The sequence below is a fragment of the Schistocerca gregaria genome, chromosome 1, assembly GCF_023897955.1.
Source record: "Schistocerca gregaria isolate iqSchGreg1 chromosome 1, iqSchGreg1.2, whole genome shotgun sequence".
Classification (NCBI taxonomy): Eukaryota; Metazoa; Arthropoda; class Insecta; order Orthoptera; family Acrididae; genus Schistocerca; species Schistocerca gregaria.
Window position 1 is genome coordinate 514,223,320 of NC_064920.1, and position 72,089 is coordinate 514,295,408.

Genomic DNA, 72,089 nt, shown 5'->3' on the forward strand with positions numbered 1-72,089 from the left:
TCATTCGTTAGATTGCCACTGGTCTGAGTTATCATTTTGTGAAGTGAATGCAACCCTTTGCCTGCCTATCTCATCGCTCGCGAAAGTGGTTTTTTTTTTTTTCCGGCCCTACTCAGAGGTCGATTCCTGGTGCACCGACTGGACTAGCCCTTGTGTTCTATTATTGCATTTGTTATTGCATTTGCTGTTTTATTGTATGTTTCTAAATTTTTTTTATATAATTGCCGTTCTCGGCGTAACAGAAGGTTTAAATGGTTGTGCTGCCAAGTTTGCCATCATTTTGTCTCACCCGTTTGGTGATCAGTCTTTTTAAATTAATCTCGCTATTGCATTGCTGTTTCACAGTATGTTTGTTAATTTTCTTTTATAATTGCATTTCTTGGCGTTAAAGGCCTTCAGAAGTGACTGTGGTTACTTGCCTTAAAATTGTAATTGTGATCACATTGGCTTGTTTTTAAAACATTATTTGCTGTGTATGTATTTTATGCTCCTTTGGTTAATTGTAACGCACTAGAAGCACTATTAAATACACAGTTGTCTTTCCTTCATTAATAACGTACAGGTATGATACCTTTATTTATTGCTGAATCTGGAATTACCATTTTAAAATAAATGTGAGTAATTGCAAAAGGGAACCAACAGTAACTGATTACGGCCTCGTCCACAATCGTAACCGAATCCTGCCTTCCTTGACCATCAGGTTTGAACTTGTAGCCGAGCGTGGTTACGACTGTAATATCGCCGTTTCAGTTACTGTTGGTCTGATTTGTTGAACTCTGTTAAGTGTTGATTGATTTCTGCCTTTGGTACTGTGTTATGTTTTTGGTGATCAACTTTGTAATGGCGGTGAGGCAGTGTCCCGGGATCGGCCTATTGAGGAAGGACCACCTCACTAATGAGCTGGCAATAAGACGCCAGACTATTGAGGGTAGTGTTCCGATCTTAGTAGCCCGATTATATGCTACTGTGCTTCAGCTTTTTAGAGGGTACTTAAACTAGTGTCAGGTACGGTGGGGGCACAGTTGATACATCTAACCAATCTGGTACCTGATTTAAGGACACTAAGGTTAGAGGATCGTGATAAGCAATCAACCGCTGTATTGGGGTCCTTGGTTAATGAATTTCAGTTTAAAGTCACATGTTTAGAGCCTGATGGGAAGAGGACGGGGGAGAAGGATTTGTTATCTTCCAGGCGGTGCACTAGCGAGCCCGGGAATAACGCTCTTATGTCCTACGAGGGGTTAACCGGGGCGTTGGCTAAATTGCCTAATCCCCTGGTGCATCGCTTTCGAGACATCACAGAACTGTGCATGCAATATTTTTCACTTACTTTTTCTGAGTTTACGACACAAGACCGATTCAGTGTCTCCTGTGTGGGAGATTTGAGCATTTTGAACAGTGTACCTTGTACTGTGTGTGTGTGTGTGTGTGTGTGTGTGTGTGTGTGTGTGTGTGTGTGTGTGTGTGTGTGTGTGTGTGTGGGAGGGGGGGAGGGGGGGAGGCGTTGGGCTTTATGTTTATGTTTATGGATCAGTATCGTCCAATATTCTGGAGGGTGAAAGAAAGCGTTGTTTTTCTGTATTTTGCAACTTTCCACATTATTAAGTTCTAATGGTTCAAATGGGACTTAACTTCTAAGGTCATCAGTCCCCTAGAGCTTAGAACTACTTTAACCTAACTAACCTAAGGACATCACACACATCGATGCCGGAGGCAGGATTTGAACCTGCGACAGTAGCAATCGCGCGGTTCCAGACTTAAGCGCCTAGAACCGCTCGGCCACTCCGGCTGGCTCATTATTTAATTTTGTGCGTGGAAATTGGTCATTCCCCACATGGTTTTTTCTGATTGTCTGTATTTCATTTTTGTAGTTGTCTATATTGGGTGGGGTTTTGTTCAGTCTGTGCAGCAGATAATTGAAGCTGGCTTGTTTGCAAATAATTGGTTTTGTGAATAGCTGTCCTGATGGTGATGACTTCACTAAATTTGGGACATTCTTGTTGACTGTTGTGTCTGAGTTTTGTGAGGTCAAGGAAATATAACATTTTGTCATTTTATGGTTCCGTGGTAAACTTTATTTTTGAATGGACTGTGCTGATATCATTGTGGAGTTGTGGGATATGAGAGGGTGTTTCATCTAGAAAGCGTATGATGTCATTCACAACATGATTCCAATAGACTATCAAGATATTGTCTAGGAGTAGACTGTCGGAAGACTCCCAATACAACTGGTCTCCAAATGAGATATCGTTTCAAAACTGAATCAAAAAAGGCTTGACCACAATAAAATATTCATTGGCAATGATAACCAGTTTTGGTAAAAATATGATAACCTTAGACCTTGTTTCACCTTTAAAGGCAGGTGATGGTGATGAACAGAACAAGTATTGTGGCTACACAATACTTGCTCCATTCACTGCCAGCACTTCCCAGCGTGGTGTAACGTGGTCAAAAGATAGATTTTGGCCAAAACTGATTACCACTGACATTAAATAATAAGACTGTTTTTAATTCAAATTTAAAATATTTTATGGAGACCACAGATATTCTTCATAAGACATGTTGCCAAAAACTATAAATAGTTTTGCTCTGTGATTAATTTTGGTATGTATGTTATTTATTTATATGATATCTGGGAATGACTTCATGTTGACCTAATTGCTGTTTAATGGTGTTGATGCCTTGAGTGGTGAGGATATTAGTGTGCATGGATGTGATGTTGAATTGTGTAAATGTGGCTGATATGAGTCTGTTGATGCATTTGATCGTTCAAATCAGCTCTTTCATGTTGTGTATGTTCCGTTGTTTCTCCCCTAAAACCGTATCAAATAACCGCAAACTGTATTAAGTTCCTCCAGAGTGTATCACATTACCCCTCAAACTACATCAACTTGCCCACAAAAATGTATCACCTGGCACCAAAGAGTATCAAATTACCCCTCAAACTGTACCAAGTTGTCCTAAATTTCAGTTTACCTTTGTAGCTGTAAGCATTGCGAGCTCCTGTGCAACTGAGTTTCAGATCTCCCTACCTGAACTAAGTTTCACCTTTCTACGACGAAAATCTGAAGAATTACCCAGGAATCAAACCCACGTGCTTCATCACCGAAGGCACTGATGCTATACATGATGAGGGGAACATGTTAACCTTCCTGTAAAATATTTAGGATTTGCTCGACAGCAGTTGCCTGTATAAAATTTGCTTCAAACAAGACAGGGTGAGTGTACCTCCTGCCATACGCACACACATCAATGTTTGGTTTAAATGTGATACTTTCCTTCCTCTACCCTCTTGTGCTGTCTGTTAGAACGCTGTTTTAGTTTAAGTAACAGCATATTTAAGATAAGTTCAGTGCCAATGAATGGTTTTGACATATAAAACGGATTGTTAATATACTCATTTTTTGTACTTTGTTAAATGTGAAAAGTAGATCACTTTTGTTAAAAGAACTTACAAGCTTTTCTATTTCATAGTATCCCCAGACTTAGGTGTAATATACTTGAGTAACTCTTCAGAGTGCTTCTTAACTTAAACTACTTATCAGTTGTTAAAATGAGTGAGCTGTGAGAATTTTATACGTAATACAGGGAATTTAGATGTTGACTGTTAAATACAAAGCTTACGATGTATGAGAAATCTGACATATTGTGCAATTGTTTTTTCCTCTAATTTTCGTAAATATATAACACTTTATGGTAAGCATGTTAGCTGTCTGCACATTTTAATTAGTTATACAGATACTCAAGGGGTGGAAAGATATTTAGTTTAAAAATCCACAGAGCTTGCAAGTGTGTTACACTTCCCAAACGTTTGTAGTAAATGAGTGCTGCTTAACTTGAAATTCTTATCAGTACTGGTAATATGTAGCCTGATAGTATCTGAATAAACAATACAGACAATTTGCAGGTGGCAACATATAATTTGTAACTTCATTGTGCTTGCGATAGAGAGAAATCTTACGTAAAATAAAAAAATGCAATTTTATTTTGCTCGAATTTGCATATATATGTTTTGCAGATACTATACTTAACCTGCAAGTTGCGTGCATTTTAACAAAATAAAACAGACAATTTAGATGATAACATATTTAATTTGAAACTTCATTTAGTTTGAAAAGTATCAGAAGTATTACAATAAATGATGAATAATGTTATTAAATTTCGTGATTGTCTTTGCAGATGTCACATCCCTCATTGTTACCATCTTTGGTCGTCTCTCTTGTGAGTGTGTTCATAAAGAGTGTGTGTTGTTCTAGAGTTTGTTTGTTTGTATCTGGTCTTCAGTCCAGGGACTGGTTTGATGCGTCTCTCCATGTTACACTGTCCTGTGCAAGCTACTTCATCTCCGAATATCGACTGCAACCTACATCCTTCTGAATCTGCTTAGTGTAATCATCTCTTGGTCTCCTTCTGGAGATCACTCCCTACATTTCGCAGACACACTGGATGTATGGAATGAGAGGACAGCATGCAGTTGAACGGGTAGAGCCACGTGCAGCTTACCACACAGGCAGTCCACCCTTACTATCCAAAACAGGATGCTTTCCATCAACACTAACGCGCGGAGTACATCAGATCAGCAGCGCTCGGTTAGCCATTGTGTGGACAGGAAGTCACATCACGGGCGGTGGCTCTTGGAGGAGGGAACCATCAGCTGCAAGGGCACGGCCACCACAACTCTGTAAGTCTGCTGTCACCAGCAGGCCCCTGCCAAAAGACTGTACAATGTCTCCATGTCGACACTAGTTTGTGAGTAGATTTTGCTTCCGTGGGCATCCACACCCAATTCATTGTTTATTTTAGGCTATATTGTTCTTCATTAAAATCATGTTATTAGCTAATTTCGGCCGTGACACAGTATCAGGCAAATTCGCTATGTCATTTATTACATACCGTGCTCATCACATTCTTTTGTTTGTCATTAATAACCTGTTGCAGCAATTATGTTTTGCTGCTAACTCAGCAAATTGTAGGCGCAAAAAGAAGTTATTTATAAATGCTAAATTGTCCTGGAATTTACCGAACTTTTATTATTCATTCAATTGACTGTATAGCTGGCGTGGTACCTTCCAAACTTCGCCGCCCACCTGCTACTTGAATTCCGTTCATTCGTATTATTTTTAAGGAGAGCTTTAATTTTACTATATGTCATCTTCTTAATACTGAGTTTGTTTTTCTTTTTAAGCAAATATTATTGAATCTCCAGGCGACTCATTTACATTTTTAAAATTAATTTGACCCAGATATTGGCCTTAGTTACATGAGTCTGGGGATTTGTTTGCCTGTGTGTTTTAGAAGTGCCTGTGGCTGGCGTTACCCAACTAGTGCGTTCTGTGGTGTGTTCAGACTAGAGGCCGATGTTGGGGTTCGAATCCTGTCCCCAAATGTGTCTCTGGATAGTGGGTTTACTATTTTGAAGTTGGTGGTCTTTGTAATTATTTTGTCGAAATTTTTATTTTGTTAACTATTTAATGCAGCACTGATAAATTTTATAAATTGTGTTATTGTTACGAATGATGTTCAGTGCCCCATTGTCCGCTACTTTCACTCCCCAGACAACCACTGGCACCTGGCTGCGTGCCAGATGATTTGTTATTGTCAATAAAGAATATGCTATATACTCATTCCAATATTGCATACTGAATTATATATAGCTCCAAATAAAATACACCAATGTGACCTGTGAGCCAGTTCATAAAACATATTTTAGAAATTATTACTGAAAACATAGTTCATTATCTGCACGTTAGACTGTTTACATAAGTTAACATATTTTTCTTTTATATTTTGGATACTTTTGGGAACAGATGTGATGGAGCTATATTCTAATAATGATACTGGTCTCTGGAGATAAGACAGATGTGTGACATATTTATCTGATAAATAATTTAGGTCGTTGGGATACATTTAAGTACACAGCCCCAGATGGGACTACTTTGTAGCGGGCCCTGATAGGGCACTGATTGGAGGAGAGGAGAGAGAAAGAGAGAGTAAGGTCTGTGGTGTATTTTTTGATAAAAAAAATTCAGATCTTTCCGGTACTTTCGAGCTCAGAAAAGAGTTGAGTACATTGTAACAGGCTCTTGCATTTTAATTCAACGCTCTGATTGCAGAGGGAAGAGAAAGAGATGGAAGACTATGCGATGAGTGTGCGTCGTTTTACGTAAACTCTACAATGTTTGACATTGCAATCATTTTAATATTACTTAAATAATGTAATTTTACGTTATTTTTACGGCAGAGTTAAATTGTATCTTTGATTTTAATCCAAGGTGTCATAATTTTATTGGATATTTTACACTATTTTTGAAACAGCACTCTGAATGGTTGGAGATAGGGCAGTATGAGTCGACGGTAATGAAATTTGGTACTTCATTTATACATAACATTCTCACCGGCTAGGTAGATTAGTGGATGCGGGGACTAATACACACAATTGGTCTGTTTAAATCAACTTGTAGTTTCCAGACTGTACTATAACTGGCTGGAGATACGAGTGTAGAGGGACTTTTAATTTCCCACTAACACAACTGGACTATTCCGCAATCTTGGAGTTTTTCATTGATTGTTTCATTTTTAATACTGTGCAATGTTTGTCTGGATATTAGAACAGGAACCTTTCATTTCCCATTGACAAAACTTCCACTGTTTTGGATCTTTTAATATTTCAGTGTAACTGGCTGGAGGAGGTACGAGATGTGAGGGGTATAAAACACATCTGGGTTAGTAAGATTTCTTGAATTTATTTTACCCTGACTTGATGTCTTCTTTTATTATTTCTCTGTAATTGGTTAGTAGAAGAGGCTGGAGGGGGGATGGGTTATAAAGCAAAATTGAGTTAGTGGAACTTTTTAAATTCCCTAAAGATTTTTTAAAATTTCCCGCCATTGCAACCCTTATTTCTCTTTACTTCCCGGATTTTTTTTTATTTCACCGATTTTAAACCTAGAACAATTCACATATTTTGAATTTACAACCAATTTTTTTAATTTTCTTCCAACTTTTGAATTTTCCGCCAATTTTTGAATTTCCTGGCGGTCACCATCTTCGATTTTAGAATTTCCCGCCGAAAGCGACTGTAGCGCCACAACTGCGCAGCCACCTGTGCTGTGCTCAAAATAGAACTATGATCCAGGTAATACACACCTATACAACTATTACACATAATTTCAAATCGATACGACACTTGTTCTAGCTGATACTGAGTACAAAACGGCGAAAGGACAAAACTAGTTTCCACTTCTTCATTTTTCCTGTTTAGCGGTCAAACTCCAGCATCAGACATGACGTTTTGATTCCCTACTTCGTTACTACTGACTCTATTCGCGACACAGTTCGCGTACTGCCCATCTGTACTACTGAATAAAAAAAAAAGTTCAAATGTGTGTGAAATCTTATGGAACATAACTGCTAAGGTCATCAGTCCCTAAGCTTACCTAAGCTTACACACTACTTAACCTAAATTATCCTAAGGATAAACACACACACCCAAGCCCGAGGGAGGACTCGAACCTCCGACGGGACCAGCCGCACAGTGACTGCAGCATCTTAGACCGCTCGGCTAATCCCGCAAAGCACTACTGAATCCACCTGTAAAATTGTATCATTCTTTAACACATAGTTCAGAAGATATGACGCCATAAACATTCATATTCATGAAAAGCAACTATCCTTTGCTTAAAAAGTAGCGTAAATTCCCCAGTTCGCATTATTCAGTCTTCCATAATCAGAGCACTTAGCTACTTCCAGCAAATTTTTACCATGGTTTCAAACCAATCCTAGTCTTTTTCACTCTGACTTGCTTCAAGACAAATATTTAACACATCAACTCGTTTGTAAAGAAAACAGACGTTTGAAGCTGGTTTATATATGATAATTCGATTCTTTAAAGAGTCGATGGTTTACTGGTACGTAAGTAAACCGCCAAATCCTTCCATTCCGTGGCTAATCATAAAGAATGTTCTTCAAACAGCCTTGTGCGATAAACATTAATTCTCGGTCGTGCAGAGTTAACACGGTGCCGCAGTGTACCTTGTCTACAGTAATGTACGCATAGAAGGAAACCCAGACACCGACAACGATGGCGCAGCGCAGACTACTTTGCAGCCAAGGCGGCACGTGGCGGCAGCGGCAGCCTGGAATTTCAATCCATCACCTTCTGCCGGTGATGGCTCCCCCTCCCTTGTATGGAGCGGGCCGCTGATGGGAACGTCCGTCACGTCAGCGGCTCCAGGTGCGGTGCAGACGGATCGGAAGCGCTCCTATAGTGGCCCGGTTCCATGAACCTCTGCCCAAACCCAGTACTGAAGGTCGCCTACTACCACTCATAACATGTGCTGCCAATTGCACCGATACCGGGGAGATTACCCTAATCTCTGCCTGAGTGCACGTTTTGAGTGAGTTTCCAACTCTGAGGCCAGGGCTCAGAAAGGAGAGGAGGCTCAAGACACCATCGACAAGGGAGAGCTTATTAAAGAAACGACCCATGTTCTGATTACATAGGTAAGCAAATGGGCATTGTAGTTTTGAAACGTGGTGTTTGTCTTAAGCTATTTAAGTAAACAACAGAAAGCCAAAAGTTGCGCACATAGCGAATACGACTACGTCCTAATCACGCCACAGCAACCATCACTAAATTACCTGAAATGTCCTACACGTTCGATGACAACAATACAACGAGACAGTACTCAAAGTACTCAGTGATGGTTTCCCAGAGAACAGTGGCTTGTAGTGACATTGATCCCAACTGTGAGGTTGCTGTTGTTATCGCAGATCTGGTCTATCTATTCCTGTGTTAATACCCGCAATAGGTGACGGCGACCCTTGTGATCAACAATTCACTAATGCAATTTACTCTGTTGTCGCAGTTTTTCTCCGAAAGGAGGTACGTAGGCTATTCCTTTGACACAGTGGCAATTCAAAAGCTCTGTAGCGTGTTGAGTATCCGCCATCTAAACGCGAGCAAATGCCCTCAGATTAGCTGCCTCGGCGCTCTTAACTCTACTGTCACCAGACATCTCGGTGGCCAACGGCTTTCCCGTGTCGAGGGCACCGGACGTCCCATCGAAACGCTTAAAGGCCGCTCGCTTCCACAGCACATCATTTATCTCCTCACCCACAAGAACATGGTTCACCAAGTGTGGTAGCTCACTGCAGTTCCTGCGATCTCTTTCCCAAGGTGGCACGGACCAATGCGCATAGTAATGAAGAATGCTTAAGAAGAGTCTTCTCCTTGCATTTCGAGAAAAACACTGTCTGCCGGGCTAACAGGAATTTTCTGAGTCTCCATAAAAAGATACTGCCGTTCCAGACAGGCAGGGAGAGATTTGAAAACCAAATAAAAAAGCGGACGCTTTTTCGGACACCTTCACTCGCAGCTTCACATCCTCCAAAGCCCAATCGATGCTCCAAATACCCAAATGGGCTGGGAGACAATCCCTAGGTATCTTTCTGACAGAGAGGATGATGACATCCCTTCCGAGGGTAGTACTAACCAAATACAGAGTCTCAAATGATAGAAAACATCTTGTTAGAATGAAGTCGTTAAGCTGATGCTGAAGAACAAGTCAACAGATGAGCAACAATAATCCCCAGTATATGTAATCAAGTCCTCTGTATTGGCCACTGACCTACGTCATAAACACATGCAGAGGTGGTGGACACTCCAGAGAAGAAAATGAATATCGCCTGTCAACAATTTACAAACCTATCAGCCTCTGCCAGTTCTTTCACAAATTTGAAATACTGTATCTAATGCACCTCCTATATATCGAAGCTTGAAATTTAAGAAGAGATCGATTTTCAACTGGTCAGGTTGCAGAAAATCAATAGCAAACTATGCACACTTTAGAGACAAGCAATAACATCGGCGCAAAGCACCTCCAATGGAGACTTTAACAGTTTCCTGTAGCTGACAGACGGCCGTCAATTCATTATCCTAGTGTCTATATCTCTGACATTGATCTGTTGTAGAATTTTAGAACATGTTTTTTGCTCGCTTATCATGTCATTTCTGGAAACCCAGAATCTGCTCTGTAGGTATCAACATGGATTCCGGAAGCAGCGATCGTGAGAGACCCAACTCGCTTTATTTGTTCATGAGACCCAGAAAATATTAGACACAGGCTCCCAGGTAGATGCCATTTTCCATGACTTCCGAAAGGCGTTCGTTACAGTTCCGCACTGTCGCCTGATAAACAAAGTACGAGCCTACGGAATATCAGACCAGCTGTGTGGCGGGGTTGAAGAGTTTTTAGGAAACAGAACACAGCATGTTGTTCTCAATGGAGAGACGTCTACAGACGTTAAAATAACTTCTGGAGTGCCACAGGGGAGTGTTATGGGAGCATTGCTTTTCACAATATATGTAAATGACCTAGTAGATAGTGTCGGAAGTTCCAAGCGGCTTTTCGCGGATGATGCTGTAGTATGCAGAGAAGTTGCAGCATTAGAAAATAGCTGCGAACTGCAGGAAGATCTGTAGCACATAGGCACTTGGTGCAGGTAGTGGCAACTGACCCTTAACATAGATAAATCTAATGTATTGAGAATACATAGAAAGAAAAATCCTTTATTGTATGATTATATGATAGCGGAACAAACACTGGGAGCAGTTACTCTTGTAAAATATCTGGGAGTATGAGTACGGAACGATTTGAAGTGGAATGATCATCTAAAATTAATTGTTGGTAAGGCGGGTGCCAGGTTGAGATTCATTGGGAGAGTCCTTAGACAATGTAGTCCAACAAAGGAGGTGGCTTACAAAACACTCGTTCGACCTATACCTGAGTACTGCTCATCAGTGTGGGATCCGTACCAGGTCAGGTTGAGAGAGGAGATAGAGCAGATCCAAAGAAGAGCGGCGCGTTTCGTCACAGGGTTATTTGGTAAGCGCGATAGCGTTACGGAGATGTTTAGCAAACTCAAGTGGCAGACTCTGCAAGAGAGACGCTCTGCATCGCGGTGTAGCTTGCTGTCCAGGTTTCGAGAGGGTGCGTTTCTGGATGAGGTATCGAATATATTGCTTCCCCCTACGTATACCTCCCGAGTTCACGAAAGTAAAATTAGAGAGATTAGGGGGCGCACGGAGGCTTTCCGGCAGTCGTTCTTCCCGCGAACCATACACGACAGGAACAGGAAAGGGAGGTAATGACAGTGGCACCATTGGGTGGCTTGCGGAGTATAAATGTAGATGTGGATGTAGATATTCTAAGGCCAAGAAATAAACTTTGTATCAGGTGGAATTAACGAGAGGATCAATCTTTTTCACTCAGAGAGTATACTTGAAGAAGCATCTCTGCACCCCAGCCGATACCGATTACAGGTACTCCACAGTTTGTCCAAGTCAGCTCTGTCTGTTGCGCCGTAAAGTCAGCGCCAGCACGCCAGTCGGGAACGACAGAGAGGAGATGGCTGTGAGACGAGGTCAGGCAATCGCATGCTCCCTCCAGGACGACAATGCGACAGAAGCGGCTCCTAGGCGAAAAAGACATAAGCGCCGCGCCCAACTGGTGGTGCCCCACTTCTATAGCAGCTTCAATATTAGCCATTTCATTAGCATTCTCTACGCAACCCAGACTTGTGTTTGTCTATTCTGAAGATTACTGATTATTTTGTATGTTGTCCTTTGCTTGCGGATCATCTATCAAAGTAAAGTATTTGTAATTTAGGAAGGTACATAATGAGGGAGCTCCAGGACATCGCAAAGTTAATGCTGATTTTAAAAATAAAATTGAAACACCGATCGATCATAAGCATTGGCAAAGACATTAATTGCGAATTCGCGGTGGGGCGCAGACAAATGAAGGGACTTTCATTCAATTATTTGTGTATGACTTTGTTTACTGGACAGTCTCAGTCAGGCTCTCTCATATGTAGAAGTCTTTGTTACGCTGTACTGCTTGGAGTATGACGGGCTACGAGTCTTTCGTATCATATGTGTTTCTGAAAAAGATAAAACTTAATAAGTGTCAAGCATTTTTATTAAAGTTAAATAGAACCATGTCAAGAATAATTCCTTCATATTCTGCATGATTTTGGGAGCCACTGGTGTTTCCTGGAGTTGGCTTCCTGCACCTAGAATTAAAATGGAGGATAAGAAGTCCGCGGTCATATTTTCGTAAAATTAACAGAAGGAGAAGCTTTCAGAAGACGAGAAACATAATTAATATAAGTATAGGGTTGGACACAAAAAAAAGAAACAACGCAAGGCAGAGTGAATCAACAATAGCACAATCCTGTACCCGCAGAATATTTCATAACAATGTAATTGTATTAATATTCTCTCTTCAGTGAAGGCGTAAGAGCCCGCCGCTGTGACCGTGCGGTTCTAGACGCTTCAGTCCGGAACCGCGTTGCTGCTGCGTTCCCAGGTTGAAATACCGCCTCGGGCATGGATATGTGTGATGTCGTTAGTTTTAAGTAGTTCTAAGTCTAGGGAACTGATGACTTCAGATGTTAAGTCTCATAGTGCTTAGAGCCATCTGTATCATTTTTGAAGGCGAAAGGACAATTACCAACCAATTTCTTTCATTCATTTCCCATTTAAATTTTTTAAATTATTTTTTTATTATGTTACAGCTTGTCTGGTTGTAATAAAACTCTTTAATGTGAGTTGTGTGGTTGTTCGTCTAGCGAACCGAGTATGCAGCATTCCTAAGCATAACAACATGGTGACGAAGACGTCTGAATAACTTAGCGACAATCTGTTAATGTTCGAAGCAACCGACTGCCAGAGAGTGTCTCTGTTTTGTTTTGTCGTGTGCTTTTGTGTTCCGATGGTGCCTTAATTCTACCTTGTCTTTTTCTTTGCATGTTTTACCAGTGTCGCTTATAGTGTTTTTCCTGTTCAGTGTTTTCAGGTGGGCGTTGCAGAAACTTTCTTTGCCTGTGCGCAACGTAGCTTTCAGTTTCAAACGCAACAGATTGCTTCGCTGCTCAACACGGTATAGCAGTTACTAGCGAACTAAGCGACCAACGCAGCACGCCCAACCGACCAACATTCAACAACTGTAGCTCCGAGTGCCATACCGCCTCTCAGCAAGTTTAACGAGAAAGAAGAGGAATGGCTCGAGTGGTTGCAACAATATGAAGCCCACTAAATTGCTCACAAAGTATCAGGTACAGTGAAACGACATTATTTTTTGTCAACGGTAGGAAGAGCAGTCTTTCGCCTCATTCAGGCATTGTTCCCTAATGCCATTCCGAGTGAACTTTCCTATGATCAGGTTGCAGACTCGCTAGCTAACTATTATAACCAACAAGTGGATGTGGCGGCAGCTGGGTACCAATTCTTTCACTCAAGAAAAGGTCAGACCAAAGTTATTACGAGTGGGTAAATGATTTGCAAGATATGAGGCGGAAATGCAAATTCATACATACTTGTGATGCTTTATATTCAAATGTTATGTTGCTTGATGCGACCATGTACAATGTAACTGATGTCAAACTTAGACAACAGATTTGAAACAGTCAGATCCATCATTTCATCACTACAAATTCTAGATCAGTATGATTCAGGTGCCGTAGCGGCCGATAAATTTGAGCAGCCACTAAGTTGTAGGGCCGAGTCGACACCAGCCCAGTAGGCAGCAACAGCATGTATGCGCCAAGCCGTGTAAACAGCTCTCTCAACAGGCGGCAACAGCAGTGAATAAAATTAAGTCATGCCCTCGTGCTATTCATGGCACAAGCGCCAACATTGCCCATCTAGACAAGCATAGTTTACGCTTATTGAATAAATACCACGCACACTCTGTACGTTTGCAACGGAACAAACATAAAAATTGTGCCGCTTACAAAGATCTAGTGACAAGGCCCGTGTAATAAACGCAGTGTGTTTAAGGTGTGCTGCAGTCATTAGCAAAAATTGCAAGCACACAGTTTCTTCAGTGCTACTCCAGTCCAACAAACTTTTTTGCATTTGAATCTTAGTGGAAAAGGAGTGAAGTTTCAACTGAACACTGGTGCCTCGGTTACATTGCAGAATCGAAACACATATTAACTGTTGGGCTCCCCACGACGGCCTGAAACAAGCACGCACCTGACAGCTTATGACGGACAAGACATTACCGTTCTCGGAAAATGTACTTCGCCTGATACGTATCGCTCACATACGCGAACTGTGACTTTCCTGTGCTACAATCACGCGATTGTGAGAACATGAGAACATATTCGTTTGATTTGTTTGGCTTTCAAATTCACGACAATGTGTTGTCAGTGACTGCAGTCAGTGCAGACGACAGTGTAGCTCGCTTGCTGAAAGAATTCCATGAGATCTTTTCTGAAAGTTTAGGCAAGACTAACAATTTTGTTGCACAAATTACTATGAAAGACAATGCTCAGCCGAATTGTTCCCATTGCATTACGGGACAATGTGGATCCTGAACTTAAAGAACTGCAGGATAGCGGAGCTATTGCGCCCATACAAGGTAGTCAAAGGACAAGTCCACTGCTCTGGCCGGCCGCTGTGGTCGAGCGTTTCTAAGCGCTTCAGTCCGGAACCACCCGGCTGCTACGGTCGCAGGTTCGAATCCTGCCTCGGGCATGGATGTGTGTGACGTCCTTAGGTTAGTTAGGTTTAAGTAGTTCTAAGTCTAGGGCCTGATGACCCCAGATGTTAAGTTCCATAGAGTTTAGAGCCATTTGAATCACTTTTGAACCGCTGCCTTGGCTCCAAAACCTTCAGGTCGCATTCGTCTCTGTGTTGATTTTAAGTCTACAGTCAACCTGCTAACTGTGATTGTCATGTATCCATTGCCACGCCCATAGGGTCTCATGGCCAGATTAGCCGCTGCTCGCTACTTTTCAAGAAATTGATTTGCGCGACGCCTACCTTCAAATACACTAGACGAAGAATCTCAAACCTTGTGTGTTGTGAACAGTCACTTGAGTTTCTTTAAATATTTGCGCTTGCGTGTTGGCAGCGCTTCCGCGCCCGCCATTTTCCAACGGTGTTTGTAACAGCTGACTGCTCAAGTACCAAAGTGTTCAAACCATATTGACGTAGCAGATCGTACTCCTGAAGAACACATTGCAAATTTGAGTGCTTTGTTTCGTATGTTATCTGACGTAGGACTGAAGTGTAGACCGAACAAGTGTAATTTTTTACACCTAAGTTGCAGTGTCTTGACCATGTCATGAACAGTCAAGGTGTACATCCATTTCAGTCTCATTTATTAGCCATACGTGCCATGCCAGTTCCTCCCACCGTCACAGAATTCCAATCAATCTCAGGGATAATGAACTATTATATTCGGTTCATACCAAATACAACGTAAATCGCAGCTCCATTGCACCGCTTGCGTCGCAAGAGCGCCCCCCTTGTTTGGATTGATGAGTGCCGAGTAACTTTTCAAAAATTGAAAGATGCATTCCTAAGGGATCGATGCTCGGTTTACTTTGATCCTGGCGACCTAGTTGTGTTGCAAGTTGACGTTTCCTCTTACGGAGTCGATGCAGTGCTTTGGCACAGAATTGGTGATAAAGACAGGTCTATTGCTTTCGTATCAAAATTGTTGTCCAAACTAAAGCATCACCCGTATCACCCGGCCTTTTCCAAGCATACCTCCTCCTCTTGTGATTCTTGAACAGGGTATTCGCTATTACTAGCTGTAACTTGATACATAACTAAATTAGTCTTTCTCCTCTTTCATTCCTGGTCTCAAACCCATGTTCTCCTGTAACCTTTTCATCTACTCCTTCCCCTACAACTGCATTCCAGTCCCCCATTACTATACTCATCCCCATTTACTCTATTAGCCTTTCAATATCCTCACACACTTCCTCTATCTCTTCTTTCGCTTGCGACGTCGGCATGTATACCTAAAGTATCGTTGTCGATAGTGATTTGCAGTCGATTCAAGTAAGAACAACCTTGTTATTGAATTGTTCACAGTAACACACTGCCTGCCCTACCTTCCTATTCATAACGAATCCCAATCCCGTTATACCATTTTCTGCTGCTGTTGTTATTACCCTATACTCACCTGACCATAAATCTTCTCTTCTTTCAACTTCACTTCACTGATCCCTACTATATCTATACTGAGCCTTTTTATTTCCATTTTCAGATTTTCTAGTTTCCCTACCACTTTCAAGCTTCTGACATTCCACGCCCCGACACGTAAAACGTTATCCTTTCGTTGATTATTCAATCTCTTTTTCATGGTAACCTTCCCCTTGGCAGCCCCTTCCTGGAGATCCGAATGGGTGACTTATCAGGAACCTTTTGCTAATGGGGACACTTCTTCAATTACAGGCCACATGTCCTGTGGGTACACGTTACGTAAAATACCGTTGGCAGAATGAGGGTGACTTCTTATGCCAATGCTGATTATTAATCAAAATGTAAGTAGCGGCGGGTTCCGAACCCAGGAGTAAGGAAGTTCTGAATCAAAGACGCTACCCCTAGCCCACGCCTGCATCACGTTCAGGATGAAGACGAGTTGTAAAGGCCATTGCATTGCCAGCGCAGTCATTCCTTCTGATACGGTTCATGTGAAACGGTAGACGACGTGATTATAGCCGCGCGACATGAATTAACAAACTTGGACACGGAATGGTAGTTGCAGCTAGACACATGGGACATTCCACTTCGGTAATCGTTAATGAATTCAGTATTTCGATATCCACAGTGTCAAGGGTGCGCCGAGAATACCACTTAAATGTGGTATTGCGTTACCTCTCACCACGAACAACGCAATGGCTGGCGGCCTTCACTTAACCACTGAGAGCAGCGTAGGACTGCCAGTACTAACAGATAAGAAACACTGTTTTAAATAACCACAGAAATCAAAGTGCTGTGTGCGATGGACATATATTTTAGGACAGTACGGCGAAATTTGGCGTTAATGGGATGTGGCAGCAGATGACTGTTGTGTTGGCAGAAGAGCTAACACCGTGTTACGAGTGGAGGCCGAAATGCACGCGTTTTAGCTCACGCAGGCTGGCGTGAGGAGGGAAGAACTAAACTGACGTGAGGTCTGGAACATGACAAGGAATGATTATTCAGAAAACTGACGTAATTAGTTTGATACTTAACTTTAATCCATTAATCATGAACGTCGCTCTTGACGGTACATGATTCACAGTATTATCTGTTCAGAATACATTCGTGGTAACTGAATATGGCGCCTTGCTAGTTCGTAGCAAATGACGTAGCGGAAGGCTATGCTAAACGGTTGTCTCGGTAAGTGAGAGTGTATGTAGTCAGTGAACCATAGCTAGCAAAGTCGGCTGTCCAACTGGGGCGAGTGCTAGGGAGTCTCTCTAGACCTGCCGTGTGGCGGCGCTCCGTCTGCAATCACTGATAGTGGCGACACGCGGGTCCGACGTATACTAACGGACCGCGGCCGATTTAAAGGCTACCACCTAGCAAGTGTGGTGTCTAGTGGTGACACCACAATGACCATCACGAGTGCCTTTATTAACAGCACAACGTTTCCTGCAGTGCCCCACCTGGACTCGTAACCAAACGGGCTTGATCCTAAACGACTGGGAAACAGTGTCCCGGTCAGATGAGTCCCGACTTTAGATGATAAGAGCTGATGGTAGGGTTCGAGTGTAGCGCAAATTTCGCAAAGCCATGGATCCAAGTTGTCAACAAAACACTGTTCACGCTGGTGGTGCGTCCATAATAGTTTAGGCTGTGTTTACATGGAATTGACTGGGTCCTCTGATCCAACTGAACCGATCACTGACTGGAAATAGCTATGTTCGGATACGTGGAAACAATTTACAGCCATTCATGAAACTTCATGTTCCCAAACAACAACGGAATTCTTATGGACGACAGGCCACGGTTATTCGCGATTTGTTTGAAGAACATTCTGGACATTTTGGATAAATGATTTGACTACCCAGATCACTCGACGTGAATCCCACCTTCAATGGACATAGCCGAGAGGTCAGTTCATGCGCAGAATCCTGGGCCAGTAGCACTTTCAAAATAATGAACGGCTATAGAGGGAGCACGGCTTAATATTTTTGCAGGAACTGCCAACGAATTGTGGGGTCCATGCTACGTCGAGTTGCTGCGCTACGCCTGGCAAAAGGTGGTCCGACATGATATTAGGAGGTGCCCCATGAATTTGTTCCCCTGAGTGTACAAGTAGTTGATAAGGATAGGAGTTGAAGCAATGAATTAAAGTTTTTGCCTATGGTGGTACTTGAACATGTATCTCCCACCTACGAGGCAGATGTGATAAACAAGAGATTGTGGCTATACAGCTGACACTGTGGCTATTCAACTGCACAGACTACCCTAGTCCAATGCCCTCCACATCAGAAACTTCACACCTCAGCCCTTCTTGATTTCCCTGCTCTCAAATCATTACTATTGCCAAGGCTCTCTGATATTAGAACGGCGCTCCAGCTTTCTACATAATGAGGAAATCCCGCCTACACCTCAGGTATAGGTGATCAATATTTCTCCAGGAATTCTGTTAGATCAATGGGCAATTGAAGTGAGATGTGGCCTTACAACTCACAACGTAAAGAGCGTTCCAGAGCTGCATTCATAGATTTGATTGACTGTCGGCGATAAAAGTTGTAAGAGATATCTGACATCGTAAGTCTATAGAAAGAAAGACTACGTCTTTAGTGACTTACTTGAATACCTGATATCATGATGTGTGCAAGCAAAAAGAAAATTCCATTGACGTCAGGATCATTATTCTGCCACATCGAGAATTGCTTTATTCGCCTTTATATAATAGAGAAAATGGGATAATTACCCTGTTCTGATTTATCTCAAGGCCTGGAAGAGATGTGTCTAAAGGTAGAAATGTATAGAAAAAATAAAAAGAGGTATACTGGAAGAAATACTGCAAATATTGCTGTCAGAAATATTCTGTATAAAGAAATTGTAACAACTCTTAGCGAAAGTGGACTTGGAGGCAATATGTCATTACGTTCAGACGTCAGCAAAGTAGTTATGACATGATGCAGTATAATGAGGGTAGAGTGAAGATCCCTTTAGCATACAAAGAAAATAGTGCCAAAAATAATTTTAACATTAAATTGGATCAGATAAATAACATTAACTATCATATTATTATATTGTTATACTAAATAACATTAAGCTAGATATAATAAATAAAAAGTTCGATGACGTTAATTGATGGTCGCACTAGAAAACAGTCCCTGGCACTGCTGTGCGTTGTTGTATTTACTTCTGGAGGAGGACGAATGGATTCTATAACACGTACAACACGTTAGATCACTTTCCTATAACTTGAACAAGATGAAATACTTAACTTTGAAACAGTCCATGTTCACAGGACTGTCTATGTATGTTGGCTAATGTCACTGAATACTAATGTACCACTTGATACAGTGCAGAATAACAGGTTCTGCTCTCAGTGTACAGCTGACTATAAACGGTGCTAAGTATTTCTGTCTAACAGTACTCTAGCGCTGCTGGCTCTGTAGTGAGGTGGTTCTGCCGTCTTCAGTGATGAGGGAAGAGTGGGGCTGAGCGGCGCTCCGCTCTGACGTAACCCACCCTTCAGCAGCGGCGGCGCATGCAAAGTCTCGAGGACGAGTCTACGCTGATGCTGTCATTTGACACTACGTCCGGCAGCGGCAGTGCTTACGTCTGGCTTAGGCCACCCGGCTAGCCGCGCGGTCTAACGCGCTTCTTCCCGAGCGGGAGACGTGCCAGTCCCCTGTACGAATCCGCCCAGTGGATTAGAGTCGAGGTCCGATGTGCCCGCCAGCCTGTAGATGAGTTTTAAGGTGGTTTTCCCTACCTCGGCGAATGAGGGCTGGTTACCCTCAGTTATACTACGTCGGCGATTGCTGTGCAAACATAATTTCCAAGTACACGTTTATTTTGTCTTCCTCTACAGTTTTTGCCCTCTACAGCTCCCTCTAGTATCATGGAAGTCATTCCCTCATGTCTTAGCAGATGTCCTATTATCCTGCCCCATCTCCTTATCAGTGTTTTCCACATATTCCTTTCCTCTCCGATTCTGCGTAGAACCTCCTCATTCCTTATCAGTCCACCTAATTTTCAACATTCGTCTATAGAACCACATCTCAAATGCTTCGATTCTCTTCTGTTCCGGTTTTCACACAGTCTATGTTTCACTACCATACAATGCTGTACTCGAGACGTACATCCTCAGAAATTTCTTCCTCAGATTAAGGACGGTATTTGATATTAGTAGACTCTTCTTGGCCAGAAATGCCTTTTTTGCCATAGCGAGTCTGCTTTTGATGTCCTCCTTGCTCCGTCCGTCATTGGTTATTTTACTGCCTAGGTAGCAGAATTCCTTAACTTCACTGACTTCGTGACCATCAATCCTGATGTTAAGTTTCTCGCTGTTCTTATTTCTACTACTTCTCATTACCTTCGTCTTTCTCCGATTTACTCTTAAACCATACTGTGTACTCATTAGACTGTACATTCCGTTCAGCACATCATTTAATTCTTCTTCACCTTTATTCAGGATAGCAATGTCATCAGCAAATCGTATCACTGATATCCTTTCACCTTGTATTTTAATTCCACTCCTGAACCTTTCTTTTATTTCCATCATTGCTTCCTCGATGTACAGATTGAAGAGTAGGGGCGAAAGGCTACAGCCTTGTCTTACACCCTTCTTAATACGAGCACTTCGTTTTTGATCGTCCACTCTTATTATTCCCTCTTGGTTGTTGTACATATTGTATATGACCCGTCTCTCCCTATAGCTTACACCTACTTTTTTAAGAATCTTGAACAGCTTGCACCATTTTATATCGTCGAACGCTTTTTCCAGGTCGACAAATCCTATGAATGTGTCTTGATTTTTCTTTACCCTTGCTTCCATTATTAGCCGTAACGTCAGAATTGCTTCTCTCGTGCCTTTACTTTTCCTAAAGCCAAACTGATAGTCACCTAGCGCATTCTCAATTTTCTTTTACATTCTTCTGTATATTATTCTTGTAAGCAGCTTCGTTGCATGAGCTGTCAAGCTGATTGTGCAATAATTCTCGCACTTGTCAGCTCTTGCCGTCTTCGGAATTGTGTGGATGGTGCTTTTCCAAAAGTCAGATGGTATGTCGCCAGACTCATATATTCTAAACACCAACGTGAATAGTCGTTTTGTTGCCACTTCCCCTAATGATCTTCGGAATTCTGATGGAATGTTATCTATCCCTTCTGCCTTATTTGACCGTAAGTCCTCCAAAGCTCTTTTAAATTTCGATTCTAATACTGGATCCCCTATCTCTTCTAAATCGACTCCTGTTTCTTCTTCTATCACATCAGACAAATCTTCACACTCATAGAGGCTTTCAATGTATTCTTTCCACCTATCTGCACTCTCCTCTGCGTTTAACAGTGGGATTCCCGTTGCACTCTTAATGTTACCACCGTTGCTTTTAATGTCACCAAAGGTTGTTTTGACTTTCCTGTATGTCCTTCCAACAATCATATCTTTTTCGATGTCTTCACATTCAATCATATCTTTTTCGATGTCTTCACATTTTTCCTGCAGCCATTTCGTCTTAGCTTCCCTGCACTTCCTATTTATTTCATTCCTCAGCGACTTGTATTTCTGTATTCCTGATTTTCCCGGAACATGTTTGTACTTCCTCCTTTCATCAATCAACTGAAGTATTTCTTCTGTTACCCATGGTTTCTTCGCAGCTACCTTCTTTGTACCTATGTTTTCCTTCCCAACTTCTGTGATGGCCCTTTTTAGAGACGTCCATTCCTCTTCAACTGTGTTGCCTTCCGCGCTATTCCTTATTGCTGTATCTATAGCATTAGAGAACTTCAAACGTATGTCGTCATTCCTTAGAACTTCCGTATCCCACTGTTCTGTAACAAGTTTCAGCTAGTAATAGCGAATACCCTGTTCAAGAATCACAAGAGGAGGAGGTATACTTGGAAAAGGCCGGGAGATACGGGAAGATTTCAATTAGATTACATCATGGTCAGACAGAGATTCCGAAATCAGATACTGGATTGTAAGGCGTACCCAGGAGCAGACATAGACTCAGGTCACAATATAGTAGTGATGAAGAGTAGGCATTAGTCAGGAAGAATCAATACGCAAAGAAGTACACGTACACCATAATTATTCTACCATGCAAACATTTGGGGTTACACTCGTTTGGTATGAGACATTCCTGGGGGAGTCCACTGGGGGCCGAACTGCCCAATAACCCTGGGTTCGGTATGGGGCGGCGGTGGGGTGGGTGGACTGCTGTGGCCTCTTGTGGGGTTGTGAACCATTGAGGGCTATGACGGGATGAAGCCCCTATATCGTTTCTAGGTCACCAGTTAATACATACATACACTACTGACCATTCAAATTACTATACTGAGAAGAAATGCAGATGATAAACGCGTGTCCATTGGACAAATATATTATACTAGAAGTGACATGTGATTACATATTCACGCAATTTGGGTGCATAGATCCTGAGAAATCAGTATCCAGAAAAACCACCTCTAGCCGTAATAACGGCCTTGATACGCCTGGCATTGAGTCAAACAGAGCTTGGATGGCGTGTACAGGTACAGCTGCCCATGCAGCTCCAACACGATGCCACAGTTCATCTAGAGTAGTGACTGGCGTATTGTGACGAGCCAGTTGCTTGGCCACCATTGACCAGACGTTTTCAATTGGTGAGAGATCTGGAGAATGCGCTGGCCAGGGCAGCAGTCGAACATTTTTTGTATCTATAAAGGCCCTTACAGGACCTGCAACATACGGTCGTGCATTATTCTGTTGAAATTTAGGGTTTCGCAGGGATCTAATGAGGTTAGAGCTACGGGTCGTAACACATCTGAAATGTAACGTCCACTGTTCAAACGTCGTCAATGCGAACAAGAGGTGACCGAGACATGTAATCAATGGCATCCCATACCATCACGTCGGGTGATACGCCAGTATGGCGATGACGAATACACGCTTCCAATGTGCGTTCACCGCGATGTCGCCAAACACGGATGCGACCAGCATCATGCTGTAAACAGAACCCAGATTCATCCGAAAAAATGACGTTTTGCCATTCGTGCACCCAGGTTCGTCGTTGAGTACACCATTGCAGGCGCTCCTATCTGTGACGCAGCGTCAAGGGTAACCACAGCCATGGTCTCCGAGCTGATAGTCAAACTGCTCGTGCATATGGTTTTTGTCTTGCAAACGTCCCCATCTGTTGAGTCAGGGATCGATACGTGGCTGCACGATCCGTTAAAGCCATACGGATAAGATACCTGTCATCTCGACTACTAGTGTTACGAGGCTGTTGGGATTCAGCACGGCGTTTCGTATTACCCTCCTCAACCCACCGCTTCCCTATTCTGCTAACAGTCATTTGATCTCGACGAACGCGAGCAGCAATGTTGCGATAGGATAAACCGCAATCGTGATAGGCTACAATTCGACCTTTATCAAAGTCGGAAACGTGTTGGTACGCATTTCTCCTCCTTACACGAGGCATCACAACAACGTTTCATCAGGCAACGTCGTTCAACTGCTGTTTGTGTATGAGAAATCGGTTGTAAACTTTCCTCATGTCAGCACGTTGTAGGTGTCGCCACCGGCGCCAACCTTGTGTGAATGCTCTTAAAAGCTAATCATTTGCATATCATAGCATCTTCTTCGTGTCGGTTAAATTTCGCGCCTGTAGTACGTCATCTTCGTGGTGTAACAATTTTAGTGGCTAGTAGTGTACATACATACTAGTGGTTTTGTCGTGACCTACCAACTGTCTCATAGTACCTCGTTCTTCGGACGACACCACATTAATAAAAACATTTTATAGTCTATTCACTCAACAATAAATCTGTAGGGTGGTGGTTAGTGTTTAACGTCCCGTCGACAACGAGGTCATTAGAGACGGAGCGCAAGCTCGAGTTAGGGAAGGATTGGTAAGGAAATCGACCGTGCCCTTTCAAAGGAACCATCCCGGCATTTGCCTGAAACGATTTAGGGAAATCACGGAAAACCTAAATCAGGATGGCCGGAGACGGGATTGAACCGTCGTCCTCCCGAATCCAGTGTGCTAACCACTGCGCCACCTCGCTCAGTAAATCCGTAGGGGGAAGAGTTGTAGCTACAGGACAGTGTACCTAAGAACACGTGACTTTTGGTCGCTGTTTCAGTCTAGAGGTTGAATTTAGAATCACATGACGGAACGAATGCAGCCACAAGCATTTTTACAGTTCTTTTTGTTGCTAGACATGAGGTTGTGTTTTGAGCAGCATTTGATTAATTATTTCGAGTTCTACATACATAAGTGCTGTAAAATATATTAAAACTAACTAGAATATGCTGTTAACTCTTCAGTTATAAAATTTTTTGACATGCAGAATTCCATATTATTTCAAAACTGGTTATATAACGTGTGGATGGTTAATCCATACCTCATCAGCCATGCGCCAGCTTGTTCCTTGAAACGGGAGGAGGACTTTTACCAGAGAAGATGTGTTATTTTACAATTAACTGAGCTCTGTCAATGTCTTAACTATCTTTAAAATACAAACTTTTGTCGGTTTCCAATAACTTTAGTTTGAAAATTTATTTAACTTGTAACTGATTTTTAGTACTATTTCTGCTTAATCTCATTTAGGTTACTGACTGTTGGTGTGTAAGAGAATAATAAGGTAGCAGGTACATGATTAAATGCAACATTGTCAAGATTTTCTCGATTGCAACGCTTCTGAATTTCAGTCGAATAATTCTTTTTAGGTAAATGACAATGTTGTACCTTGTAACATGTTTTACATTTGGAAAAACCCTAATTTTCCGTAGTATTGTTTGTAGCATCAGGAAAAGACATAAATAATGAATGCCACCATTTAAATGTGGAATCGGAAAATACATTTATCTTCTGCTACAGAGCCGGCTACAGGCGAAATTCTATAAAGTGTAAACATACAAAAACGAAATGAAATGCTTTGAATGGGTAGATGCATTAAAATTGGTCATGTTATAATAGAAACTGAACCATCACAAAAGGCTACTGATGCTGTTATTCATCACATATCGTTATGTAAAAAACAAGTATCATATTGAAGCACGCCATAATTGACGTCATTTTAGCTTAAGAAAACACTTCAAGAGAAAAAAAAAACTGTAGCATATTTCAATTTATTTCATTTTCATGGCAACTTAACGGGATAGGGTAATAGAGGGAGCACGGTTAATATACAGGTGGACTTTTGTTTCCTCAAGGGTACTTATATTTTTTGCCATGGTAATCAGTATCTTGACTTGCTTAGTACTAAACAAAACGTATTTTAATTACTGCCAATAGTAAATGATACAAAATGTTGTGTGTTGGATACATGTGCCATATAAAAAAGGTGTTATATTTTTTTTCTGACTGTTATTTGTATACAGAGTTCTTTTCGTGGCCTAAATTCATAGCAAAAGGCAAGTACTGTGCTAATAGTATGTACTATATTTTAAGAAGTAACGTAACTTAATTTGTCATTCCTCAATTAAAACGTTAGACACGTTTTACTGCCATTTTTAATGCTTTTATAAGTGTTGAGTACCATTCATATTCCGAAGCGCTCCACACACAAGGCACTTCATCACCAGACACAGGCAGTTTAGCTACGACCTCAGGAAACTTAGTTTCAAACTCGGGCATGATGTAAACAACATTAATTGCGGCCGCTCTCCCGGGAATATTATTAAAGTGGTGTTTACAGCCACACGTAACGTTTTAAAAACTGTAACAAGGTTTTTTATGGCGTATTACTTTTGTTACATGCAACGCTTAAGGCCGAAAAAGTACGAATAAAGGAAGGCTTGAGGAAACTGTCACCACACAGTTTACTTAGTCTATACCAGCCGCTTGATGTAAAGATGACTTTTGTTTTATATGGGGTCTCTGGCAGGAAATGCACAATAGTGGAAAAGTCCTCCAGGCATAGAATTTTTTTTTTATTTTGGCTCAGAAAATTCTTAATAAATCCTGTAGGTGATGTGCACTGAAGCGCCAAAGAAGCTAGTATAGGAACGCGTATTCAAATACAGAGTACGTCGCAGCGGTCGGCAGTTGTTAAGTCGGTTAATGCTGCTACAATGGCGATGGGGCATAGCATATTCGAGGTAGCGATGAAGTGCGGACTTTCTCGTACGACTATTTCACGAGTGTATCCGGTAAAACATCAAATCTCCGACATCGCTGCGGCCGGGAAAGATCCTGCAAGAATGGGACCAACTATTACTGAAGAGATTCGTTCAACGTATCGAAGTGGAACCCTTCCGCAGACTGATTTCAATGCGCGGCCATCAACAAGCGTCAGCGTGCGACCCATTTAACGAAACAACATCGGATCCGAAGGCCCACTCGCGTACCCTCAAGGGTACGACACAAAGCTTTACGCCTCACGTGGGCCTGTCAATTTCGACATTGGACTGTTGTTGACTGGAAACATATTGTCTGGTCGGAAGAGTCTCGTTTCAAATTATATCGAGCGGATAGACGTATACAAGTATGAAGGCAACCTCATGAATCCATAGACGCAGGCAGGGGACTGTTCAAGCTGGTGGAGACTATCTAATGGTGAGGGTCGAGGCAGTTGGACTGATATGGGACCCCTGATACGTCTAGATGCGACTCTGACAGGTGACACGTGACACGTACTTTAGCATTCTGTCTGATGACAGGCATGATTCATGCCCATTGTGCATTCCGACGGACAAAGGCAGTTCCAGCCGGACGATGCGACACCCCACACGTCCAGATTTGCTACAGAGGGCTCCAGGAACCACTCTTCTGAGTTTAAAAACTTGCGCTGGCCACCAAACCCCCCAGACAGGAACATTATTGAACATATCTGGAATGCCTTGCAATGTGCTGTTCAGAAGAGATCTCCACCCCGCAGTTCCCTCTAGCACTGCTTCCGATGTTAGTCAAGTCAATGCAACGTCCTTTTGCGACACGTCTGCGTGCCCGTGGGGACCTTACACAGTATTAGGCAGGTGTACCTGTTTCTTTGGTTCTTCAGAGTATAATTTTTCACAATGGATATTCAACCAAAAGTCTCACATCATTCAGCATATGCTTTATTCGTATGCACTATGGTGTTGCTTCGTCGTTAATATAAATTTACATTCGTTTCAAGACTCGGCTTCCTGCAGCGTGAGAAGTACAAGATAGTAAAATGTGTGAAAAAGAGATGTTGACTTTGTAAAATTTGGTCGCACTTCTCCATGTTCAAGCGTATACACAAATATGTGGTATTCCTCCCGTAAAAGATTAAATATCTGCAAATCAGGAGCCAATGCTGCATTTCCTTTCACCCATCAAAAACATTTACTTGTGTTATCAGCTTTGTACATTAGGATGAGCTCGCCAACCTTTCAGTTCCCACGAAGTTAGAAAAATAACGACAAAAATCTCACGGAAAAACGGACAATATGTCATCGTCGATCTGATGGATAATTGCTTTGCGCGAGCTACGGCTTGTAATCAGATTTCCAAAGCGCGACCCGTTTTCAAAGGCGTCTCACATTCTGCCCGTGGTATATAAAACGAGAAAAATACAGTTTGTGTAGCCACTAAAACAAACAGACATATGAAGACATCAAACGACTTGCAAAAGGGCTTGTACGTACATTGGGTCGGCGATTACGGGTGGCGAGTGTCACCGTAAATTTTGTGACACTGCGAACTGTAAGTAACAATACAGTATTGTCACAGAAAATATAGCTGTTAGTGCAGCTATCGTCCTACAGAGACCCCTCATATTACTCAGCTATTCAGTGGAGCTCATATTTTCAGATCAATGCTGAGTAATAAATGATCTTAAACCGACTAAGCAGTACCCATCATGAATAACACTACAGGTAACATCGGTAGTGCTGCTGACTCATCATCTGAAAGTAGTTAGTGGAATACAATCGTCAGTAGGTGAGAAAATAGGAGACTGTTGAAGTTATTAAGGCACTAATGATGATTCAGATAAGAGAACAAGCAGAACTCAATTATTCACACAATCATCCTATCAAAGATGGAAGAAGTAAAGATAATTTTTGTTAAAAATGGTAGTTTAACTATGGCAGTTTTATTGATGTACTTACTTAACCATACGCCTTTGATGTGACAGCATGCGGATAGTGCAATAGATATCTGCCAGCTGGGTGAATAACAAACATAATAAGAAAATGCATGGTAGCTCAGCGTGTTCGGTTTGAACGTTAACTGCCTTCTATAATAAAGTAACCGAATGAACGAATCAACGATGAACTTGAACAGGTGTCCTGGGACGTCCGCCCTCCACGAATAAACCGAACTAAAAAAAGTAAGGGTAGCTTATGTGATTGGTATTGCACACGTTAACGGTCCCGGATTCGAAACCGGCCATCAATTACATTTTTATTAATAATCAGCAGTGGTCACCTAAAACTTGCGGCATAAAAAGTCTCGCTCATTGTGACAACGGCCTTGTGAGGGCGGAGGAGCGGACAGAGGTTCCGGGCCCTTTCTTGCCCTTAGGGTGGGTAACTGCCCCCAAAGACGAAAGAATCAGCATTGATCAACGGCATGATGATGCAGAAAGCAATGGAAAAGACTTATTAATGACACGTAACGTGTATGCACAGGACATGTGGCCTGTAACTGAATGATCTCTCCAGTGGCAAAAGATTCCGGAAAAATCTCACAGTCGGATTTCCGGGAGGGGACTGCCAAAGGGGAGGTTATTATGAGAAAAAGATTGAATAATCAACGGAAGGATAACGTTCTACGAGTCGGGGCTTGGAATGTCAGAAGCTTCAACGTGCTAGGGAAACAAAAAAATCGGAAAATGGAAATAACAAGGCACAATCTAGATATGGTAGGGGTCAGTGATTGAAGCGGAAAGAAGACAAGATTTCTGGTCAGATTAGTATAGGGTATTAACAATAGCAGCAGAAAATGGTATAACAGGAGTAGGATTCGTTATGAATAGAAAGGTAGGCCAGAGAGTGCGTTACATTAATCAGTTCAGTCGTAGGGTTCATAACAGAATCGAAAGCAAACCAACACCGACAACGATAATTCAGGTATACATGCCGACAACGCAAGCGGAAGATGAAGAGATTGAGAAATAATATGATGATACTGAAACGATAATACAGTACGTAAAGGGAGACGAAAATCTAATGTTCATAGGAAACTCGAATGCAGTTGTAGGGGTTCAAATCCGCGTCCGGCCGTCCTGATTTAGGTTTTCCGGAACATCCCTAAATCGATTCAGGCAAATGCCGGGATGGTTCCTTTGAAAGGTCACGGCCGATTTCTTTCTCCATCCTTCCCAAATCAGAGCTTGCGTTCCATCACTAATGATCTCGTTGTCGACGGGACGTTAAACACTAAGGTTAATGAGAAAGGTTGCAGAATAACACTGGCTTGGGACAAGGAACGAGAGAGGAGAAAGACTCATTCAGTCGTAAAACAAGTTTCAGCAAGTAATGGCGAATACTCTGTTCAAAAATCACAAGAGTAGGATATACACTTGGAAACCCTGGGTGATACGGGAAGTTAGACTACATCATGGTCAGACAGAGTCAGAAATCAGATACTGCATTATAAGGCGTACCCAGGATCAGATATAGATCACAATGTAGTAGTAATGAAGAGTAGGTTTAACTTTGGTGTTCCGAATTGTAATGAGTTTTTCACTGAATGGTAATGAGTTTTTCACTAATGTGGGCAGGAAGACGGCTCTTTAAAATTTTCAGCACTTCTACTTCAGATACTGAGTTCGGCCAGTAGTCAGGAAGAATGAATAAGCAAAGACATGGGACACAAGTACTAAGGAATGACGAGATACGCTTGAAGTTCTCTAAGGCTAAAGGTACAGCAATAAGGAATAGCTCAGTGGACACTATAGTTGAAGTGGGATGGACATCTCTAAAAAGAGCAATCAAAGATGTTGAAAAGAAAAACCTAGGTAAAAAGAAGGAAACTGCGAAGAAACCATGGGTAACAGAAAAAATACTTTAGTTGATCGACGAATGAAGGAAGAAAAAATGTTCATGGGAATTCAGGAATAAAGAAATACAAGTCGCTGAGGAATGAAACAAATAGGAAGTACAGGGAAGCTAAGACGAAGTAGCTGGATGAAAAAGTGATGAAATCGAAAAATAAACAATTGTCGGAAGGATATAGTCAGTATATAGGATATACAAAACTAAGTTTGGTGAAATTAAAAGCAATGTTTCTAACATTATTAGTGTAACAGGAATTCAAAGGAGAGAGCGTATAGGTGGAAATAGTACGCTGAAAGCCTCTATGAGGGGGAAGATTTGTGTGATATGATAGAATTAGAAACAGGAGTTGATTTAGGAGCGATGGGGGATTCAGTATCAGAATCAGAATTTTAGAGAGCTTTGGAGGACTTAAAATCAAATAATGCGCAGATGAAACATATAACATTCCATCAGAATTTCTAACATTATTGGAGGAAGTGGCAACTAACCGACTGTTCACGTTGGTGTATAGAATGTACGAGTATGGTGCCATAACATCTGAGATGTGGTGTTAAGACGAATGATGAAAATTGGGTGGACTGATAAGGTAAGGAATGAGCAGGTTCTGCGCAGAATCGGAAAGGGATATATGGAAAACACTGACAAGGAGAAGGGACAGGTTGATAGGACATCTGTTAAGAAATCAGGGAATGATTTCCACGGTGCTAGAGGGAGCTATAGAGGGAAAAAACTGTAGAGGGAGGCAGAGATTGGAATACATCCAGCAAATAATTGAAAACGTAGGTTTCAAGTGCTACTCTGAGATGAAGAGGTTAGGAAAGGAGAGGAATTCGTGGCGGGGCGCATCAAACCAGTCAGAAGACTGATGACAAGAAAAATATATTCACTGTTCCTGTTATCTGGCTATATAGCGAAACAAAACTTTTATCCATTGTAACGGCTCCATGTAAGCCGCTACATGGCTCGACCCCACAACTAAAGACACCTGAGTGCCCTTCCGACACTCAGGGAAGAGCCTGATGATAATTAGTAAGATAGGTTTAGTTAAATATAGACGATCATTTTAATATTAGATGTGGTAATTGTCTGCAAAGTGTGAATGCGAACGTATGATGAGGTATGCGTGAGATGTCGGCGGTGGGTGTGCTATAGGCATACTGGAAGTGTAGCCAACCTCGAATCTAGTAGAGCGCGACTGCACTGGACCAGAGAGGCATAAGCTCCACGCGCGTCATTAGCGCTCGTTAGGTTGGCAAATAACCATGTGCGGTATCTCTGAGTCCTTATGGCCACGATGTGTGGACCCGGACGAGGGAGACCGTATCGGGGTTGTTTCTGGGAAGACCTGGGTGAGTAAGCACGCTCTGCTCTATCGCTCCGATAGTTAGCGAAGATTTAGCACCTTGAACTTGGAAACAGCTTCCCTGCTGAGGAAAGCCACTATGGTATTTCCTAGAATCATCTCGGTTAGGAGAGATAGGGAGATGATTTCTTTTGCCAATTAATTTCATGGGAATTTGTGTTCACTGCACTTGGGAGTGAACAGGCGCTCATTGCCGAGTAATACTCAGAATTGCTCAATTTGCATTTCAGTGTGAGTGTGAAGTATATGTGCAAAGTGTATTTTATTTAAATGTCTTTATTGACTACTGATTGTGGGGAGATTGGTAACACGTGGTCCGCAGACCCCGTGCATTTCTTGGTGAGAAGCTTCAGCTCGACATAATCACATTTCGTGATCGAGCTGGATCTTCTACGTAAATTCACGCGTGTGATTTAATTGTTCCTTCATAATATCCAGTAAAACTCGCGGAGTTAGTTAAACGTGAAGACGGGACTTGCCCGAATTAAAGTTACCGTTGGAACCATGTGCTCTCTCCCAATGTTGTCCCACTTGGTGTATGGGAACCTTCCTCTTTTATCCGTTAGATAAAACGAATACAGTGAATGTTAGTGTGTGTATGTGTGGCTAAATGATGATAGAAATGTGCAGGCGGTAGTCATGGTCGATTCACGGCACATGTTAGCCGGATGTTTAACTAAGTTTACTTAGATATTATACTATTTGTATCACGCCAGCATTCCGTGATAAGTGAGAGGGAATATTTGAGATGGTAATGTTTATTGAATAAATGTGATTGTGTTATTATACAAATATGTTACAGTGACTTCTCCCAGCTACACCATGTTCCCTTATCATTTCACAGAATATTCGGTATGCGTATCTCAGTTAATCACCTGTCTATGTCCCACTCATGGGCATATTTCATTTAATAAACTCTGTAAGGTGGTATTAAAACTTCATTATAATAATATTCTAATTTCTAACTTGATCAAAACCACCGAATAAAACTTTAGTTTGAGTATTGATGCTTGTTGCTGCAAATGGCCGCCGGCGTCTTCTATAGAACAGGTGCCATCTATAAAATTGAGGATGCCTGCCGAGGGTGCGGAAAGCAAGTATCATGCACCATTATAGATATGAAATGCAACTACTGTGAGGTATAAAGGTTTTCACCAATAATTGAAACCTGACGTCTTTTGTGACGGTCCAGTTTTTAACATATCATGACCGTTTTCAAGTCAACTCAAGTTTTAACATCAAAAGGTGATACACAGTTTTAAGTGACTGTTGCTTTGTGGGGAGCGTTGCGTAGCTCTTCAGCACAGGAAAAAAAGGTGAGCACTGAATGCGAGGATGATAAGGAACTATTTATATAATGAAATCCATTTAAGACATTATTTACTGTAATTAGGATCCATGGGATTAATCGTGGTGTCCAAATCCCTCTGTGAAAGATAGTTTTTTTTGTTCTGTTGATTACACAGCACTACACAAATTTTTCACCGCCAACAACTCTCACGTATTTTGAGGATTTAACTGTGAGTGGGGATGAGGAGTATGCTTAGGAACTTCAAGGCTTCTATAATGTCACTCCTTAAACACAACAACTAGCAATTCCAGAAATAAATTAACATTTCCCATTGGAAGGCACGTCACAGCTTCTGTGCACCGAAGCGGTAAGTGGCGCCGCACCCACGCACCCCAACTTGCAGAAACTGGAACACAGATCGCAGAGGACACCGCAAACACCGACCAAACAGCAAACAATATACGTTAAGAATTCGATAAACAATAAAATAAACCACTTACTGCTGAGTGGGTGCATTCAATACGTGCACGTATATAAGGAAGTACATATAAATGACTAGCTTTACAAATACAAGTTTTACTAATAACAGAATGGTTGACAAAAAAAAATTTCATTTGCAGCAACATACCTGGGATGTCGCTTGATGGCAATAACCCAAAATCACACGCACGCCTTCGTGCTAATCTCCTTTTTAATAGTCATCCAACCAGCGGATTTTAAAGCAAATAGTAACTGCTGGTCTGCATACAGTCACACAGACTCTGCCGGCTGCTCTTACTTCGACAACACTTACATTAGAACCAACCGACCAACAAGTACTCTTGCTGCAACCCAAATCGTTAGACGAAACGAAGGCACCAAGACCACATACACGTATTATAAAGAGCGTTGTTCGAGATGGTCTCGACGGATGGGTCTCTCAGAGAAAACAGGCTCCAAAGCAATGCGACAAGCAGCGCCCAAAGTTGACATCAGACAGGTCCACCAGAAACGCGCTGCCGTCGTGCAAGGTAGACCGGCCGCGCCACTGCTGGCCGAGCCCGCGTGTTTTGCTCCTTCGTCCCCTCAAGCACGTCCTACCGCCTCGTAGCGAGTCCGACGACCAATCCCCTACAGCAAATACCCGCCGCCAGATCACAACAGGGGCAAATATCGTAGTACAGCCGGGTAACCGATAGTACTGCCAAAGAGCCACGGCTCAAGTAACCAAGCCAAAGCTTGTGACTCAAAGATTTTGCAATTGAACAGCCCATTTTTTGTCACCCCTCGCATCTTCGAAAGAAGTTGCACGTTCATTTCAGTTAATGTATTCACTCCATGACAAAAAAACTGAGGCCCAAGAGGAGGGAGGGGGGGGGGGCAGGGAGGGTGGCAGAAAACGTAATGAAATGCCATGGATTGAGAGGGTATGAGGTGATGTTATTTCAGTCATTAAAACCATTAAAACAGGAGTCAAATTTACAATGAACTTGGCGGTGCGAGCCCATTTATCAATCTGACGCCGCACCCCATTTCATTGGATGTACTGATTCGACTGGGAAGGATGTTTAAAGCCATCTTACCTTTACCTGAGGCACTCAGCACCACAGCTCCTGCGACCGTTCCTTGATATCCTGCATGCCGGCGCTGCAGGATAATCTGTGGATCTTTCTGGCCACAAGCGTACTTGAACATCATGGAGAGAGTTCATGTGTATGTCGATCATTGAATCGGAATTGGACAAATTAAAATTTTTGTACCAACTTTCTTCCGTTTCTTTTCTAGTCAAATTTCGTAAACGAGGACACACAAAATATTTTAACTTCTCTATATATTGTCGTGTGCTGGCGCAATATGCGTCCCAAACCTCCTTCCTCATCCAGCTTATTTCACATACTCTACTTCACTTGTTAACGTCTGTTGAAAAACTAATTTTAAGGCTCTATTGAGGTACGGAAAATAAATCCAGAGATTGTTAGCTGAAAGACAGCTCAGTACTTACAGTCAGATATAATCCATTAATTACAACCAACAGGCGAAATTTTCTGACGAAAAATGCTTTCATAAGCAAGTCGTTTATAGTGAACACTGGAAAATAGTTTCATCTAAAAAGCAGTTTCATTTTGAGCGTGCAACACTATTCACGCTGTAACGGAAAAACGTCGAGTTATTGTAACATCAAGATGGAACTCATACATGTTTTCGTTACACTTTGCCAATTTCTTCACGGAAAAGAAAGACTGAACAGAAGGAAAAAGATCATCTTCATGAAATGAAAACTACAAGTGATGCTAGGTTTGGAAAGCTAGCGCATTCAGAGGGCACAGATAAAGTTGACTGCCGGGTGGGGTAGCCGCGTGGTCCAAGGCGCCTTGTCACGGTTGCGCGCCCCCCCCCCCCCCCCCCCCCCCACGCACACACACACTTAGAGGTGCATGGGCTGTGTGTGTTGCCCAGAGCGTAAGTTAGCGTAAGTTACATTAAACAGTGTGTAGCCTCTCCAGAAAGCATATAAATGACACAAAATATGAGTAATGACTAATACGATTCTCGAAATAGAAGTGTTTCCGTGCTTCTTATACGAATAACACATATTTATCATCTTGCTGATGTGAAATGAGAAGAATATTATTCTAAACTGTCAGGAGCACAATAAGTAATGACTCGGCGGTAGTGTATACTCTAACATATGATAATTCGAGCAAGCACAGGGGGAAACAAATGCAGTAGGAAGTAGAAAATGGTATAACAGGAGTAGGATTCGTTATGAATAGAAAGTTAGGCCAAAGAGTGCGTTACATTAAACAGTTCAGTCATAGGGTTCGTAACAGAATCGAAAGCAAACCAACACCGACAACGATAATTCGGGTAAACATGCCGACAACGCAAGCTGAAGATGAAGAGATTGAGAAATAATATGAGGATACTGAAACGATAATACAGTACGTAAAGGGAGACGAAAATCTAATAGTCATGGGAAACTGGAATGCAGTTGTAGGGGTTCAAATGCGCGTCCGGCCGTCCTGATTCAGGTTTTCCGGGATATCCCTAAATCGATTCAGGCAAATGCCGGGATGGTTCCTCTGAAAGGTCACGGACGATTTCCTTCTCCATCCTTCCCAGATCATAGCTTGCGTTCCATCACTAATGATCTCTTTGTCGACGGGACGTTAAACACTAAGATTAATGAGAAAGGTTGCAGGATAACATGGGCTTGGGACAAGGAATGAGAGAGGAGAAAGACTAATTCAGTCTTAAAACACGTTTCAGAAAGTAATGGCGAATACTCTGTTCAAAAATCACAAGAGGAGGAAATACACTTGGAAGAGGCCGGGTGATACAATGCCCGAGTCGTTCACCTCTCCAAATTACATTTAATTCACGATTTGCCTTCCTGTTCTTTAAACGGAATGCACAGAACTGCGCCTTGGAAGCGTTCGGCCTGAGGTGGTTTGCCTCATAATACTGGGAGAGAGCTTGCAAGGTACAGGTTAATTTCTCCTCTACATCGATAAAATTGTTACCTTGGGCTGCGACTGCAGTGTCATCGGCATACATAAATTGGCGCGTGATGTTTGGTACTGGTTGGTCATTTGTATATATATATTATACAGAGCTGGGGCGAGGACGCTTCCCTGAGGTAAGCCATTCCTCTGATTTCTCCACCTGCTCTTCTTGCCCTGGAAACAGACGAAAAATCTCCTATTATGCAGAAAAGTACCTATCAATGATGTTAAATGGTAATTTCTTGTCACATTGCTTTCCTAAGGGGACTCCGATGGTTTACAGTATCATGCAGCTGAAAGGTCTATGAATGCCACTCCCGTGATCTCTTTCATCTCAAACCCGTCCTCGATATGTTGGGTCAGGTTCAGGTCTTGACCGCAGCACGATTTGCCTGGCCGAAAGCCTGCCTGCCGTGGGATGATCTGTTGTTCCAAGACGCTTTCTATGCGACTTAGCGTCAGGCGTTCCAAGATCTTAAAACAGTGACATAAAAGAGACACAGGTCGGAAGTTTTTTGGATCATCAGAGTCCTTTCCTGGTTTCAGAAGTGCAACCACTGGGACTTTCCTCCACATCTTTGGAATATAGAGCCTTTCTACACATGCGTTTATCAAATCTAGACGCCAATGTATGGTATTACTGCCAAAGTTTTTAATTTGCTCTATTCTAAGTTCATCGATGCCAGGGGCTCTGTTAATCTTCAAACTGGAGATGGCTGCAGTAAGTTCTGACAATGTAAATAGTGCCTTGAGGTGATGATTTTCCTCTGGCGGATCATGTGCTAATAGTTCTTGGTACTTTCTGCCGTGGGTTTTGCCATTCATAAGGAGTGTAGTGGCGACATGGTCTGCAGTGACGTTAGTGAATTTATCATAGGACTTTGTGGTGTCGCCGTTAAGGTTCTTTAACAATTTCCAATCCCGCCTACTGTTCACTTTCATGTCCAGGTTCTCCACGAGGTCACACCATTTCGCTTTGCGGTTCTCAGCTATGACTGACATGAGTTCATAGCCTGTAAGAAGTGTCTTATTACCAAATGGGTCATCATCGAAGAGCTTCTGGTATCTTTCCAGTAGTGGCTTAGCTTCCTCAGACAGTCCCGTAATATACTGTGTTCTTCATCCTCGCGGTATTGTTTCCCTAGACACCTTCTGAACGAGTTTGACAAAAGAGCCATACAACTCAGGTTGTGGGGGAATTTTTGTTATTTCTACATCAATGAGCACTCTAAATTTATTCCAACTGGCCTTTTTAAAGTTGAATCTTCTTTTGAAAGGAACTTGTTTAGGCTTAACAACTGCATTGACCGTGCAAATTACTGACTGATGCTGAGTATGGGGAATTGGCTCTCCAATCACTTTTCCACGTTGGCCTGCGAGTTTCTTGCTAACAAAGATGTTATCGGGATTGTACCCTTTCTCCATCTGCCACTATTAAAGGAGCTTGGCACTATCGGCTCATGTATGAGCAGTAGATCGTGTACCTCAGCCCAGGTCCCTAGTTCCACTCCGCTGCTGTTAGTTTCTTTATAGTCCCATGTCGTGCTCTGACAGTTGAAATCGCCCAATACAAAATTAAAGTCTTGGTAACTAAAATTGCCAGGCTCAGTGAAGACAAAATCAGATTCTTGGGGTGTGTACACAGAGGTAACGTTATACTGCTGAGTTCGAACGATTAATATCTCAATGTCTTGCTTGTCAGTCAGTGATGCAGAAGTGACTCTAATTCCTGCCCTAGCGAAGATGGAGCTACCGTACCTTTCATGTGGTCTCTCCAAGATCATCTTCATTCCATCTATTTTGGGTGTGGGTCTTGTACTGCCCCCATGAGTTTCTTGAATCAGGAGGAAGTCACATTGATATTAAACTTCCTGGCAGATTAAAACTGTGTGCCCGACCGAGACTCGAACTCGGGACCTTTGCCTTTCGCGGGCAAAAACAATTAGAAACACTGTCTGCAGAGATACCACATAGAGTTACAGCCGAAAGATAATCGTTGCGTGCTCTGATAAGGCTCTAAATCCATTATACTAGGCAACCTTTCCATTACAACAGAAGAAGTAGAGCTGTAAGCACCGGGCGTGAGTCGTGCTTCGGTAGCTCAGACTCAGTCTGCCTTCGGCGGTGCTACGGCACGGACGTCTGTTTACGTCCCTGCCGGAGTAGTTCGCGCTCGCGCAGTTGTTTACCTCTTCGGAGTACTCGCGCGTTTAGACGACTCGATACAGAATGGCACATGCATACCGAAAGTCGACTCTCAAGATTAGTTTTTCGAATGTATATGCGAGACCGAAAGCCTACGAAATAGAAAGGTTCCTACGAGACGAAGTTAAACTTGACTACAACGAACTTATCGGAATCCACCTCTCCGTAGTGAGCAGTGTCGTTTACGTCAAGCTGATTAACGATGCAGCATGTGACAGAATCATCCGAGATACTAAACATGGACTCAAATTTCGTCACTCTGATGGACATGCTGGAGAAGTAACTATTGATCATGCAGGACTGGGCTTACGAAACATACGCATTTTCGAACTTCCCTTCGAGGTTCCGTCTGACTTGATCATTGACGCCTTACGCCCGTATGGAAGAGTGCTCAGCCACGTTCAGGAAAAATGGTCCAACTTCACGACTTACCCCGTTCTCAATGGGGTGCGTCAAATCAGAATAGAACTGACACAACATGTACCCTCGTACTTGTTCATCGGCGGATGCAGAGCTATAGTCATCTACGATGGACAACCCAAAACAAGCTCAGGATGAGGGAAAGAGGGCCACGTGCGTTCCGAATGTATGCAGCGGAGGATAGTGCAAGTTCCAAATGGCGAACCTGTACCTACGTCCACGTTGACGCCGCTGCTACTAACGTATGCGGACGCATTCCGAACAGATCCCATCCCGAAGAATGACCAGGTACAGAATCTTGACAGTTTACGGCAACCGACTGCAGCAGAGACCGCCTCCAGTGACGAAACGACGCACACTTCTGCCGCTCCGGCGCCGACGACGCCCTTAACCGTGCGGAAAGGATCGGTAGGAGATATGGAAATTGATCCTGCGGTTGTGCCGACAGCTGCTTTCGTCCCTGAGCACAGGGAGTCACTTCCGCACTCGGATACGGAGGCGCACACGCGCAAACAACGGTCGCCGAAGCGCCACAAGAAACGACGGCTAGCGCCGTCGGATACCTGCTTACTGCAGTCCATGTCAGACGATCTTGGGTGTAACGTCGATACAGAGCATCCGGAGGCGCAACGGGAGGTTCAGCCCCCCACACAGCAGTACGACGCGAATCACGCTAGACAGGGGTTGAATACAGACACACCGGACGGAAAGCCGACGGAAGGAGACCCTCCACCCACCGCAGCAACGCCACCGCCTTCGGTCAGCCCGATCGGAGAGACGCGACGGGAGCTGGACCTCCAGCACAGTAACTGGGCCGACGAATCCGATGCTGACCCACACACTGACGACGCACCCGCAATGGCGAGTGCTGCGTCCACCGGATGTTAACCGCGCAGAAGATGTAGATTGACGCACAGACAGCAGGTCACCGGGCAGCAGCACACAAATTAACATAAGCGTTCATGTGCGCTTTACGCACTGAGGAACAGCGGCAGGCATATCGAACAGCCTCTATTAATATTAATACGATCAGAACGCCTGTAAAATTGCAGTTATTACGAGACATGTTGCATGCGTCAGACGTCGACATCGTTCTGCTGCAGGAAGTATGTGTTGAGAGCTTCCCCGACCTCTATGAGTACGATACGTACATTACACCTACTACCGACGGCGGCAGCGGAACAGCGATACTTCTATGTAGTGGCATAGTAGCCGAGGACGTGGTGTACCTGCCGTCAGCGCGGGGACTGGCTCTCACAGTGCTGGGAGTACGGGTCGTTAACATTTACGCACCGTCGGGGTCCGACAGACGGCGCGACCGATCCCGATTTTACGCAGAGGAGATTGCAACACTATTCTTAGGTCGGTATGAAAATGTCTTATTTGGAGGCGACTTCAACTGCGTGCTCGCACCAAAGGATCAACACCCACGTTATACTTCATGCCCGGAGCTGCGACAACTCATACAGGACATGAATCTCATTGATACATGGGAAAAGATACATGGCGACAGACGTGGATACACCTACGTCACGAGTCACTCTGCAAGTCGGCTCGATCGCATTTACGTAACACGTCGTCTCGAACCTGCGATCCTCGATGCGGAATTGTGGCCTGTCGCCTTTTCAGATCACATAGCATATATTTGCACGGTCTCCCTGAGTCGTCAACAAGTTTGGAGGAGTCGCAGTGTTTGGAAACTGAATACAGCACACCTCAGGGAACCTGAGTGCAGACGCATAGTCTAAGGTGCTTGGCACGTGTGTGAACGACGCCTCCCGACATATCCGACGACGTTGCAGTGGTGGCTGGAATGCGTTAAGCCTGCATTGCGCCGAGCGTTAATTGCATAAGGAAGAGAGCAGATGATGTGGAGGCGACACACGACGGAATTTTATTTCACGATGCTCCGCGAACTTTCTGTACAAGCACCTTCACAGGAGCGTCGAGCCGGTATAAAACGAGCACAGGCCCAAAATAATTTCCATAACGCGCCGCCGTCTGGAGGGAGTCGCAATCCGTGCAAGGGCCTTTGAACGAGTCCGTGGAGAATCACCGTCGATGTATCACGTTATCAGAGAAAAACAACGTAGTCGCAAAACCTTAATACAGACAGTCGTTCTGCCAGATGGTCGCCGCATGACAACGCAAAAAGATATTGCCAACGCTTTCGTGGAACACTACGGTCATCTCTATGAAGAAGCGGAACACGATCAGCCAGCCTTTCAGGAGGTCCGACGAACGCTCTCCGCGTGTCTCGACGAGCCGGCCAACCTGGAGTTAACAGGTGAAATCACAGTTGACGACGTAATGGAAGCGATTGATAAGGGAGCGTCGCACAAATCGCCGGGGCCCGACGGGTTTCCGTTAGAGTTCTATCGTACATTTAAAGATCTCATGATTCCACGATGGACTGCCATGTACAGCGAATTGATGTCTCCCAACGTGCCTCTTCCACCCGCCTTCGTGGAAGGAATGATCATCCCCATCCACAAACCATCTGGCGGCACAGGGATACAGGCCTACCGGCCACTGACCCTTCTTAATTGCGACTACAAGATCTACGCCAGGATACTTGCAGCACGTTTTAAACGCGTAATACGCCAAGTGATTTCACTCGACCAAACACAGCTAGGTGGAGACAGCAATATACAAACGGCACTCAGTAACTACCACGATGTTATCGCACTGGCATCAACATGTCGTCTCCGGGGTGTATTGGTATCGATAGACTTCGATCGCGCATTTGACAGGCTGAGTCATGCTTATCTCACGGACGTTATGACAAAAATGAAGTTTCCGGAAAGTTTTGTCACCGTCGTTATGAGACTACTCCACGGAGCCGCATCCAAAGTGCTCATCAATGGACGCTTGGTGGGGCCCATCACCATCTCACGATCGGTCAGACAAGGGTGCCCACTGTCAACGATATTGTATGCCATCGCTGTCGAGCCCCTGCTCTGCGGGCTCCGGAATCGACTTCAAGGAATGACGATAAGGCACAACAAGTTTATATGCCGAACATACGCAGATGACCTAGTGTTTTAGCACGGTCAGGAGACGAGGCAAGAGCCTCCTTGCATTGGATTAATTTGTATTGTATGGCTACGGGAAGTCGCCTGAACATGGCAAAGTCGGGAGCGATGAACATCGGGAGAGGACACCCGACAGGAAGTGTAGCACCATTACAGCCGATCAACAAGATGAAATGCCTAGGAATTATCTTCACTACAGACGTTCGACGCACGGCGGCACTGAGTTACAGACATCTTCTGCAAACAATTCGTGCGAGTGTCCGAAGTCACAGGTTAAGGGCACTGGATATGATACAACGGGTCACCTTTGCCAACACTTATCTAGCCTCTCGCATCCCCCACCTGGCACAAGTTCTTCCTATGCCGGTGGTGCTGGCCCGCCGAATCCTGGCGGCACTAGGATATTTTGTGAGCACGGGTCTGCTTTTTAAGGTAGGATACGAAACCCTCATCCTTCCTCGTAGTCGTGGAGGTCTTGGACTAGTCCACGTACGCGACCGAGCAGTGGCTATTTATGTAACCACAATGATAAAGATGTGGACACGACACCAGACATGTCTGACGGGCACCTTGATAGACGAACTCGCCCCACCTTCGCGTTCGGCTCCAGTAGCGGTGGCTCACATCTCACCATCGCTTACCCATATGCGAACCTTTTTTGTGGAACACAGTTATGTACATATGGAACTACCGACTACCAGGACGGCAACGGCACGTGATATATATCACATCTTAACTCGACGACGGCCGAACAATGCCGTGGAGCGCCGCCAACCAACAGTTACGTGGTCAGTGGTATGGCGTACAGTGCACCATCCACACCTTGATACAGGAACGCGCGCACTGTGGTATCAGGTGGTAAATGGGAAATACGTGACTCGTTCCAGGTTGCATACAATTCATATGGCGGACGAGCCACTGTGTCCGAAGTGCAATGTTATAGACACAGAGGAGCATCGCCTGATACGCGGTCCTTCGGCGGACGTATGGTGTTTGGTCAAAAAAATGATCGCCTTCCTCCTTCGGGTGGGGCCGCAAACAGTAGAACCACGCACATTACTTCTCCCAGATAGGACATATTATCCCCGAACAAAGACAAACGCAGTGACTTGGATTCGAGGTTTGACTGTGCGTTGTCTTTTCCGAGACGGCAGTAAGAATTTGCTTGACTTCTGGGCCTTATTACAGGAACATCACGCACAGCTTATGAGACATCCGAGATATAGAACATATTACGCAAATTTTTTAGGGAGTGCCTTGCTTGATCCCCCACCCAGTTGGGGTGTCCCGGGTAGGAGAATGTAATTATTACCTATAAGTATTAGAACAAGAAAGGACCAGGACAGTGGAGAGGATCCACAAACACACGTGAAGACGTACCCGACACCAACGCGAGGTATGACGGGATTAGCGAGGTACGCGCCTGAAAGAGGAACGTAGACCGTTGTTGTTTTGTCCTGACGGAAGCAGGATTTTTTTTTCACACTTATGTAAAAAAAAGGTGGAAAGTCCACTTATTTACGTTTCCCAGGAAAAATTATGTTATGAAGTCATCGTCTTCTATATTAAAAAAAATGCTAGAAGCAGTTTATGTTTGTTATTGCAAAAAAAATGGTAGAGCACTTGCACGCGAAAAAAAAAAGTTGGTAGAGCACTTGCCCGCGAAAGGCAAAGGTCCCGAGTTCGAATCTCGGACGTGATAATTTTTGAACTAATTAACTTTTGGTGGAGGTACTGATATAATACCTTAAGAATCGATTTTAATTTTAATACCTTCTTTTTTTCTAATTTAAGCTGATACCTTACAAAGTCAAATCTCGTTCTTTAGTTTTCTCTGTGGTGTCGCAATTTTAGTAAGAAATACTGTGTAAGTTATCAGTTCAGTCATAATATAAATGTTAATTGTTTCATCAGCCTGAAAATTCTCATTTCATCTGGCGTAAAGTGCACTCTTCATTTTAATTCAAGACACATCCACACAGTAGTTTGGGCAAAAGCCGTTGTTTTACAAAATTTCCTGTTTTCCTTCAGGCATCTGTTGTCACAAGCATATCTACGAATTTTTCTAGCTTATTTTCTACAACGATAGTGCGGTGCTTGGGTTGTTAAGAAGAACGATGTAGTGCTTCTTCGGATGCGTATGCATGTCCAAAGGAATATTCTTAATAACACAAGCATTGCAACGTCGTATTTATCCGCCGACATTAGGCAGCGACTTTCAGTCACAAAGAGTGCAGAGTACAGTTTATGTCGGAGGAAAGACGACGTTCGGAAATTTGGGTCTACCGTGAGTTGTGCACGGATAGCCAAAGCGGTTAAGGCGACCGCTCCGTAAAACGGCGAAATTTTCACCGTCGTCATTCTCTTGTTCAGCTGAGGGTTGTTCGTATTCGCAACTGCAAAAGCATTTCATTCTTATCATACCACTTGTAATGCCACGATATCCACAGCTAAGTGTTTATCATGTTCTGTCGTAACATGCCAATAGTTATTTACCATGATTTACACTCATGTGACAAAATTCATGGAATAGTGATACGCCGTTATCCATGTGGCGTTAGTATCACCGGCACAAGGTATAAAGGGAAGTGCGTTGGCAGAGCGGTCATTGTAACAGGTGACAAACGTCAAAAGGTTTCCGACATGATTATGGCCGCGCTACGGGAGGTAACAGACTCTGAACGTTGAATGATATTTGAAAAAAAAAAAAAAAAAAAAAGACTGTAGAGCACTTGCCCGCGAAAGGCGAAGGTCCCGAGTTCGAGTCTCGGTCGGGCACACAGTTTTAATCTGCCAGAAAGTTTCATATCAGCGCACTCTCCGCTGCAGAGTGAAAATCTCATTCTGGACACAATGATATTCTTTACACAAGTCAGATAATAAACTTCTTTGTCTCTCGATATTCGTTCAATGTTTATCGACATCGTCACAAGTGGCCTTAGAAAAGATCGTTTGGATAGGGTCTTATTGGTCTTCATTTTCTCTGAAGTCCGTTCCGGTTGTTGAAGGAATAGCCGCTGATGATCAATGTTGCCCGTAATTTCATTAGAAATCGTTTTTGAGGAACGGAGTCAAAAGGCTCCTGGAAGCTAAGAAAGTTGATATCAATTGAGCTAAAGATATCTATATCTATTGATATAGAACTACAATTCAGCAGAAAAGTTCTATGCCTGTGCTCCGTTTTTAACTAAGTCAACTCTGATGGATTTTGAATCCCTAATCTTTATTCGCTTTAAATTTCGAGCTACGCTTTTGCATTCACTCATTTCTACGTATTTTATCCACACTACATTCTCAACACAAGTCCAATTTATTTAAAAATTATTTCAGTACGTCTTACCAAACTCCTTTAGAACTGGCCCACATACAATAATCGGGGTCTTTCCAAGCTATTAGGTATCCTTTTTCTAGACATTGTCGCTATAATACTGCAGGAGAAGACTCCGAGACTAAACAATTAGAAACACTGTCTGTAGAGATACCACATAGAGTTACAGCCGAAAGATAATCGTTGCGTGCTCTGATAAGGCTCTAAATCCATTATACTAGGCAACCTTTCCATTACAACGTCCTCAGTATCAGAGACAAGACTGTGTCGTTTGAATTAATCGCCACTTACAGGTAAAACATTTCTAATCTCCTGCAAATCATTATTTATTTTGTCACGAGCCGGTTTTCGGTTTGTTAGGCCATCGCCAGGTAATAACTAACTGCCACAAGTGCGACTTACACAAATGTTGTATGTACAAGATACGAGACGTGACGAGACACTGAGTGTTCACAAAGAAAAGTCTTACATATTTACGTGACGCAGAAATAGTAGAATTTAAGTAAAAATTGAAAATAAAGCTCATCATGTCGACACCGTTACATTTAATAACATATTACAATGTAATATTTACACAGGATGGTCAGAAAAAAACTCTGAAAATCTTGTAAGTGTGTCGCGGGTAGGCTGTGCTGACAAATAACCGTTAAGAAAAAGACGTGACACGTTGCCGTCTCCTAGTTAAGTAGCATAGAACTCAGCCAATCAGGCCGTTGCGAGCAAATTCAAGCGACCGGCCACATACAATAGTGTCAGTTGTTACTTGGCTTAGATGATAGCGCACGAGATTGCTCAACCTTTGACTTTGGTCCTTACTATCGTCCCATGTCCAGTTTTTGTGTCGCCCTCTTGTTCGGTTTTATGAAATCAAACGAAGTACACATTCGACGACACCGTCTCCGGTGGGTCGTTTGAAATTGCCCGTAGGGCCCCGATTGGCTAATTTCAGTACTAATTAACTCGGAAAAGGCGCAACATGTCGATTTTTTTTAACAATTGTTTCTCAGCACCTACCCTGCAATACCCTTACAAGTTTTTTAGAGTGTTTTTGATCATCCTGTATAGGTGAAACTATTTAATACAGACTATAAAGGGTATTCTTTTTATGCCGTTGAAACTAAGCTGGCAGTAGGACTACGTTTCTGATTTTCATAACAGTACGAAAAACTTCACAATGTACATAATAAAGGCCTTCTGTTGAATTAAAATTCTTTTATATAAATGGTAGAGTATAACAGTAAATTCAACATAACTTGTCATCTGTTGTTTAATGAAATTACAAACACATAAAAAAACTTAATATTTCATTGTTAGTTAAACATAATTAATTCTGCCTGACATACAAAGAATGTAGTACTTTCCTTCATAAACACTCTGTATGTCTTCATGTTTTGTATTTATGTAATCTTCATAAGTAGCGCATCATTTTATCTGTGCACACAACATTCCGTTGTTACTTCACACTGGCCTAATAAGCCGAAAGCAAGTTCGTGATCAAGTAAATACACTCTAAGACAGCAAAAAGACGCACTAGTAGATCGAAGAAGTATCGTAATGGAACGGAAATCGGTAGTTATACACGGACAGACAAATGAATGATTAAAATTTCTAAAAAACTGGGTAATTCATTCACGAGAAAGGCAACGCAGACAATCACTCCTTGGCGTATTTTGGTTGACAATCATTTTGATATCTCACTGCTGTCCGGGGCGTCTCCAAAGCCATATTCGCTGGTCATCGGTAATCACTTCGAAGCAGGACTCAACGCCGAAGACAATTCTACTGCAGTCAATGAGATTGCATTTAGAATGTTGCGGACACCACTTAAAATGGGCTCGTTAGTGTACCGAGGTCAGTGGTTGTCGGCACAGGGTCCGTAAGCTCAGCTTCCTTACTGTGAGCCGCCTTTAATGGTCCTTGTGGTCACTGAAAAACCAGCTGCACGCTCATGATAATGATGAATCTAGGGCTCTGAGCGCCTGGCGATTGGCAGACACTTACGTTCTGTTTGATCTCTAGATCATCTGCTTCCTTCTTGACACTGTGGCCGGCCGCGGTGGCCGTGCGGTTCTGGCGCTGCAGTCCGGAACCGCGGGACTGCTACGGTCGCAGGTTCGAATCCTGCCTCGGGCATGGGTGTGTGTGATGTCCTTAGGTTAGTCAGGTTTAAGTATTTCTAAGTTCTAGGGGACTTATGACCTAAGATGTTGAGTCCCATAGTGCTCAGAGCCATTTGAACCATTTGACACTGTGTTCGGCAATGGTTGACCCGTTCCTGCCAACATTGTCGAATAGTGGTATCGTTCCCATTCAAATGTCAAGCGATTCGCCGATTACTCCAACGCATTCTTTGAGCCCAATTACACGTCCTTTTTCAAATGCTGACACCTGCGTGTATTGTTCACGCGCCTGTCTGCGATTCGTAGCTCCTGCCCACATGAATAAACGGAATGAAATTCATAAAGACTTTAGGTCCTGGTATCGACATGTCCCCTGCTTATTGCGTGATGAAAGTGCGCTGCAGCAGCACACATTCATCCATCGGCCACCATTTTCCGTCGATCCCTGCACGAACGTAAATTTGTGACCAATTTTCATTTACATAACTCCTTCGTGGTGGTCTTTTTTATTGTAAATTTTGCAGAACTGCAGAAAAGTTGTTTCTCATTTAGTACTGCTGTCGTGTTATGTCAAGCAGAAATAAATCGCTAGCTCATTCAGAATGGAGGAACAAGTTCAGTAGCCCGAGAACTTGGAGATCTACCTCTAGGCGGTCCAAAGAAAGGAGAAACAAGCTGGTGTGACTCACTGCGAGGCAACGAGATGTCATCGGAGAGTGAGAGTGGGCCCGCAGACGGCTGACAGAGTTTTCGGGCAACAACTCGGCCGACAGCGCACCGAGATGGCCGCGCCACGAATCCATGAATAACAAACAACAACCAGCCACGGGGGGCAGCGGCGCCTCTCCTCCCGGGATGGAAAGCGTGGTCCCGTCTGGAGTTGCGACGCGCCATCACATCAGCCTCTGCTTCGGGCACACTCTTCATTCATGACCTCTCGAATGTCTTCCAAATACTTTTCAGGAATTCAGAATTGTCAAAATTAGCTCGTAAGTTGTCAGTGATTAGTTCCAAGATCTCGCCTTTCAGCTCAGTGTTCCAAGACGTAGACGCCAACTGAAAACGAGAGCGACCATTAGAGGCGCGCGGAGTGGCCGCGTGGTTTTAGGCGCCCTGTCACGGATTGCGCGGCCGTTCTCGCCGGAGGTTCGAGTCCTCCCTCGGGTATGGGTGCGTGTTTTGTTCTTCGCATAGGTTAGTTTAAGTTGTGTGTAAGTCTAGGGACCGAAGTCCTCAGCAGTTTGGTCCGATAGGAATTCACACACACTTGAATATTTTTAACCATTAGAAGTGAGTGATAATATATTAAAACAGGCGAAAAAAACAACAATTCGTCTTGTATTCATTATGTTATGTTATGTTAACTGGGGACCTAGAAACGACGGAGAGGCTCCGTCCCCGCCGCAGTGGTCCTCAACCCCACGAGGACTACCGCAGTCCAGTACAACCCTCCACCGTCTCACACCGAACCCAGGATTATTGTGCGGTTCGGCCCCCGGTGGACCCCCCAGGGAACGTCTCAGACGAGACGAGTGTAACCCCTATGTTTGCGTGGTAGAGTAATGGTGGTGTACGCGTACGTGGAGAACTTGTTTGCCCAGCAATGGCCGCCATAGTGTAGATCAGGCGGAATAAGGGGAACCAGCCCGCATTTGCCGAGGCAGATGGAAAACCGCCTAAAACCATCCACAGACTGGTCGGCTCACCAGACCTCGACACAAATCCGTCGGTCGGATTCGCGCCGGGGACCGGCGCTCCTTCCCGCCCGGAAAGCCGCGCGTTAGACCACACGGCCAATCGGGAGGGCTTTTATTCATTACTTACTCGGTAAACTTCTCCACAAGACGGACAAGACATCTACACTATCTGGTCAAGATGGCAGCTTTTTCTTTCTCGAAATGGGAAACCGGAAAACATAGTGACATAGGACGCTGTAGCCTTGTGTGAAGATCTATCTCATCCCAAAGGTGTTCCATTGCGTTCAGGACTCTGGGTAGGCCAGTCCATTTCTGGAATGTTCTAGTTCACACACTGCCTCACAGATTCTACTGTATGACAGGTTACGTTGTCATGCTGATACAGTTATCGTATCCGAACTGTTCCTATAGTATTAGGCAGTAGATAGCGCGGTAAATATCCCCATATCCTTCCACATTTAGCGTTTTCTTAAGCTCAATAAGGGGGACGAGCCTACTCTGTACTTCACGGAAGGTAACGTTCTGCACGGGTTTTCCGAACCCAACCCATCTGGCCGGCCGGAGTGGCCGCGCGGTTCTAGGTGCTACAGTCTGGAACCGCGTGACCGCTACGATCGCAGGTTCGAATCCTGCCTCGGGCATGGATGTGTGTCATGTTCTTAGGTTAGTTAGGTTTAAGTAGTTCTAAGTTCTACGGGATTGATGACCTCAGAAGTTAAGTCCCATAGCGCTCAGAGCTATTTCCATTTCAACCCATCGGAGCAATGCCACGGTGTATGACAAGGCTCATCACTACACTGACCAATCACGTCGCTATTTACACCACGTCAAGCGTACTTCAGTACTGGCGTCAGTCGTCTCGGGCAGATTTAGAAAGGTTGAATGCCCCTGAGCATTCGTTACCCATATGACTTCCAGCAACTAGTCCACGCTCGAAATCTCTGAGCTCTCTTGACCCATTCTGAATAAAATCTACTCGGTTTTCAAGTCGCCTAAGTTCGACTAAAATTCTCGAGCTTTCGGTGGCCATCTTCGCCATCGTCATCAGGAGTAAAACCACAGACTAACGGGGCTGTTTCTCTTCTTTCAGTTTCTCACACTGGGGAAACTGAAAAAAAAAAACGCTGGACGGGCTCGCAGAGAACAAAAACCACTCTTCAGCCAGAGGTTACCAAAAATTGTATTTGAAAGAAGTTAAAAATAACCAGCCGGGAATCGAACCCGGGCCCGTAGGAAGACAAACCGCCACGCTAACAACTCAGCTATCGGGGCCGACACAACTCCGGGTGAAAACTGTTGGGCTAAAAGATCCAGCGCATCTTGTACTGACGTGGCGATGTATCTATGTGGTTACTCTGCAATTCACACTTAAGAGCCTGGCAGAGGGTTCATCGAAACATTTAATAATAATAATAACCATAATAATAATAACGATGATTTTGTAAAAATGCATAGGAGGACGGTTTTTACATAAAAACAAGAGACAATAAACGAGGGCTTGTAAAATGCAGAAGCTGGCACGGTTTATGCAGCCACGACTGCGGTCCCTGGCACCAATCAGAGAGGGCCGAAACGACACGCACGTGTTAGGTGATTGAGCAGCTCATAGCAGCTCCGAGGGTCATGAGGTGGCGCGAGGGGTCGGCGCCACATTTGAAACTACAGATCCAGCCTTCCTACAAGTGCCAAGCAATCGCCGTTTCTTCCTTTCGACATCCAAATTCCGCTCCCCAGCAGTGCCGAAAAAAATGGTTCAAATGGCTCTGAGCACTATGGGACCTAACAGCTGAGGTCATCAGACCCCTAGACGTAGAACTACTTAAACCTAACTAACCTAAGGACATCACACACATCCATGCCGGAGGCAGGATTCGCACCCGCGACCGTAGCTCTTAAAATTGTTGTTCATTCGAATCTCAGCCGCCTCTTTTATAATGGAATCCCAATACGTTGACGCATGAGCCAAGATCCTCGTGTTTACAAACAGTATTTGCGTCTGTATTCCAGACAATGCTCAGCTATCGCCGACGTTTCAAGCTACCTTTGCTTAAAAAGTCGCTTGTACCTCTGTACAAGCTCTGCAACTGTGCCACTGTCTGAACTATATAGATGATGCTGCACTTGCAAGGGATACCATATACGTCGGACACACGAAAAGTTACATCAACAGGGCGCATGTCGTATCTTGGGAGTGTGCCAGAACACTGGTCTTAATCCATGTCTCTGCAGCACATGTCCTAACTTGCTGCTCGTTGCCCAATAGTATGGTAGGAAAAGAGCCAATTCACAAGGCGCCCTTCCTCGATGGCACCTGAAAGCATTTGCAATGTTTCTCTTGCTCTAATCATTCTCTGGACACGTGTGTCAAGTCCTACAATCCAGGCTATCGGTAGTCGTCCTTAGAAACAACTTTTGCTCTCTGAATTAACGTGTTCAGAGACTTTGTCTTGTGCACAGCGTGGTGAAAACAATAGGCGTTCAAGCATCGCTCGGTGTGAGCTGGTTTCCTCTACACTGAAGAAGAGAGTGAGGTTTACGAGCGCTAAACAGCGTGGTCTAAAGCGCCTCTACACTGAATGCCTTCCACTCAGTTTAAATATCCAAGAACTGTACTTTGTCCTCCTTCTCCATCTCGATAGTAAATTTAATGTTGGGATGTGATCGAACATCTACTGCAGTGTATTTTCAACGTGAGGCCACGTCATGAAGGTGTGATCGATGTCTCTCAGGAAGCAAGACGGACGCGACGCCACCCAGTTCACTGCCTGCTGGTTAAAGTGCCCAACGAAGAAACTCGCAACTGTCGGAAACTGGTGAGCCCATCGCTATGTCACCCGTCATTTCATAATATGCGTCACGGATAAGAAAAGCATGTTGTTATTAGAATATGACGAAAAAATTTGACAATTCCGGATGAAAACTGTTGGGCCAAGAAAAAAAAGAAGGTTCAAATGGATCTGAGCACTATGGGACTTAACTTCTGAGGTCATCAGTCCACTAGAACTTAGAACTACTTAAACCTAACTAACCTAAGAACATCACACACATTCATGCCCGAGTCACGATTCGAACCTGCCACCGTAGCGCTCAAGCGGTTCCAGACTGAAGCGCCTAGAACCGCACGGCCACACCGTCCAGTGTTGCGCCAAAGCACCTAGCGCATCTTCTACTTGCATCCTAGTAAAAAGTGACACAACGTCCGGACCAAACCAAGTCGTTTCGGCCTATTTTCATTTTCTTGAGTGTTTCAAGAAATTTGTGCCAGTTTACAACACAGTGTTCACAATAACTCAGTTCTGGTGCTAACAACCCTGCAACATGGTTTATGTGAAATGACTTGAAAACCGAAGAGATTTTATTCAGACAAGACTCCGCGAAAGACTCCAGTGACTTATTCTACTATTACTGATGATTTACTGACAACATAGTACTCCCTGTGTCCTTTTATCCTGGCAGGTCCATCTCTTGTCACATCTAATGGTCAATTTTGCATTACATTGTGGTATATACTTCTCTCTTCCGTATGAAATCCATACCGACACTCAGTCATATTTTGTCTTGAATGTTTTGTCCCAGAAATAAACCGGCTTCATGGACTCGTTTTCAGCCAAGAGACATGGGGCAAATGTTGGAACAAAAAATCCCCTTCCAATTACTCCCAATTTGGTCCCTGCTAAAGGGCCTGCTCCCTTCGTATTTAGCTGACGCGAAATGAGGATCTTGAATCGATCGGACCTCGGAAAGCTCGCTCTACCCGTCAGGCTACAGAATGAAACGTACTGAAAGTCAATAAAATATGAATAAAACGTTCATCATCATCATGTCAATGTATAGGCCGTATCTCCTGATTAGACTACGATGTTATTTCCAATTTCAGAGAATAGATTGATAGTATGCTAGCGAACAAATATAACTGCTTGCTCTGTGATTGGTATAGCCTTCGTCTGCAAGCATATTTAAAGGTAGAGGTCCTTGAAATTCTAGAAAACGTGAACCGGAAACGATTTTTTGAGATGTGAGTGCACGGAAAAATATCCACTCCCGTTTCTGTGCGAATGACACAACAATTCTTGCTATGAAAATACTATAATACTCGTATTTTTTATTAAATAATTTTTGAGTTTTTGCCTACAAACTTTTTTTGCGTCTCACATTAAAAGGGTTTTAAATTGTTGGTATGCTGTAAAAAAAATGTCAATACACTGACATCGTTAGGGCCCCCGTGGGCACTCAGAAGTGCCGCAACACAACGTGGTCATGTAGATGCCTGATTTGTCAGCGTCTGGAAGTGTTGTATATTATTGGAATTCATCATGGACTATCGCAGGTACCTGTTCTTAGTCTGTAATTTCAAATATCCATAGACAGAAATCATCTAAAAGGCATGAACGTTCTGATACAAGACGTACTGAAAAAATTAAGGAATTTATCGCACTGAACAAAATTTTCGATGCACCTTAGGTGTCTTGTGAAACATGTGTTCAGTAGAGAGGAACATGTGTTTGGAATGTAACCAAGAATAACGTTACCTCAGGCAGTTCACCACCCATCCATACACCTTCTCATTCTTGCAATGTATTTAACATATCAAAATGATCAGAATGCCAACCACCAGCAAATGCTTTTTGTTGATAAGTCAAACAGTGATGGTCCATATCAGTATCAAAAACCTAGGAAAATGTGGTGCTCATGAAACGTGTTTCCCAGTATCATCATCTTATCCAGTCTTGGTTCGATTGGTAACTTAGCATAGATGCGGATCAATAGACATAGGGCATCATTATTTCTTTACGTAATACTAAAGCAAAACAGCATGCTGAAGAGTAATAGTACCTACTCACCTAAGCAGGAGATGTGGGTTGGTGTGCTTCAATTAGCCAAATTCAGTCAGACATTTTAGTAAACCTGTGCCTGGGTCTTAACATTATATAGCAGTAAAAATCGATCCTCATCTTCTCCCGATAATGATAAGCCATTTTGTGAAACCAATCGACGCGATGAAATACCCGCAACATACTGACCAGTAGTAATACACGTTCATAGAGCTAAGAAATGAGGATTGCTATTCTTTCAGGGTAAACTGTACACAGCGGAGACTCGAAGCTAGGTCAAAACTTTATATTGCAGTACAAAACGTTGGTCACCTTTTGATGATAATGCCGAACATTTCATTTATCATCATGCTGGGGTTTTAACTTCTCTTGCAGTATAAAATGTCATCTTCTTCTGACAATGCTAACTTATACTTTCCCACAGTGGAAATTATAATGGTAACCAGATAAGACAGCGATAGTCGACTTCAACAAATAGAACTGAAGAAGTATTCTAAAACGAGAGCCTGAGAGTGGATGGGTCATAACATTACAGTGAATTTGCCATAACATGACAGTGGGTGTATGCTACTGCACGCTCAACCTGCACTTTAAATAAAGTAGTGGGCTGTATCATGTGCAATAAGTCTCAGCTACTGAGGTGTGTCAGTTACTGGAGTTGCCATCCATATTACAGAAAAACTGTAACAAATTACCTACATTACAACGAAACTGTAACAGAGTAGCTTCTCTATTACAGCAAACGTGTAACAAACTGTTCTTCATGTTGTTCTTGTGGTCTTCAGTCCTGAGACTGGTTTGATGCAGCTCTCCATGCTACTCTATCTTGTGCAAGCTTCTTCATCCCCCAGTACCTACCGCAACTTACATCCTTCTGAATCTGCTTAGTGTATTCATCTCTTGGTCTCCCTCTACGATTTTCACCCTCCACGCTACGCTACAATACTAAATTGGTGATCCCTTGATGCCTCAGAACATGTCCGATCCCTTCTTCTAGTCAAGTTGTGCCACAAACTTCTCTCCAATCCTATTAAATACTTCCTCATCATCATTTAACCATGCAGTAAAGCTGCATGCCCTCGGGAAAAATTACGGCCGTAGTTTCCCCTTGCTTTCAGCCGCTCGCAGTACAAGTACAGCAAGTCCGTTTTGGTTAGTGTTACAAAGCCAGATCAGTCAATCATCCAGACTGTTGCCCTTGCAACTACTGAAAAGGCTGCTGCCCCTCTTCAGGAACCACACGTTCTTCATACTGCAGCAAAACTACAAAAAGTCGCTCTTCATGTTACAGCAATACTGTACAATTATTAATAGCAACATAATGTTTTCATGCTGCCTCACACAATCACAAGCACGTAGTGGTATTGGTCAGTGTACATGTTAAATAGTCGAAACAAGGCCCCCGGAGTAGACAACATTCCATTAGAACTACTGACGGCCTTGGGAGAGCCAGTCATGACAAAACTCTACCAGCTGGTGAGCAAGATGTATGAGACAGGCGAAATACCCTCAAACTTCAAGAAGAATATAATAATTCCAATCCCAAAGAAAGCAGGTGCTGACAGATGTGAAAATTACCGAACTATCAGTTTAATAAGCCACGGCTGCAAAATACTAACGCGAATTCTTTACAGACGAATGGAAAAACTGGTAGATGCAGACCTCGGGGAGGATCAGTTTGGATTCCGTCGAAATGTTGGAACACGTGAGGCAATACTGACCTTACGACTTATCTTAGAAGAAAGATTAAGAAAAGGCAAACCTACGTTTCTAGCATTTGTAGACTGAGAGAAAGCTTTTGACAATGTTGACTGGAATACTCTTTTTCAAATTCTAAAGGTGGCAGGGGTAAAATACAGGGAGCGAAAGGCTATTTATAATTTGTACAGAAACCAGATGGCAGTAATAAGAGTCGAGGGGCATGAAAGGGAAGCAGTGGTTGGGAAAGGAGTGAGACAGGGTTGTAGCCTCTCCCCGATGTTATTCAATCTGTATATTGAGCAAGCAGTAAAGGAAACAAAAGAAAAATTCGGAGTAGGTATTAAAATTCATGGAGATGAAGTAAAAACTTTGAGGTTCGCCGATGACATTGTAATTCTGTCAGAGACGGCAAAGGACTTGGAAGAGCAGTTGAACGGAATGGACAGTGTCTTGAAAGGAGGATATAAAATGAACATTAACAAAAGCAAAACGAGGATAATGGAATGTAGTCAAATTAAATCGGGTGATGCTGAGGGAATTAGATTAGGAAATGAGACACTTAAAGTAGTAAAGGAGTTTTGCTATTTAGGAAGTAAAATAACTGATGATGGTCGAAGTAGAGAGGATATAAAATGTAGACTGGCAATGGCAAGGAAAGCGTTTCTGAAGAAGAGAAATTTGTTAACATCGAATATAGATTTATGTATCAGGAAGTCGTTTCTGAAAGTATTTGTTTGGAGTGTAGCCATGTATGGAAGTGAAACATGGACGATAACTAGTTTGGACAAGAAGAGAATAGAAGCTTTCGAAATGTGGTGCTACAGAAGAATACTGAAGATAAGGTGGATAGATCACGTAACTAATGAGGAGGTATTGAATAGGATTGGGGAGAAGAGAAGTTTGTGGCACAACTTGACTAGAAAAAGGGATCGGTTGGTAGGACATGTTTTGAGGCATCAAGGGATCACAAATTTAGCATTGGAGGGCAGCGTGGAGGGTAAAAATCGTAGAGGGAGACCGAGAGATGAGTACACTAAGCAGATTCAGAAGGATGTAGGTTGCAGTAGGTACTGGGAGATGAAGCAGCTTGCACAGGATAGAGTACCATGGAGAGCGGCATCAAACCAGTCTCAGGACTGAAGACAACAACAACAACACATGTTAAATGGTTGTACAGATTGCACTGAGCAAACAATAGAGTTAGTTAGATAAAATGAGACCGATGTTACCGTGTACTCAGCTAGCAGCAATCGTTGCTACGAATCAGTAGACTGTCACTAAGCTGCACCCAAAGTAACTCGCCCGGGAGTACGAATAGGTGGGGTACTTTAAACTGACTTCTCGTTTCGTGACCGTGCGCCCTGTCCACACCACTTACCTGGTAATCCCGCGGCGGCCGTACTGTTCTGCTCCACACTGCTATTGGCTTGCCTGAAATTATCTGTAGAAATATGCAAGCGGGTACAGGGAGCCACTCAACGTTAAAACACAGCACTGTCTTATGTCAGGTATGAACATCTGAGACGATATGGAAACCACAGGTTGCACTGTTTACACTCTAAATCGTAAATTAACAATCTTGATGATTAACAGTCCAACATATAATACAGACGAGCGTACGCGTAACCGACACGACGCGGTTGATTGTTGATGATGCGGAAGCCGAATGATCGAACGAAAGTTTCTACGCTCGTCACACATACAGATATCCAGCAATAGTCCTCCTTGTCACCAGTAATGATATAACACTGTTCGTAAAGTATAATTTTTCAGTTCTCAGTTCTCACTTGTACGAGCGTGCGCGTAACCGTCGCCGGGTGGTTGATTGTTGATAATGCGGAAACGCGATGATCGAACGCTTGTCCTCACGCTCGCTATAAGACACTGGCACTTTACTGCACTCTTTTATGGTAACTAGTTTCTACTGATTCACATCAGTTCATTCTGGGAGACCGAACACGGCGCGGATGGTTGATACTGTGCGACACGCAACGAGAGAATACACAAAAACGTTTTCTGCGGCACTGCTCATTTTTAATTCCATCTTGACGCACTTTCCTTTAAATTACCTCCATATTTAATCACTTTATTGTAATAGCACTTGTAGCAACACTTCAACCTGAATACTAACAATGCTTCTACATGCAGGGCTACACACTACACAACATAACAGATTCGTGTCCCATTCTCCACTCACTACAGACGCGGCTGCCCGCAAAGATACTCCACAACTAAGCCAGCGATATGACAATACGCTTACATTCCCGCACGAAAAAGATTTCGATTTGTCGAAGATAATATCGAAATATAGATAATTCTATACTGCAGGGGGTTAAAGAGATGGTGCGAGGGGAGGGGGTGTACTGCCCCATCCCACAGTTATATGCCATTGCCACATTTTGGACCAGACATGAGTTACACATAATCATGGAAACATAAAGAACTGTTGTCAAATATCCTGAATTTTACATAATAAAAGAATCCTACCTACAATACGCTTACACCAAGCTGACTCTTAACACAGACATCTCATTCTGTGTTAATTAACTTTAATGAGGACAGGGTCACATACAACTATGGCAACAATTGTTTGTCATACAGTATCACTTGCAAATATCTGGCAACAAACCTCTCACACCAAGCCTAGCTGTAGTATCAACATAAACAAAAAGGCTTTAGCCTGAACAATACAGATCTATGATGCTGATGGCCTTGCCCATCGTCAGTGCACTAACGCTGATTTGCCGCCAGTATAATCACGACGCTCTAGCTGTAAAATTTTGCGGTTCACTGCTCATGATACTCGTTGAGCAAATACAGTGAACTGCGATAACGTACATATGTTGTGTAAATAGGCTGTTTAGGTTTTTTTATTGGTAACGCCGCCGCCACACAGCGCTCTGTATAAAAATCACTGGCTGTGCCATGCGCAGTCTGTGGCTGGTTTGCATTGTTGTCTGCCATTGTAGTGTTGGGCAGCGGAAGCTGGATGCTAACAGCGCGTAGCGTTGCGCAGTTGGAGGTGAGCCGCCAGCAGTGGTGGACGTGGCGAGAGAGATGGCGGAGTTTTGAAATTTGTAAGAATTGATGACATGAACTTACATATATATATATATATATATATATATATATATATATATATATATATATATATATATATATATATATAATGATTATTAAGGTAAATGCATTGTTTGTTCTCTATTAAAACCTTTCATTTGCTAACTGTGCCTATCAGTAGTTAGTGCCTTCCGTAGTTTGAATCTTTTATTTAGCTAGCAGTAGTGGTGCTCGCTGTATTGCAGTAGTTCAAGTAACCAAGATTTTTGTGAGGTAAGTTATATGTGAAACGTATAGGTTAATGCTAGTCAGGGCCATTCTTTCGTAGGGATTTTTGGAAGTCAGATTGCGTTGCGCTAAAAATATTGTTTGTCAGTTTAAGCACAGTCGTGTATAATTTTTCTAAGGGGACATTTCATATGGCGACCCTGCCAGGATACCTCACTGGAATCTTCTGATTTTTTCTTGTAGTTTGTGTAGTTAGTGTAGCCTTTGTTTATTGCTAGCACGTAATCATAGAGAGAATTTCCTTTGTAGTTGCAGTCTTTCATTGTTGTACTGTAAAACAGTTGTGGCAAGCATGTAGATTTGCACCAAGTATTTCGCAGCTTCGCTTGCAATTAACTAGATATTATTTTCAGTGCTATGTTAATGTATTCTCTTATTTTTGCTCTTCAATTTGTGCTTTTATGTGTTATCGTGTGAAATATTGTGACAATAATGGCGTGTGAAAAACGTAACACTACGCTCCAAAGTAAACTGAGAACTAATAGTGATGACGAGCATCGCTTATAAGCACCACTGTGTAGTGAATTAACAGACATTCGAAGTAGTAATTTGGTAATTGTGCATAGGGAAATGGAGCGTGCGGCAAATAATGGTGTAGACAATGAAACAAGTAGTGAACAGGAAACAATTATCGATCGATCAGTCGGCAACAGCTCATCTCAGGAATCCGAAATGACAGAACACAATATTGCAAATACTGTAGACTTAGGTTATGGGTCCTCACCGTTTTCTCAAATGAGTCAAGACACACTTTCTGCCTGTCAAAATGTTAATGTTGCCGGTGAAAATGCACTGCCAAAAAGCATAGAAAAACAGATTCCAGACACTAATACATTATTATTGCAATTAATGCAACAAATGGAACAAAATCAGAAACAAATGGGACAGAAGCTTCAAAAGTTAGACACAATGGAACGAAATCTTCAAAAGTTAGACACAATGGAACAAAATCAGAGACAAACACAGCAAAAGCATCAAAAGTTAGACACAATGGAACAAAATCTGAGACAAACACAGCAAAAGTTAGACGCAATGGAGCAAAAGCTTCAAAAGTTAGACTCAGTGGAACATACGCTTGAACAAACACGTGAAGATTTAACTACTGAATTACATAAAATCGAATCGAAATGTCAAAAAGTCTGTAATGACGTAAAAACACAAATTTGTGAGCATTTCCAACCTATTTTTTCGCGGCATGAAAATGTATTACAGAATCACGAAGCAGCCATAAAAGAACTGCAAACAATTGTTCATGAAAATCATGAGACCTTGCAAGCTAAAATTGACTCAGTTGCATCTACCGATTCGGTTACGCAACTTGCAAAAACTCAAGAAAACTTAAAGGACACAGTAGATACTCTGAAAATTGGTTCAGAAAGACACATGGAGGACATTAGTTCATTATCAGAGAAAGTAGTTGAACTTTCGGATCAGCTAAATAATTTATCTACGAAGGTAAATGATAATCTGAATGACACAAAACCGGTAGTCTTCAATGACACAGAAGAGTTCGAACAAATTAGGAAATTCAAACAAAATGAAAATCAAATTAATACGCAACACCAAAGAGAAATCCGGGAAGTACAAGATCAGCTGACACAGGTAATACAAGAATTACGTATTTCAGAGGACACTCGCACTCCAATATAGGAAGAGGGACATAAAAATACGGAACTGCCACAAAATAATAACACAGGGCACTTTGGAGATTATGAAAGAAATTGGCAAAGTACACCGAATTTTGAGATGGAACCACCGAAAAGACGTAACAATGACCGACATGCGACCCGCCGACACGATTATTTTGACTATAAGCTGTTCATTACTACACGTAAATTCAAAACATTTAAGAATTCTGGCAACGACATTCATCCACAAGCGTGGCTTCATCAATTCTCTCATTGTTTCCCCCCCTAACTGGTCATTAGAACACAGATTAGAATTTATGTGTGGCTACTTAGAGGATGAACCAGCTGTAAGAATGCGATCGGTCATTCACGATTGCCACATTGAAGGAGAATTTTATCATGACTTCCTCTCATCATATTGGTCTCAAGCCACGCAAGATCAAGTAAAACATGGCATCATGATGATGAAACATTTCGAACAATCTGTATTTTCCAGTGTTGTGAAATATTTTGAAGACATGTTGCACAAGAATCAGTACCTGTCAAACCCATACAGCCCCTCAGAACTCATCCGCATTTGCTTAATCAAATTACCGGAACATTTACGGCATGTTATTTTGGCAGGACGTTGCAAAGACGACATTGAAGCTTTTCAGGGGCTCTTACAAGAATTAGAAATTGACACTGAGAATCGCGGAACGCGAAAACAGGAACACAACAATCACTACAGGTCACATCCGTCGCAATTCCGTGATGAAAGAAACAATAACTGAACACGACAAGGCCATTCTCACAACACAAATCGTGACCAAAACAGACACCACCCATATGACAACCACTGGCAGAGTAATAGTTACAGAGAAAGATCGCATTTCCGTAGTAATGAATATAACAGAGACAATCATAGAAACAGACAATATGGCAACCAGAACTATTATTATCAGGGGAGGCAGAATAATTTCAGACGCAAGGGTCTACCGCGCAGTGATAATTCAGGGAGAAATTCTCCACCACTTAACCGACAAGAAAGAAACTACAGGAACTACCGACATGACGACAGACGATATAATCATAACGACAGACCGGAATTTCGTCAGAACTGGCGGGATTCAAACAGAGCTGGGCCCTCTCGGCAAGGTGAATTTGTAGAAGTTAGGTCTCCTAATCCCAATAACGACGCACGCCAACAAAGAGATAGCAGAAAATGACTCGCACCGCAGGCAGCCAAGTGCGCTGGCTGGCTCAGAGAAAAATAACATCGGCGCTAACCTTGAGAAAAACTCCAGTATTCTTTACCGACGTATACCGCATGATAATTGCGTTTAAGTTGAAATTCTGAGTACTATGAAGAGCAAAGGATTTCACCATATTTCACATGTAAAACCGTTTATTGAGAGATAATCTGCTTTTTAACTTAGTCTTTGCCATAAAATTTTTCACTTCAGGCTGCTAGTACATTTTGTCACACTGAGAAACTGTTAACATGCAACAATGTTTGAAGTTAAATACCCAGTCAAAAATCAAGAGAACTTATTTTAACAGAAATTACGAATGCATTGTTATAGTGAACAGACATTACATTGTTATTGTGTGTGTACATTTTTGCTTGATAGTTGCACGATTACTAACGACTATAAGGCTTACATACTTAGAACATATACTGTTAATGAGGTTTTAATGCAACATTTTGGTTCAGTTGAAAATACATTCATTATTTGAAGTACTTTCTGTGAGATTAAAGATGACTTAGCGTTTGGTTTCTTTGATAGCTACACGATTATATCACGACGCTATTAATGTGTGACACAATTTACATTGTGCTTTTGCGGTGTATCTGTCTTATATCTGCACAGTTTTTCTGAATTATTCTGGAAAGTAAAACATGTTTTAGTGGTAGCTTTTGTGGTATAGCTACAATTAGACAGCCTTTTCCATAGCACAGCAATACGTTACAGCACAGTAATTTCTTCATCACGTCAATAAGCGTAATAACTAAGATATTTATACGCAAAGCAATTCACTTCGTTTATTACGAGGTAAGTACATTGACTTCAGCAGAACTTTGCTTACAGAGGACGATAAATACGACACTTCCACATAATTATCTTACAACAAGATGCACAGTTTATCGCTACAGTACACGTATTTGAGTGATTAATTTTGTACTTAAAACATTTATTTTTAAAGATATTTGAAGTACAATGATACAAAGGTTTTCCGTGATACATTTCATTCCATTGCTGTAATCTGTAACACCTGAGGATATAATTACATTAATTCTCAGGGGGGTACACGCTTACTTTGTGTACCATGTGTATGGCAAGCACAAGGAGCCCTAGCTAATATGGTATTTGCTTATACAACTTTTCACATCGGTACCATATTTCTCTAACACATAAATTACACAGCTATCTGATCATTTAACTGAGAGAACAAACATTTATTATACTACAACAGTGACAGATGTTTACGTAATTACACAGTTGGATAACTTCACACTTACGAAATTGTATTTTGTCTGTACTTTGTGAACTGTTCATATGTTTTCGGAACCATTGTGATACTATGAGAGCTTTGAATGACATAATTGGGTATGAGATCATGATTTTTAAAGTACGGTTGAGGTAGATGACACTTTTGACATGAGCAGAGAATTTTTTTTAGGTTTTGAAATTATTGGAAGAAGCTACGACGATTTTGAGATTTGGCTGAGGTTTTATGATGTTATGATGACGATGTGTATTACGCTGTTGCGGTATGTTTATGATCAATAAGCTGATACTATATGAGTTATTTGATTATGCTACTTATCTGTTATGATGGAATTTTGAAGAAGTGTCGACGAATAAGGTAAGAAATAATGAGTAGAGGTTAGGGACTCTGGTTTGTGAAAAAGGTTGTTGGAAACCAAGAATCGTACTTTTAGAGTTATGAAATGTATGTACATGCGTGAATGTATTACAATGCCGACGAAAATTTTTTGGACACTATTATATTTAAAGGATTTTGTTTCTACAGGTTTGTAACGCAATATCTTGACCTGTGAATTTTTTTTATATGAGACTGCCACTGTAGCGGAAACTGGTGTCGTAAATATTTCGATAAGACAATTAAGTGACCACCTGCACGTAATGCGTCGTGGGCACCCACCTGCGCGACAACCACCTGACAAAAAGAAAGCCATTAGTGTGTGCCTTTCAGAGACACAGGTAAAAACAAAAAAGAGGCCATTATCCTCGCTATTGACATTCATTCCTTTGTAGAAAGCATCGCAAATACGACACGCTCAAACTTGAAAACATATGATTATACTGTGGAGCTCTTAATTTATGATATTTACTAAAATGCCTAATGAAACGATGAGAAACATTACATGGCTATTGCCTTGCTAGTTGAGAGAAGTGCCATATGGATTGCTTTATATATTTATTTACTCATTTTGTTTAATATCTAATTTCTATCTGCACTGCAGTATTGGTTAAAATACAATTTAATAGATGTACTAATATAGTTATTTTATGCCTACAGATGCAGTAAATAATAACTTTACGATGTACTTAAAAAAACGAAGGAGCACAAAAAGACTTCCCTTCACAGGAACTGCATACATAATTTTCTTTTCAAGTACCTGGCAATTTTTATGGTAGGATAACTTCTTGTGGTGCACCACTTTAATGACAGATATTAATATGTGAATAGACATTTTCCTTTTCTGCATTGTTGTCTTTACTGTAATATTTTTTCTGCTTGAGCTTGTCATGTTTAGTTATTGAATTTGCTGCTGCTGTGTGCCAGGCGTAATGTTACTGAATTTGACTTTGTATTACTCTGATAAGCCAGTTTTACTAGGGATTTGTTTTTCTTGTTTGCTGCACAGCGCCTTATATTAGTTGTAATATTGCAATTGCTTTACCAATTTCCATTTTTTTGGGACATTGCTGTTTGTATTAATTTGTTTTGTGCTGCTGCTTTGCCTCGTCACTTAGTTTAGCATCTGAGCTCAGTAGATTTAAGTTAGCTTAAGAGGGGGTAGACTATATAAGAATCTAACTATGATGAATTGGAAGAAAAGCATTGAGAAGCTATAAGAAAATGGTTTGGCCAAAAAAGTAGTGTACAGTGGAGAAAAACTATTATTGAAAGAGGATGTGAACAGAATACAGAAAGCATGCTTGGATAGGATTTTCTTGGAGGAAACAAATGTTGAGATACGACAAAAGATCTACAGAATGAAGTTTTGGGTTGAACTGCAGTACCAAATGTTACCCTGAAAACAAACCCTGTCCTTTGCATTTGTGTATCCCACTATATGTTTGTGTACCCTTGTGTATTTGTTTTCTTCCTGTCTCTGTGTACTGTTTCATAGAATTTTTTCTCTTATAATACTAAGCTACATTCACTATGATGAGGAATACTGTTATCCTCAAATATAATTTGCATTAATAACATGTTATTTACTTCGTAAAGATGTTTACACATTATTTATTCTGTTTTGTCCTAATGCTCATCTGTGAAGCTGAGGTTTCAAAAGTTATTCTGATCTTTTATGTATGTACTTATGTCATAATTTTTGTAACACAGATGTATTTGTTATTTCGATTCTGTTGTAAAACCTGTATTACAGCAAATGTTGTCTGTACTATTATATTCTTTAATGATATATTTTGTACCATTGTAATTGTATTCCTATGTTGTAAATTTATAACTGTATAGACACCAGTTCTTCAAATCAAGGTTCATTTCACTGCACACATTTCTGTTGGTCATAGTATATGGACAATATGTGAGAAGTAGGGACTGATAGTGTTTGCACGTGTGTTAATATTTCAGCAAGCGACTGGATAACAGCATTGCTGGTTCTAAGGACATTTCAAACAAATTCTTTGTGAGTGGACAAGTTGTGGTTTATGGACTTGCTGTATTCTCTGCAAGACTCTTCAATGGTAATTGTGCACCTGCACATTTGCAACAGATGGCTGCTAGCCGTCTCTACAAGGACTACAGTGGGTCTGCACCTTTGATGACTCACCAATACCATTATTTCTACAAGGTCTACAGTGGGTCTGCATCTCTGGTGACCCACCAATACCGTAATCTCTACCAGGACTACAAGGGGTCTACTCTGTGATGACCTACCTACCAATATTCTTCAAAACCTCGACTGATTCTGCTGTGGGTTTGCTCTGTTGTGGCCCATTACCTGTCTGCATGTCACGAGTCAGCACTGTCTTTCCGTTGGAAGGACAACACTACTTCTTCAAGACTGCATGGAAATCCACTACTTCCGTGTGCATTTTCTTTTACTACTCAGACTTTGACAAAAACACTGCAATTTTACTTCGATGAATGATCAGGACTGTCTTTATGGACTGTGAGAAAATTTTAGCTTTTGACCAACATTGTATCGATAAGTGTGTGCATTTGATTTCTTTGTCATTGTAATTATGAAAAAATTTTTCAAATCTGTATTGGCCACTGCCCAAAACAATTTGTAAATTTCTTTTGTGGGGAGCATGGGGGCTATGTAAGTAGGCTGTTTGTGATTTTTTTATTAGTAACGCCGCCGCCACGTAGCGCTTTGTATAAAAATCACTGGCTGTGCCGTGTGCAGTCTCTGGCTGGTTTGCATTGTTGTCTGCCACTGTAATGTTGGGCAGCGGCAGCTGGATGCTAACAGCGCGTAGCGTTGCGCAGTTGGAGGTGAGCCGCCAGCAGTGGTGGACGTGGGGAGAGAGATGGTGGAGTTTTGAAATTTGTAAGAATTGATGTCATAAACTGATATATATATATATATATATATATATATATATATATATATATATATATATATATATATTATGATTATTAAGGTAAATACATTGTTTGTTCTCTATTAAAATCTTTCATTTGCTAACTGTGCCTATCAGTAGTTAGTGCCTTCCATAGTTTTAATCTTTTATTTAGCTGGCAGTAGTGGCGCTCGCTGTATTGGAGTAGTTCGAGTAACCAAGATTTTTGTGAGGTAAGTTATATGTGAAACGTATAGGTTAATGCTAGTCAGGGCCATTCTTTCGTAGGGATTTTTGGAAGTCAGATTGCGTTGCGCTAAAAAATATTGTGTGTCAGTTTAAGCACAGTCGTGTATAATTTTTCTAAGGGGACGTTTCAGTTGTTCCTTATGTCCAATTTCCAATACTTGTTATTAATCAACATGTAATGCCAAACAGTGTTTGCAGACATATCATTGGGTGATTTGACACGAACATTGTATTTTGTGTTGCAGATCTATTTTTTCAGACATTTTAGATATTGAATTACCATTTTGTAACTTGACAAATAACATAGAATATTTAAGATGCAGAAGATATCTAATATGAGGGTCCCTTTATGGCTTACACGAAGTATCATACACTAATTTAACTATGAACACGTTCAAAAGTGCTGGTAAACCTGTAAGATGATGACATAAACATTAGGTGTGCAAATTCATATGTCCATGTGTGTGCGTGTGCGTGTGTGTGTGTGTGTGTGTGTGTGTGTGTGTGTATGTTTGTGTTGCTAAACTTTTTAGACGTTTAAATACTGCAAGTTGCGTCTTTTACATAATACTTTTGAAAATGGTGCAAAAAAATGTAAATACTTTTGAACAAAGGCAATATGGTGGTCTGGGGTTACGTTGTGACTGGCTGATAACTTGCATGTGACTGGCTGTTCTATCGGCTGGTAAAAACACTGGTCTGAGCCTTGACTGTGTCGTTTTATTGTCTGGTAAACTACTGGCTGTGAGTGGAGAGAGAGGCACATACTGTGTTGTAATTTGAGGAGAGGGACGTAGCACACGGCCATCTTACATCATGATATTATAAATAGCACCCATCGTGTAGGGGTAGTGTCTTTCATTAGTAATCAAAATGTTCTCGGTCCTGAGTTCAAAACCAGCCAGTGCTGAAATTTTTATTTATTATCAGCATTGGCGACCGAATACTTCCGGCATTAGAAGTCTCTCTCATTCTGCCAACTGTCTTGTCAAAGAGGGCAGAGGAGTGGACAGAGGTTCAGGGCACTCTCTTGTCCTAGGGGTGGGAAATTGCCCCTGAAGGCGGAAGAATCAGCAATTACCAACGGCATGAGGATGCAGAAGGCAATGCAAACCCCTGGATTAAAGACACATAACGTATATGCATAAGACATGTGGGCTGTAACTGAAAAACGGTCTCTCTACTGGCAACAGATTCCGGCATAGTCCCCCCAGTTGGATCCCTGGGAGGGGACTGCGAAGCGGGAGGTTACCATAAGAAAAAGATAGAATAATCGACGAAAGGATAACGTTCTACGAGCCGGGGCATCATATGTCATAAGCTTGAATGTGGTAGGAAAGTTATAAAAACGTGAAAATGGAAATGCAAAGGCTCAATCTTCATATAATAGGGATTAGCGAAGTGAAATGGAAAGAGCACAAGGATTTCTGGTCAGATGAGTATAGGGTAATATCAACATCAGCAGAAAAGGTATAACGGGAATAGGATGATTCGTTATGAATAGAAAGTTAGGGCAAAGAATGTGTTACAGTGAACAGTTTAGTGATAGAGTTGTTCTTGCCAGAATAGATAACAAACCAAAACCGACAATGATAGTTCACGTAAATATGCCGAAGTCACAACCTGAAGATGAAGAGATAGAGGAAGTATATGAGGATGCTGAAAGAGTAATACAATACATAAAGGGAGATGAAAATCTAACAGTAATGGGGACAGGAGTGCAATTGTATTGGATGGGGTAGAAGAAACGGTTACATGAGGATATGGGAATGGGACAAGGAATGAGAGAGGGGGAAGACTAATTGAGTTCTTTACTTAATTTCAGCTGGTAATAGCGAATACTCTGTTCAAGAATCAAAAGAAAAGGATGGAAAAGTATGGGTGATACAGGCTTATTTCAGTTAGATCACATTATGGACAGAGTGCCCGAAATCAGATACTAGATTGTAAAGCGTACACAGGAGCAGATATAGGCTCGGATCACAAAGTAGTAGTGATGAAGAGTAGGCTGAAATTCAAAAAAATTTGTGAGTAAGGATCAATACGCAAAGAAGTGAGATATAGAAGTAGTAAGATATGACGAGAAACGGTTGAAGTTCTCTAGGACTATAGATACAGCAATAAGAAGTAGTTCAGTAGGTAGTACAGTTGAAGAGGAGTGGACATGTCTAAAAAGGGCAATCACAAATTTGGAAAGAAAAACATAGGTACAAAGAAGATAACTTCGAAGAAACCAGATGAAATACTTCAGTTGATCGATGACAGAAGGAAGTGCAAAAATGCTCAGAGAAATTCAGGAATACAGAAGTACAAGTCGCTAAGGAATGAAATAAATAAGAACTGCAGGAAACGTAAGACGAAATGGGTGCATGAAAAATGTGAAGAAATATGAAGAGTAATGATTGTCGTCTGAAAGCATGTAGGAAAGTCAAAACAACCTTCGGTGCCATTAAAACCAAGGGTGACAACGTTAAAAGTGCAACGGGAATTCCACTGTTAATTGCAGAGAAGAGAGCTGACAGGTGGAAAGAGTACATTGAAGACCTCTATGAAGGGTAAGATCTGTCTGATGTGATAGAAGAAGAAATAGGAGTCGATATAGAAGAGATAGAGGCTCCAGTATTGGAATCATAATTTAAAAGAGTTTTGGAGGACTTAAGATCAAATAAGGTAGAAGTGATAGACAACATTCCATCAGAATCTCTAAAATGATTGTGTGAAGTGGCAACAACACGACTGTTCACGTTGGTCTGTAGAATGTATGAGTATGGCTACATACAATCTGACTTTCGGAAAAATATCATCCACTCAATTGCAAAAACTGCAAGAGCTGACAAGTGCGAGAATTATCGCACAATCAGCTTAACAGCTCATGCATCCAAGATGCTGACAAGAATAGTATACAAAAGAATGGTAAAGAAGATTGACGATGTGTTGGATGACGTTCAGTTTGACTTTACCTAAGGCAACATATAGGCAATTCTGACGTTGCCGTTGATAATGGGGACAAGGATAAAGAACAATCGGGACACCTTCATAGGACCTGTCGACCTGAAAAAAAGCACTCTTCAGCATGAAATGGTACAAGATGTTGGAACTTCTGAGAAAAATAGAAGTAAGCTATAGGGAGCGACGGGTAATGTAAACTATGTACAAGAGCCACGAGGGAATAACAGGACTGGGCGACCAAGAACGAAGCGGTCGGATTAAAAAGGGTGTAGAACAGAGATGTAGTCTTTTCCCACTACTCTTCAATCTGTACATCGAAGAAGCATGTATGTTAATAAAAGGAAGGTTCAGGAGTGAAAATAAAATTCAGAGTGAAAGGATATCAATAAAATGATTCGCTGATAGCATTACAATTCCGAGTGAAAGCGAAGAAGAATTTCCTGATATGCTTAATAGAATGAACAATCTACTGAGTACAGAATATGGACTGAGAGTAAATCGAAGAAAGACGGGAGTAATGAGAAGCAGCAGAAATGAGAACAGCGACAAACTTAACATCAGGATTGATGGTCACGAAGTAGATGAATTTAAGGAATTCTGCTATCTACGTAGCAAAATAACCAATGACGGGTGGAACAAGAAGGATATCAAAATCAGGTTAGCACTGGTGAAAAGGGCATTCCTGGGGAAGGGAAGTCTACTAGTATCACACATAGCTCGAAATTTGAGGAAGAAATTTCTGAGATCGGTTGTCTGGAGCACAGCATTGTATGGTAGCGAAACACGGACTATGGGAAAACCGAAACACAAGAGAATCGAAGCATTTGAGATGCGATGCTACAGAAGTATGATGAAAATTATGTGGATTGATAGAGTAAGAAATGAGGAGGTTCTGTGCAGAATCGAAGAGGAAAAGTATATGTGGAAAACACTGACAAGCAGAAGGAACAGGATGATAGGACATCGGTTAAGACATCATGGAATAACTTCCACAGTACTAGAAGGAGCTTTAGAGGGCAAAAAACTGTGGAAAACACTGACAAGCAGAAGGAACAGGATGATAAGACATCGGTTAAGACATCATGAAATAACTTCCACAGTACTAGAAGGAGCTGTAGAGAGCAAAAAACTGCAGAGGAAGACAGAGATTGGAACACATCCAGCAAATAATTGAGGATGTAGGCTGAAAGTGCACCTCTGAGATAAAGAGGTTGGCTGGCACAGGAGAGGAATTCCTAGTGGGCCACGTCAAAACAGTCTGTGAGTTAACGAGCACTGCGCTCTCATTTAAATATGTGGCCGAAAGAGTCATCCTACAGGAATTGTGAAACGAACCCTGTCAGCGAGGACCGTGTGCCACAAAGAGCGCAGATTTGCCACGAGATGGGGAGATTCACAGGCTTCTATTGTCTATTGAGGCCTAACCACTGTAGTGTGCGAGTGAGACAGACGAGAACCTACGTCATAGGAAACCCAGTAGAAGACGTATGTGGCCGAGGAGATGTAGCAGTGTTAAATATGGCGAACCTGAGATTGGCTATAAAGGGAAATATTTATGGAAACTATTTAATTCTGTAGTAATGCAGGGAATCAAGCCACAGTAATTTTAATCTACCATCCTTCGTAAATTTTCATGGTGATCCCAATAAAATTGGAATATGTATCATAACTGTAATAGTTTAGAATTTACTATTAAAGTGAAATTAGCAAGTTTTGTACCAAAGACCTGAATGCAAAAATCTGAATGCTTTCGTCGATCTTAATGATCGACATTTCATATAAAAGCGCATCATTAAAATGACAAACGTTGTGAATAGCAACTTTGTAATTTGATTCGTTTAAAAGATAAAGTAAATTTAAAAAAATCTGTATTTACAGTTAAGCATCAAATCACCATTCCCTCCACAGAAAACACATTGAACGATGACAGCAAGACACATTATTGAATCATTAGGTAATAGAATATTTGTTGTAAAGTTTATTACATAATAGTTACTTTTGTTCTTTATTTGTTTATCAGAAAGTACATTGGCGCAAGGCTACTGGCCGTGGCATTCAAAGATAAGAAGGGAAGGTTATTGGTTTTATGTAAAAGAATTTAACGTTTATTATGTAAAGGAAGATATTGTCACTTTATTTAGCACGTGAAAGTGGTCAAGCTTTGATTATTTAAATAAGTTACAATGTAAAATATTGTAGAATAACCTGTACCCAATCAGGTGCACGGCTTCAGGTACTGGAACTGCCCTAGTCAGTTGAGCGAGGGTATTCGACGCGCAGGAAACGCGGCCAAGGGCAGAGGGGCAGTTGGGCTGGAGACACCAATAGTTACAGTTCGGATTGAAACGTGAAAGCGGACAGTCAGTCTTTACGCAGCTAGGAAGTGAAACGACTTAGAAAATTCCGCGTTGTGTGGTATCTCCGGACTTAGTCACTGATCGATGAGCAGCCGCGCGCCTGATGTGAACTCTAACTTTTCACGTAGATAACTTGTATTACGCGAAAGATTGTGAATGATCGAACTGTTTCAAATGGATATGAGTTCTAGTGTAACAGTAACTCTAAATACGACCACTTTCGCTGTAGCTTACTTTTTGAATAAACATTATTTTAACCAAATCGCAACTGTGTGGCCTACATCATTTATGGGTCGTTTATTTAGTTCCCCATATTATTATTACTGTTATTATATATTATGTAAAGTTTGTATTTCACAAACTTGCCATCAGCCAGA